The sequence below is a fragment of the Genypterus blacodes genome, unplaced genomic scaffold (assembly GCF_046128005.1).
Source record: "Genypterus blacodes isolate CSIRO-AG114 ecotype Tasmania unplaced genomic scaffold, CSIRO-AGI_Gbla_v1 ptg000008l_1, whole genome shotgun sequence".
In the NCBI taxonomy this organism is placed as follows: Eukaryota; Metazoa; Chordata; class Actinopteri; order Ophidiiformes; family Ophidiidae; genus Genypterus; species Genypterus blacodes.
This window is the reverse complement of record NW_027466822.1, coordinates 3,149,918-3,222,006: the sequence shown is the minus strand read 5'-3', so window position 1 is coordinate 3,222,006 and position 72,089 is coordinate 3,149,918. Positions and strand designations below refer to the sequence as shown.

At 42.0% G+C, this 72,089-nt stretch overlaps 1 protein-coding gene across 1 annotated transcript; it reads right to left on the bottom strand.

The window, feature by feature from the left end:
* Positions 1-37,410: 37,410 nt before the first annotated feature.
* Positions 37,411-68,496, bottom strand: raph1a (Ras association (RalGDS/AF-6) and pleckstrin homology domains 1a). The gene is made up of 19 exons (XM_076154697.1): positions 68,338-68,496; positions 63,722-63,853; positions 63,509-63,617; positions 63,241-63,371; positions 62,209-62,403; positions 60,046-60,207; positions 55,754-55,933; positions 53,447-53,521; positions 51,119-51,196; positions 50,855-50,929; positions 50,635-50,719; positions 49,359-49,480; positions 49,205-49,270; positions 47,930-48,073; positions 47,700-47,810; positions 46,612-46,710; positions 43,867-43,981; positions 43,642-43,775; positions 37,411-41,916 (listed from the first exon to the last, which is right to left on the bottom strand). Exons 2-19 carry the CDS (start codon positions 63,851-63,853, stop codon positions 39,565-39,567), a joined length of 4,365 nt encoding a protein of 1,454 aa, XP_076010812.1. The 5' UTR covers positions 68,338-68,496; the 3' UTR covers positions 37,411-39,564.
* Positions 68,497-72,089: the final 3,593 nt, after the last annotated feature.

Below are 72,089 nucleotides of genomic sequence, written 5' to 3'. Positions count from 1 at the left end.
GCCAGCAAAGCCTCTACATGCCACTTCAATCGTCTCACTCCTCCGGCACTGGTTTATCTGGACCTTTGGCTGCTTCTGCTCATACAATATATTGGGGAACTCAACGCCATTAAAATTGGGTGCATAGACATTTACCAATAACACCTTGGTTTGCATCAGTGTGCCTCCCACTATAGTAAAATGTACCATTTTCATAAGCAATAACAGTGTGTGAAAATTGAGTTCTCTTATCAATTAAAATGGTAACCCCACTAGAAGACTAAGATGGAACGGAGCAAGCAAAATGGTTTCATAAAAGGTTGACAACAATTTTGTAATACTCGCACCCTTCTAAATATTATCCATTCCTCTCACTCTGTAATTTCACCAGAGATTGTAATCTCCCTGGACGCTGAAAAAGCCTTCAACAGGGTAGAATGGGAATACTTATTTGCAGTACTGAAGCAATTTGGCTTCGGACACAAATTCAGCAGCTGGATTAGATTATTATACTCATCACTACAGGCCAGTGTCCACACAAACAATATTTGTTCAGAATACTTCATATTACCACGGGGGCCCCGCCAGGGTTGACCCTTATCCATTACATTACATTACCATCATTTGGCAGACGCTTTTATCCAAAGCGACTTACATTACATTACCACCCTTCGCAGAGGGGGGAGCGATTGAGGGTTAGGTGCCTTGCTCAGGGGCGCCTCGGCAGGAGCTCGAACCGGCCACCCTCCGGTTCCCAAGCGGAAGCTCTACCCACTGCCTGCCTGCCTGCCTGCCTGCCTGCCTTATTCCCACTCCTCTTTGCCTGACCATCGAACGATTGGCCATCTCATTACAGTCTTCCACTCTCTTTAAAGTTGTTATCCGTAAGTGTGTCGAACACCGACTATCGCTTTATGCGGATGATGTTGCTCTACTTGTTGCAATACTTTACCCATATCTAGTCTACCAGCTGTCCATCCTTGATACATTAAGCAGTTTCTGGCTACAAAATCAATAGAGCGAATGTTACCCCATTAATACTTTAAGTTTGCCTCTGCACCAAACAGACTTCCATCCAAACCTCCAATCGTATTACTGGGCATTCCATATTGACAACATTACATTACGGTCATTTAGCAGACGCTTCTATCCAAAGCAACTTACATTACATTACCGACCATTACAGAGGGGGGAGCAATTGGGGGTTCGGTGCCTTGCTTCACCAAGAACCCTGTTGTTCTTAATACGCTAATGATTTGGTACCAATTTAGGAAACACCTTAAATTCGTAAACGCATCGCCCCTGGGTCCAGTCCGCAACAACCACATGTTCCCCCCTCATTCTTGGACTCTTCCTTCTCAGCATTGCACCACAAAGGCATACAATGTTTTGTTTTCGTTTTGTTTGACCTGTACTCAGATGGCAGTTGTAGTAGTGGCAGCAACTTGGAGAGACCAGGCCAGAGACCATAACAAAGATAGGCTTAACAGACTACAAATATAAAGAGACTCCTATTGGGTAAGTAAAATAAAATAAAATATAACCCTGTTACAAGAAGGACCTTAATGTGTCCTAGCATAGATATGATTGAACAGATACAAATGATAAGAGACCATTATATTGCAGTGGCTTATTGTGTAATAACAGGTGGTGTCAGCAAAGACAAAATCCTTTTTTCACACCATTGTAGCTGATCTGGAGATGCCAGGTAGAAGAGACCATACAGCTTTTTTTGCCACGTAGCTGGTAGAGATGGGATTTTTGGCTCTTTGGAGGGAGCCGTTCATTTGGGATCCGTTCACTTCAAAGAGCCGTTCAAAAAACTGGCTCATTTGGCTCTTTTCTATATATTCACTTTTTAAGAAGCCAGTCTGGGGTTAATTCCTATTATCCTGTAAATAAGAAAAAAGGGAGGAATGATGGGCTGAGATTTGGATCAGAATAATTTCTAACTTAGATTTCCCACAAATATTTGAATTTGAATTATTCTATAGTATAGATTATAGCTTCATTTGACATGTGTGGACAAGATTTTTTAAGTCTGATTGACAGTGAGATGACAATTTACTCATTGTATAAAGTGTGTGTACGCGCGTAAACCTACTTTGACTTATTTTACTTATCCAACACCTTAATACTTACAAATACATAGGCCTTAGTGATGTTTGCTGCATTATCTGTTAAACAGCACACCACCTTCTTATCTACCTCCCACTCTGCTGCAACACTGAGGAGCTTGGTTGCCAGGTTGTCTGCTGTGTGCCGCTCATTAAATTCAAAGCAGTCCAGGAGGCAGGAAGACAAGTGATAGTCTTCAATGAAGTGGCACGTTATTGACATAAACGACGTTGAACGAAAAAAAGAACGGCTCCCAACCAATCGCGACCTGGCTCTCATTGTTCATGTTAATGAGCCGTTCAAAAGAACTGGATCGTTCGCGAACGTCACATCTCTAGTAGCTGGTTCCTGATGGTATTGAAAGCAGACTGAGCACAGGCAACTTTGGTGTATGGTTGAGAATCTCATGCCACTGGTGTCAATCTGACAAAGCTCTTTGGCCTGTTGTAGGACACTGACAGAATTTTTGTAGTAAATGAACCGGGCAAAAATGGGGCAAGGTCTCCGGGTCTTAGCCTTAGCCGGGTCGTGTGATGTGCGGATGTGAGAAACTTGTTCCGAGCTGTAAGGCATCCTTAAGCAGTTTCCTTGGGTATGCCAATGGTTCTTATATGTCAGACAGTTATGATAACATAATATAACCCTGGACCCCTGACTCACTTCTGATCTGGCTCTGTCGCTGCTGTACAGCAATTCTGGTCTGTAGCAGAATTTGTTGGAGCTAAGTTGGGCTGAAATATAAAGCGCTGCCTCTTGACCGATCAACTCATTTGGAAAATAGCATCACCGTTCTTGCAGGATCCCCTGGACGTATCTTTAGGGGGTTTCCAAGTCAATTCAAGTCAATTTTATTTGTATAGCCCAATATCACATACAATGTCACAAAGGGCTTTATTTTTTTAAAGCAGAGTGTAAAGGATCAATGTTATAGAGTTACACTGTTTCCGATAGGAGATTGATTTGATTGAATTGTCTTAATTGAATACAATTGGGTTTGATTAATTTTGTCCCAAATGAATCTATTCATTTACAGATTGGAAGGTGGTGCCCCAACAACGAGTGTAAATACAGAAGTATTGCTGTAGTATTGTGTTATTTCTCTTACATGGGTAATGTGGAAGAGATACCTCACTGATTCTTGAGAGTCGGGACAAAATATGTCCCACATAGACAAGTCTTATTTATATCAAAAATAAATAAATTAATAATGATTGACATACTCACAAAGTTAGATCTAAAGGAATTGTGAATACTGATGTTCTGTTTTAGCATAGATAATTACTTTTTTGAGGGATATTTGTTTAAATGTATGACCAGTGGTTAGACGGCCGGGTCATTCCAGAATTGGAGGACATTTGGGCTTCAAAATTCTTGAAAAATAAACCTTCACTTTTCTGATTTTCTGCTACATATTCATCAATAATAGGTAATAAACTATCAAAGGCTTGATTAGCTCAGCTTACAGATCAATGGTACAATTTTTATTACATGATTTATTTGGTGTTTACAATACTTGGTGCAAGTCCAACACTGAGCAACCTGAAAAAAGTACATTATTGATTTCTGAAATATAATTCCTTTTCCATTAAGTAAAAAAAGTAACATTCTCTCTGAATAACGATTTGATTTCACATATGACTTGATTTAAATTAATTTTAACAACTTTCTAAATCTGTCTCACCCAACTTTTCAATAATGGCATGTTTCACTTTACCAATTTCAGTATTTATTGTACAATATTTACTCTAACACATTTTGCATATGCCGATATGGTGCAGAAGGAGATAGGAGCCGATTCTCCCCCCACGTGATAAATATCAGTGTGTAAAGTGGCCTGTTGGTGGGATGCACCAAAATGAACAGACTGCACTTCTACACTGTATTTGCAAGAAAAGTTTTCTGAGAAATCAACATGGACTACACATTGGTTGGCAGGGAGGTTCTGCTTCAGGGCCCGTAAGAAAGCATACTGCTGCATGATGTTGTAGAGATGACGCCTAAACTTCTGGAGCAAAGTGGCAAATGTTTTCCACGAGCTCTTCTTGTGAGGATTCATATTCTTTTTTCAAAGTGACCTTTGAGGTTGCTCCAGAGTCATCTTTGTGCTTTTTGTCAACAGTTGCCCACTGAAGGTAGGAGACACTATCAGTAGCTTTGTAATGGCCTGTGAGTGGATATCTCCTATTGCTGCACTTGTCACATTCTCCATACATACATTGCTTTCTTGTGATGTCACACGTGATGGCTTCTGTCAGGCTCTCCAAATTGAACGTGTCAATGATGTGCATCTGATGAAGCTTTTTAGCAATAAAGCCAAGATTTTCATGTTGTTTGCACATACATGTTTCACGATCTGCCAGCGTTGGGTGCACAACCCAATAGGGACGAAGTGTGCAAAACAGCGAGTATGACAGCTGGATGTTGGTCTGCTCAGCGAGGAACCTCAAATGGAGGTTCTTCACTGAATCCAGAAGTAGTCTTTTCTGCATTTTCTTTTTTCCTTTTGTGACCGTTTGCTTTTTTCCAGTAGTGATCCTGCTCACATCGTCACGTACAAAGAATGACATTACCTTTTCTTTTAGTCTCACACCAATTCCAGTGTTCTCCTTCCTCTTGTAGTTGAAGACATTTTCATTTCCCAGGTTCTTCCATCTTCTCCTTGAAAATCCAAGTACCTCCTGTGCCAATTTCTGCAGCCTGTACTTCTTCAGGATTTTGCTTGTGATTACTGCTGCAATGAGTTGTCTGTGACTCTCTCTCTTTGATTTTTTGTACTTTGTACGCACTTCCTCAGCTACTGCTGTATGGAACAACAGGGTTCTTCTTAGGGATGTGTGCGAAGCTTCCCTGAGTATTTTGTTGACTTTGGATCTTGGAGATGGACGAGCCATTTTCAATCGTTGAAGCCGTTTCCTGTATTTTTCTGATTTCTGTTCTGCTCTTCTCAACTTTTCTTCTAGTTCCTCTTGCTTTCTTTTTGATCTTTTTTGGGCAGCCCATGTTCTTCTTCTCCCAGCATCACTTTTCCTAAAAGAAACATATAAGCATTAATTTTGTTCCATAACAATTTCACCTGCAGCAAAATATGCATTAGCAGCCTTTACCATTTTGTGCTTACACTAACTTACATTACTCAATAACCTTATTGTATGCTTACCTTGAAGTCCCAGGTTGAGAGCTGGAGGTAGATTCTGGATATTCTGCCCTAATCGGGATTTCTGGTGAGACTGGAGGTTCAGGGGTGATTGGAGGGGTTATTAACCCTTCAGGTAACTTCCTCCTGGCTTTACTCCTCTTATGAGCCTCTCTCCACTTTTTTTGTTGGGCTCGCTGTCCTCTCCCACTGCGGTCTTTTTGAAGCAACTTCTTTCCTGTTTCTACATCTTTTTTCCATTTCTCTCTTTCTTTGAGTAAGTACTGTTGTCTCCTTTGTACATCAGCATCACGCTTGGCACGGTAGCGTCTCTGCTTTTCAGCAGCACTCAATGGTGGGCCACACTGTATGAAATACAATTTATCTAACTTAATTTAGTGTCCCCTATTATGAATTGTAACTCATTGTTTGAATACAGTTTTATTTATGTAAAGTTAATCATTCCATCGAGGTAGTTTGCTACGGTTTGCCAGAATAGAGGACCCAAGATGCAGATTCACCGGCAATTATTTATTCAGACGAGGCACAAATATCCCAGGAAACTCGGAATCACGAGAGACAATGCCAGGGGGGACAACAGGAAAAAAACAAAAACACGCCTAGCCTAGCAGACGGACGCTGACGCAACATCAGCTAACTGAACAAACGACATAACATTAACAACGACCCGACAAGGAACACAAATCACACAGGGGTTCATATAGACACCAGACAGGGGAGGAGACAAAGAGACACAGGTGAAACACATTAGGGAAGATAAGTAATCACGAAGATGGGAAACACATAAGATAAGAGATAAGATAAGATAAGATAAAAGTTTATTATCCCAAGGGAAATTACTGTGCAACAGTTACAGTACAGCATGAAACAAAAACCAGAAATCAGAAATCACCCAACTAGTGCAATAATGAAATGTGCATAAAATGGGCCGGAAGTAAAGACAACAGGGACATGGACACGACAGGGTTTCAAAATAAAACAGGAAGCACCTGCAACAAGACAGATCCTAACATAGTTGCTGCAACAATAATCCATTTGGACTACCATTAGGAAATAAAAGGAAAACAATTTAGTATGTAAAATTCAGAAATGTGTTAACAACATGTAGAGTAACTAAATTATATCTCAGATAATGTAAATTGTTGAATTGAATTACAAATAATAGTTTCTAAAGTCTGAGTAAACTGGAGGAGGTGCAACCCTGTTAATGTAGTGCAACCCTGTTACTCTAATCACAGCAACAGGGTTGCAGGTAACAGGCTTGCAAATCCGTACTAATGTTGGCTTTATCTCAGGAGTAGAAGCTAGCTGTTTAGCTAGCTGTTACTGCTGACCAAGAGGACAAACTTACTTATTGACTTATGTAATAAGTAAAGAAAAAAAAAAATGATTGTCTTATTCTGATCATATGCTTAACAGGGTTGCATGAGGTAGAGTGAGACATTCAATAAAGGCTAACTATGTTATAAAAATATGAAAAATAGAAGAGAGGACATACCTTTGCTCTACCAATTCTTTTGGATAACTGTTTGATGATGTCAAGTCCAGCGTATCATGTGATTCAGTGCTTTTTTCTTCTTCTACCATGCTAAAAAAGTTATGGTAACAGGGTTGCGTGCATGTTGTGGGACACACGTTCCATCAATAATTATTATTATTTGAAATATTATGTTTATCAAAACAAATATTCCCACAGTTACAAGAGACAGCAATGAAACAAATAATACCAAAAAAATGAAATTTAAATTTCATTTTAACTGTTTTATTTGAGATTCAATTTGGTCATTAGGGGGGTGGGACAAGAGAAAATTTGCATTTTAGGGGGTACTCCAGACTTATTTGGTATTTTTAAAACCATTTCCAAGCATTCTTTTCTCTCAGTTCTTTTAGATTTGGTCTCAGGACAGGTAAATTTACTCAGAAACTGCATGTTTTAGTATTTTGTATATGGATTATTTAAAATTTGATGGGTGGGACGTAAAATGTCCTCCAATTCTGGAATGACCCGGCCCATGTTATTACTCTTGTCCTCAGCAAGAGGTCACAATATTCACCAGCCCCCAAAATCTTTAAAAACCTCTACAATTGTGAAAACATTTATATCAAATCAAACATAAGGGTTATGAATGTATAAAACAATGCATGCCATGAACATCTAAAAATATTTTCCATAGAAATCTGCCTATCAAAGTTGTGTCCTCTGTTTCCGTCAACTCCGTCAGATTTTGTCATAACCTCATTAAATCAGGTAATAGCATGGTCAGGTATATCCCTGAGGGTCCCTTTTCATTCCCCTGGCTGTGGTGAATACATCAATACCACACATTGTCTGGTATGTTTGACATTTTTTTATATTTTAGATGAACAATGTCAATTTTCCTATGGTCACAGCTGGAGCATGTCAACACCATCTCTCTGTTATGATACCTTTTAATAAACCATATTGGATTCAATGAAAGTATTTTATTGAGATTATGGAGACAGCTAGCAATAGCCAACAACCTAGCTAGCTAGCTGCAGTGTTTTTTTCTGCAGCGGGAAAAAACATGCCATTTCGTCAACTCCGTCAGGTTTAATGCCATTTTGGACAAAATCTGCCACAGATAACACTCCATACTGGAATGTATTACACAAACGGGGAAAAGGCAGCATTTTGCACACTGTCTGAATCGAAGAGACAAGATGCTGCGGCAATCTGGACACACATGGAACCTGTCCTAAAAGATATCAAGACTAAATATCCACAGGTCACCACTGTGCACTTCTGGTCTGATGGACCAAGTAAACAGTATAAGAACAAGAAGAACTTTTTACTTTTGTCTGCTATTCCACCTACACTAGGGTTTGAAAAAGCAACATGGAACTTCTTCCCCACATCCCAAGGTAAAGGCGCACTAGACGGCATTGGAGGAACAGTAAAAAGAACAGCTGACAACCTGGTACTGAGAGGAAATGAGGTGACAGATGGACACACATTCTTTGAGAAGGTCTCAAACAGTCTGAAGGGTGTTCAGCTGCACTACATTGTAGAAGAAGACATGGAAAGATATGATACACTTCTCATAGATCCTCTCAGACCGGTTCCCTCAACAAGACAAATATAATGCCGGTAATCGCCCATGAGAACAGGATCCACTACAGACAACTATCCTGCTTTTGCAGCAAGATGTTGGATTGCCAGTGCTTCTGCCCAGCTACCTTCTATTTTCAGGGCCCAGATGAACAGCAGAGTGATACCCGTAGGGCAAGAAAGAAAAGACCTTTAAACATGTTGTGGGAGGAGATGGAAAATGAGATGGGAGGGGAGATGGAAGAGGATGTGGAAATGATGGAAGAGTTGGATGAGGAGCCATTGAAAGGTCCTGAGGGTACTGTGACAGTAACGACTGTTAGCAGCCTTAATAATGGAGACTGGTTAGCAGTAGTATATGATGACCACTGGTGGCTAGCCAAGACCATTGCTGTGGATACTGAGCATCAAGATGTGAAAGTGGAATTTCTGCATCCCCATGGTCCAACAGCAAAGGTTAAGCCCAAGTGTGGCAAGAAGGATGTCTGTTTCTGCCCAGTTCAAGACATCATAGTGAAACTAATGGGAAATGCATCATCAGTCCAATCAAGAACAAGAGAGATCTACAGTATTGCCCCTGATGTGATGGACTTCATAGAGCGTGAGCATGTCCGACGCCTTCTGCTCAAGGCATAAGTCCCTTGTGTGACTGTTAACAGTTTAAAGCATTTCTCAATCGCTTTGATTAAAAAAGGATCTTCTTCATCTACTTCAACACTAAGCTCCCTTTTATTTTGATTATTAATGGGGGCCAAATCAATCATCCGCTTTCTTTTCCCCATTTTAAGAAGGGGTGGTTCCCAAGAAACTTTAATTTGATTAAGTTAATTCATATACATTTTGATGTCCCTGGATCCCCTGGACTGGTTAGGCAGGACAGGAAGTCAATAAGGGCCCCAAAAACCTTTCAGTTTAAATCCAACACTGTCTAGTAGGGGATGAAACGAGGAAACAGGGTCATACTTTGACTTGAGTGTGTCACTACACTGGAGTTCAATCAGCTCCATTTGGAGGTTGGTTGGTGCACGTTCCACGTCAACTGCAAACGGATTAATAAGCAGTCCAAAGTCGGCAAATCGCCGAGTAAACTCGGCGCTGACTACGCAGAGTTTTTCAGCAAACTGTGCACTTGGCAACACGGAGGTAGAGATCTGCTCTTTCATGGTTTGGCACAGGAAATGGCCCAAGTTTCCTTGCAGCATCTGTGTCTCCCACAGGAACAACTTGGTTTGAAAAGCCCTTAACGCAGAGTACATGTCTGTGATGACATGGCCCCACCCCTGAAGCTGCAGGTTGAGCGCATCTATGGCTTGTGATGTCACAGAGAACGCACTAGCAGAGCACTCTGGGATGTGTAATATTAGCGGTAATATTCGAGGCATGCGAACAGTCATGCATTATTAGGAAATAGCTTCAAGACAGAGACGAGGGAGAGGTGGACAGGCCTAACCCTAACAGGGAAAATGAGAGACATAGAAGAAGAAGAAGAAGAAGAAGACCCCTTCATTAATCTCACAAATGAGAAATTCCCTGTTTCAGAATGATGCATTAATTATTACTATTACATGCACCCACACAATGCAATCCTCACACATCCGAAAATAAGCCCCCGTCGTACACGCACATGCACTGGAGAGGATACTGCAGGCAGCCAGCAGCCAGCGCCCATGGAGCAGGTTGGGGTTCCGTGCAGGTAAGCTGATGTTGCAAATTATGTCGTTTGACAACTTGATTGTGGCATTGCTCGATCTACCATGTCATACACTTTAGCAGCAAAGGCAACTTTCCACTCTGGCTCTTTGGCTAGTTGCTTTTCAGTTCTGAGAACCGTAGCCTCAACTGTACTTTTACTGTTTGTCAAGGAAGCAAGGTTCTCTACCCATGGGAATCCGGCGTGCCAATGTGGATCATTGCTGTGGCTGTCTTCTGTGACATAAGTGAGGCCTTCTCTTATTACCTCAACTCCCTGTTCTTTGCTGCCTGGCTGGCAATTTCTACAGCGGCAAGCTCCGCACTTGGGCTCACATGCTGTCCCACTTCCAAAGCTCTAGAAAGTCCCAATTGGTGGCTGAGGTACTTTATATCTGGACCTGAATGGTGACTTGATTGTTTGGTGAAGATTGCTCTGGGACGGTGCTAGTGAGTTGCTCATACTTGAAAGCAGCTGCTCTCAGATACCTTGCAAAATGCATTTTGGACATGTGAGCTGACACAGTGAGCTCCTCGAAGAGTTCAAGATGCGTGCCTCTGACTGTCTTTGCCAGTGGTCCGTCCCACAGCACAAGGTCCCCAATAGCTCTGACTCTCTGGGGTCCTAGCTGACCTTCTCTGTGGCTTATGAGCAAGCGAATTATGAATAGAATACATTGTTTTATGCACAGAGGCACAAAACAGACAGACAGATGCACTTTATCCTTTTTGTAACTTTACAACTACCAAATTAAGCTGAATTCTGAACCACTGCATTGTTTGATGCAGTGGTTCACCGCATTAAACAATGCAGTTAACACAACACACACACCTTTAGCTTCCAAACTCCACTGGAATTGATTTAAAACATAATAAACAATGCAGTGACAAATCATCCTTTACAGTGGAATTATTAAATGTCTTACTGTGTAACACTGTGTAATTTTTACTGTGTAACAGCATTTCTGCTTTCAACATCAAACTTAACCAACTCCCTGACAGAATAAACCAGGCCTATTCAATTACTTTTTCTTCTGGGCCAGATTTGAACATTTTGAGATGCCACTGGGCCGAAGACCCCTACTTATATTACTTCTCGAGATTTACCTCTAAATATGCCACCACCTGAAATAAATCATAAAAAAAAATAAAGGAATTCACAATAAAGGCTTTATACTGCATCATTTATTGATGAGCAAAATAATTCAAGTGCAAATTTTAACATTTGGTCAAAGCCTTGACCAGAATATTTTTAACAAGGTCCTTAATGTAAATTGAATACATTTTTGTTTTTTTTGGAACAGTAAAGTCTTCTATAACATTTTAGATGTATTTGCAAAAGTGCATTTGTTGAACTAAAGGCCAACTGGTTTTCTCTCTGCCCTGTAGTCCGAGGTTTAAGTCATTTAAGTGTTTGAACAAATCAGAGAGGAAACACACGTCTGCCATAAAGCCTGTGTCCATTATGCGGTTTAGTTACGCCTCTGCTTTTTTTTTCTTGCTGTCATGAAGGAAAACTTTAATCTCCTCCTTGAGCGCACAGAAGCGCTCCAGCGAATTCCCTTTGGATAGCCATCTAATGTCGTTGTGGAGAAGTAAGTCGTCATGTTCTGCGGACATGTCAGACAGCAGCTGGCGAAACAAGCGATGGAGGCTTGAGGTTGCGCGTATGAAGTTTACAGTCGCCATAACATTGTCCATTACACTTTTGAAGTGTCCGTTTAGTTTCGCACACAGCAGGGTCTGGTGCACAACACAGTGCAATGCTGTCATCCTCGGAGCAACAGCTGTCCACCGCGCTTTCAGTCCACTCACTTTCCCAGTCATAGATGGAGCACCATCAGTCACAAGCATACAGACCCGAGTCATATCTAACCCATTGTCTTGAAAGAAAGCCGAGATTTCATCAAAGAACACCTCACCTGTAGTGTGACCTTTGAGGGGCAGAAGGCAGAGCAGCTCCTCGCGAAAACACTGGTGTCCCGCATCATAGAAGCGCACATACACACATAACTGTGCCGTGTCACACCAATCTGTTGACTCGTCCACTGCGATTGACATGATTTCAACTTTTTTCAGGTCGCTCAGCAGAGCCTCAAACACATCTGTGGCTAATATTTCCACCCTGCGCATGTTTGAGGTGTCTGATAGGGGCACGCTTTTGACTGCAGATGTCACACTGGCTTTGATTTTATCGTCATGTATTACCTCGTCTAATATTGCAGTCATAATCATGCAGTCTCTGACAGTTTCAGAATCAGTGAAGGGTCGTTTTTTCTTTGCTAAATTCCACGACACTCGCAGTGAGGCGACCGTGGCCCTCTCTTGTGCTGTAAATGTCTTTACTAATATGGAACAACTCCTGTTATAAGATGCTAGCAGGCTCTGCACCTTAGTCGCCCTCTCCTCTGTCCCTTCATGTAATGCTGTCCCAAAAGCTCGGTGTTTCTCAACATGGTGCCTCCGAATGTTATATTCTTTTAATACGGACAGGCTTTCATTGCAAATCAAGCACAGTGGCTTAGAGTTCAGTGTTTGGGGTAAAATAAACACGTATTTATCAGTCCAGGCAGGGTTAAAACGGCGATTTTCATTGTCAATTTTACGTTTCTGACCTGTCAGTGACATCTTTTCGCGGTTGTCGTACTTGGAGAGAGTATTCTGGGCTGGCGTTGCTACGATACCGGGAGTGGTGCGTTCAAGTACAAGAGGAAGGGTGGGAATTTTAAAAACTCTCACAGCAAATATGATTTAAATGCGTTTTTGCGGCTTACGTTGGGTCAGTGGGGGGTGGGCCAGTCAAAGGGGGTCTGCGGGCCGGATGTGGCCCCCGGGCCGCTAATTGAATAGCCCCGGAATAAACTAAAGCCTGAACAAACCACCCCCACTTTGGGAACCAATGCGTTAAGGTTTCCTCATTTTTCCGCGTCTTCCTAGGGATCTTTGGCCAGATGTCCTCAACCAGCCGCCACCAACCACAAAACCGCTAACCAACCTCTTTGCAAAAATTTCACCTTAATCACCACATCTTTATATATACGAAGACACAAAGAAGTATCGCCTCATCCATTTGTGTTGTCGTGCCGCCCCCCACTTTGGATACCACTGCTATAATGTGATAATTAATTGTTTAATATCCTATGGCCAACTTATACATTTCAGTGTCAGAAATGTGTCTTGTGTGTAAGGTTTAAAATAAAGTTTTATTAAATCAGTGTAGTCCCCAGCGGGATGATTATGGCAAGAAGACTGTTTAACTATACAACATGATTGTAGGGCAGTACAATGTGTATAACATGATTGTGGAGGAGTACATTACTAATATTATTATGAATTATTTCACATTTGAGGGTTTTGTTATTTTATCTAATCCATTTGTGTTAACATTATTCCGTACCATTTATTATTCATTGTAAATCCCTCATAAGGGAGATTCTGTAGGATAAAAATTAATGATAAAAAGATAATCAAAAGAGCTAAAACAGTGTATTTTTCATTGTGGAACCCTTACTTCTGCCATAGTGGGCTGCTCTGAGAAGCAACAGTCCCAGCCCTAGCTTTAGATGAGTCTGCCTGTGTCACTGACTTTGCATATCCACAGTGAGGGCTTGATAAGCAACCCTTCCTTTGGCTCAGCACACAACTAATTATCTGATTATTTCTGCAGAGTGCTGCCAGGGGCACCGTTGCATTTCTACAGTTTACTGAGGCAAGTCAGGCTCAGCATGCAAGCTTAGCAGATTGAGGTCCAGCTCTTGCCAACAATAACTACAGAGAGAAGGTTCACACGTATCTCCACTGCAGGCAGTGAGCTTCCACAGTGAAGAGGAAACATAAGGTAAGACACAGCGCAGGCTATAATGCATGTGATTTCTAAGAGTGCCCCGGGTTAGGTACCTATTTCAGGGCTTGCATTCATCAGAGAGCAACTTTGGTGTGATATATATTATATGATAAATATAATGTTAAAATATAGTTTGTGTTTTATTATATTTAATTATTTTGCAAAGACTTTCATTTTGTGTTTTTGCAAACAGAGAGGAGATGCTGATTCAGTTGGTTCTGGGGTGGGCTGCCTTGCTCAGCGGCTTCCAGTTAGTCTCTCCATCCATCATAGACAGTAAGCAATTTATTAATTTTAGCCATATTGTTATCACAGATCTTATCCTTCAATGTAAGGCACATAATGCCATTTGCTATTTTTGTTAGAGAAAGAGACTTATGCATGGAGTTATACTGTTAATACTCGTTTTAAAGTGGCAGGCAGGGGATATGGGCTCAATGTTGGATTGGAAGGTTCCTGGTTTAAATATGGGCTCCTCTAAAAGAGCGTGTCGAAGTGCTGTTGAGCAAGATACTAAAACCCCAGCTGTTCGTGGCTTCTGACATGGCATGCCTCTGCGGAGTCCTGGTGCTGGAGGGTGAAGTGGAGGGCCATGTTGACGGTGGCGTCTACAGACCTGTTGGCTCAGGTAGGACAGCACCAGGCGCTCAAAGGACTTCATAACTACAGAGGTCAGAGCAACAGGTCTGTAGTCGTGAAGTCCTGTGGTGCTTGGCTTCTGGAGATGGGGATGATAAGATAAAATAAGATAAAAGTTTATTATCCTGAGGGAAATTACTGTGCAACAGTTACAGTACAGTGCGGAACGAAACGAGAACGAGAAATCACCTATGCTAGTGCAATAAAAAAAAACGTGCAAAAATGCATGCAGATAATAAAGTAGACACAATAAGGGGTACAAAGTACATATGTCACGGAGCGGCACTGTGCCAGCGCAGCCCCGGCAATGACTCTGGTCAGCGCACACATGCACACACGCACTTTTGCCCTCTCTCCTATCCGTTCTCCCTCAGTTTGAATAACCCTGTTACAATTTCACAGCAACCAAAGCAGCACACTGGTGATCGCAACTTACATTTAGGCACCATGCGGCTTGAGATGTGCTGCGAGCTCGCTCCGCGATGTCCCAGCCGGAGTGGGTTGGCCAACCAGAGGTGTCACATTTGCTTTGTTTAAATGGAATGGTTTCGCGCCCTTGCACGGTGACGTGAAAGGGAATAATTTGTTTTTGTTTGCAGAATCCATTCTTTGAGTTACAAATAACCTGCTTTTCATTTCTGTAGAATGAGATATAGTAGGGATAATTTGTGTAATTTATATTTGAGGTTAAGGTAACTGTGACTGCTGTTTTTGTGAGTAGATATTTAGTTAATTGATTTAAGAAATTGTTTAAAGCCTAGTGGGAGGGGCTATGGAAATAAAAGGAGACTGCCTCGGCCTGGGAGCGGGCAGTCGTGGTTGGGTTACACCGAAGGTAACAGTGACGTGCTTTATAATGAGTCAAGTTTAGTTTTGGGAAACATTGGAAACCTGTTACAGTTATTGAGGAACTCCTTTTTTCTTTTCCTTAGAGTGTGAAACCTGTTTTGTAAGGTAATTTTTGTTTGGCAGTCCTGTGCATTTTTCTTTTGTATCTTTGGCACCTTGGAGGCCGGAAATAAAAGAACAACAACGCTATCTTTCGACTACGCCTGGTGTTTTGTGGAGTTTAGAGGTAGAACCCCGCGACAACATACAATAGGGGAACAAAGTACATAGTACACAGTACAAGTACATAATGTGCTGCCACCGCGGAGTGTGCCGAGGCCCAGGCCGAGGCCGAGTGTAGCCGTCGCCGGGGCTCTTGCCGGTGTCGGCTAACTTAACGATAGGCTTACTTTTTTTTTTTTTTAATGCCATGCGATCTACCCACATTACCTTTGCAATCGACGTATTGGGCAAACCTGCTATAAAGTGACACTGAAACAGTTTGAGGGGGAGGGGGGTCACCGTTGGGGCAATTTGTGTGGAGGGGGAGGGGGGAGGTAGGGGGAGCTGGTGATGGCTTTAGGTGTCGTGGGGGACGGTGTCAGGGCTGGCAGCTTGACCATCGAAGCGACAGTAAAACTCGCTCAGTCTGTTTGCAAGCACAGATCATTTAAAGACTGAGGGGCTTTGGCTTGTAGTTCGTGATTTCTCTGAGACCCTTCTACACAGATGCAGTGTCATTAGCTGCAAACTGTTGCTTCAATTTGTCAGAGTACAGTTTTTTAGCATCTCTTACCGCCTTGCTAAATTTGTATGTAGCCTCTTTGACCCGCCTCTCTCCTGGCCCCTAAATGCCTGCTCCTTCCGCCGCCTTAGAAAATAGAATTTTATTGATCATCATGTTGCATGCAATCCACAGCAAATCCCATGCAATTGAAATCTAACTTGCCCCCCCTCATATCACACAAACAGAAACACATGTATTACAGAGGGGGTGCTGCCTGAGTCTCACTGTGAACCAGGGTTTGTCGTTGTTGCAGCTCACTCTGGTGCTTGTCGGTACACAGCTATCCTCACAGAAGATGATGTATGACTGACTGTTGATGTCAGACCTGAAAACGTCCCAATCAGTACAGTCCAAGCATGCCTGAAGTTTTTCCAGAGCCTCACTGGTCCACTTCTTAGATGTCCTCACAACAGGTTTACACAGTTTGAGTCTCTGCCTGTATGTGGGAATCCGGCACTAAGTCATAGCTCGTCGTTATTGTTTGTATGTGTGTGACTGTGTGATCACAATTGGTGGGTGTGATTAGTTTGCTTTTTTTTTTCTTAGTGCCGGTTCCCGAGTAGGAAAGCAGTGCTGTAGGATAACACATCGTTGCACCAGCCACTGTTGGTATAAAAACAGATACCTCCACCTTTCACTTTGCTGGAGAGCTCAGTGTCTCGGTCCGCTCGGAGCAGTCCAACCCTGTCAACTGTAGCACGGAGTCAGGTGTTAATCCACCTAGCCAGGTCTCCGTAAAGCACAGAACTGAAGATGTAGAGAAGTCTCCTCGAAAGAGATCCCTGGAAGCAGTGTGCGCGATCCGCACCGACAGAGACGTACAAGTGCGCCAGCTCGCTTACCTCTCCTTCGCCGTTTCCCTGCGTGGACAAGGGCTAGCGAACCCTTGACCAGATTGTCCAGGAGTTCCACAGATGTAAGGAGAAAAGTGGGAAACAACCGCTGGAGTTGTTTTGCTGATGTTTAAGAGCACCTCTCTGCTGAGAAAGGCCCCAAGAGCAGAATTTGACAAAAAAGTGACAAAAAAGACATATCGCTCCTCTTCCAATCCCGCACAGCGCCCCCTCCTGCAATAGCTCTGCCCCCCACTTTGGGAACCATTGGATTACAGGTATAATGCCGCGTGAGTTCTAACATGTTGTCCTGTTGTCTGTTTACATTCCTCATTCGGCGAGCGCGGCGATCGCGAGTGACGTCATCCACTCATCGGTCACAAGATTCCGAAATCAACACCCGGACGCCTTCATCGCGGTATCTGGGGACTTCAACCACGTCTCTCTGGCAGCGACACTTCCCACGTTCAAGCAGTTTGTTGACTGTCCAACCAGAGACAACAAAACACTGGACCTGCTGTATGCCAATGTTAAGGAGGCATACAGCTCCGTGGCCCTTCCACCACTGGGAAGGTCCGACCATAACCTGGTCCATCTGCAGCCCATGTACAGGACAGTGAGGAGATGGTCACAGGAGGCTGAAGAGGCGCTGCAGGGCTGTTTTGAGGTTACCGACTGGAACGTGCTTTGTGACTCGCATGGAGAGGACATTGATGATCTCGCGGACTGTGTAACAGGGTACATCAACTTTTGTGTAGACAGTATTGTTCCCACAGAGACTGTACGCTGCTTCCCCAACAACAAACCTTGGGTGACCAGAGACATCATGGCCCTCTTGAATGAGAAGAAGAGAGCCTTCCGGGTCGGGGATAGGGAGGAGATGAAGCGCGTCCAGAGGCTGCTGAAGGAGAAGATCCAACAGGGCAAGGACACCTTCAGGAGGGGGCTGGAGAGAAAGCTTCAGCAAAACAACCTGAGGGAGGTGTGGAGTGGCATGAGAACCATCACTGGCTACAAGCGGACCGGTAGCCACTCAACAGAGGGGGACCAGGCCTGGGCCAACGAGTTGAACCTATTCTTCAACAGATTTGATGAGAGGCCCATTAACCACTCCGCCAGCTCGTCAGCCATCGACACCCGTCAACCCTCCAGTCACGCTGACTCCCCTACCCCACCATTCCTCCACAACAGCGGTCGGGAACCTATTGCTCGCGAGCCATATATGGCTCTTCTGGCGACGGCATATGGCTCCCAGACAATTTTGAGTTGAAAAAAAAATCAGTTTAGAACTGATTTTAAAATACTTGTGATATTTCTTAATAATACTGTGTCATTTTAAAGTAAACAGAAATTAGTTTTGAAGATCAATTTCACGGGTCACCAGTCACCCGTGGGTCGGGTCGGGAACCAATGGCTCGCGAGCATGTCCGGTTCATTGTAAAGGTGAAGAAATCAATTTTATCAGATAGCCAACTAGTTTATCCGCTTCAACCCTTGTAACGGAAAAGATGGCAAAAAGAAAAAAAGACGATGATTACCGTGCATTCCAGGCTGCGTGGACAGAGGAATTTGCATTTGTGGAGAGAGCAGGATCTGCGGTATGTCTAATATGCAATGATTAAATTGCATCGATGAAACGGTCAAATATAAAGCGGCACTTCGATACACACCATGCTTCATTTGCATCGAAATACCCAGCGGGGGACAGCAGGAAAAGGGCATGCGAGGAGCTACAGCGGAGAGTGCAGACGGGTCAGCAGCAACAACGTGTGTGGACCAAGCAAGGTGACGGGAATTCCGCTAGCTTTGCGGGTGCTTTGGCAATAGTAAGGAATGGAAAGCCATTCACAGATGGCGAGTATGCCAAAACATTCATGCTTGATGTGGCCAATGAACTGTTTGATGACTTCCCAAGTAAAGACAAGATAATCAAACGAATAAAAGACATGCCCCTGTCAGCATGAACCTGAAGACCAGCTGATTCTTAAAACTTGGAACGAGCTTCCTGTGACATACCACACAATGCAGCGTGTGAGTATTGCCGTATTGACCATGTTTGGCTCTACATATGCATGTGAGCAGTCATTCTCGCATATGAGGAACATTAAGACCAACCTACGCTCACGTTTAACTGATGGAAGCCTCAACGCCTGCATGAAGCTCAACCTCACCACGTATGAACCAGACTACAAGGCCATCAGCAAAACCATGCAGCACCAGAAGTCGCATTAAAAGTAAGACATATTTAATTTATTATACGTTAAAAATACTATATGGCTCTCAATGAAATATATTTAGAAATATTTGGCTTTCATGGCTCTCCCAGTCAAAAAGGTTCCTGACCCCTGCTCCACAACAACACAATATCAGCCATCCTCCCCCTGGAACCACCTCCCCCCACCAATACTGAGACCACTCAGCCCCCCATCAGCCAAAAAGTCCCGGTGCTGTGGAAGACATCCTGCCTGGTTCCAGTCCCAAAGAAGTCACGTCCCAGCACCCTCAACGACTACAGACCGGTGGCGCTGACGTCCCACCTGATGAAGTCACTGGAGAGACTGGTTCTGTCATTTCTTCGGCCCCTGGTCAAACCCCTGGTCCCCTGGTCATCACTTGACCCTCTCCAGTTTACCTACCAGCCGAAACTGGGAGTAGAGGACGCCATCATCTTCCTGCTTCACCGTGCCTACGCCCATCTGGACAGACCCGGCAGCACTGTGAGAGTCATGTTCTTTGACTTTTCCAGTGCATTCAACACCGTTCGGCCTGCCCTGCTCGGGAGTAAGCTGTCGGCGATGCAGGTAGACTCTCCCCTGGTTTCCTGGATAGTGGACTATCTAACTGGTCGGCCGCAGTTTGTCAGACTGCAGGGATGTGTGTCTGACACTGTGGTGTGCAACACTGGGGCCTCTCAGGGTACGGTCCTATCACCATTCCTGTTCACCCTGTACACATCCGACTTCCAATTCTGCTCGGAGTCCTGCCACCTGCAGAAGTTCTCAGATGACTCTGCGATAGTGGGCTGCATCACCGAGGGGAAGGATGAGGAGTACAGGGGTGTCGTGGAGTCCTTCGTCGAGTGGTGTGAGCTGAATCACCTGCAGCTCAACACTGACAAAACCAAGGAGCTGGTGGTGGACCTCCGCAAGAAGAAGTCACCCCCCACACCTGTGACCATCAATGGGGTGACTGTGGACTCTGTGCAGGTATACAAATACCTGGGAGTCCATTTGGACAAAGAACTGGACTGGTCTAAGAACGCTGAGGCTGTTTACAAGAAGGGACAGAGTTGACTCTACTTCCTGAGGAGGCTTCGAACCTTCAATGTCTGTAACACCATGCTGAGGATGTTCTACCAGTCTGTGGTTGCCAGTGCCATCTTCTTCGCGGTCGTGTGCTGGGGCAGTAGGGCGAGGTCAGCTGACGCCAACAGGATCAACAAGATTGTCAGGAAGGCTGGCTCCGTCCTGGGGACTGAACTTGAACTGTGGAGCGTGTGTCAGAGAGGAGAATGCTGCGCAAGCTAAGGAGAATATTGAACAATGACTCTCACCCTCTCCACCAGGTGCTGGCCTCATACAAGAGCACCTTCAGTAACAGACTCATTCCCCCCAGGTGTACTACTGAGCGCCATAGGAAATCCTTTCTTCCTGTGGCCATTGGACTGTTTAATAAAGCTACCTCGGGTCGAGGTGGGATGGTTGGGACATAGGGATTCTGAGTAGTGCTTATCCTGCTTTCTTGTTATGTATTCAAGTCTTTATATAAGTCATCTATATATTGCCTTGACAGTATACTAGCAACAATATTCTCTCTGTATTAAATCCTCCTTCAGATCCTCAGCCAACTTTACCACGACTTACATTTTTTAACATTTCAATTTTAAACTTTAAACTTTTAAATAGCACCAAATCACAACAAATGTTATCTTAAGGCACTTAATGTTCAACAAGACCAACGATACCCCATGAGCAAGCACTTGGCAACAGCGGCAAGGAAAAAACTCCCCTTTAATGAGAAGAAAATATATCTAAAATCTGCATTTATCAATTCAGGAATCCATTACTTGGTTAATACAAGAAGTGCTTAGAATTTTAGCATGGATACATAGTCTGCTAGAAACAGCCCATTGTTTTCCTGATTTTTTCATCTGTTGGCCTCCACAAACGAAGTGTTCTTTATATGCTGAAGCTTTCGTTAGCCTGACTGTGGGGCAAGCCCGACTCAATGCTGAAAACTGCCCTGCTCGACTCTTTTATTTGTTTGTGCCTTAGTGGCTGCTAGTCCAATCTGTCTAGTTTTTATCCACTTCTCCATTGTTCTGTGCTTTGGAATGAAACCTATGGTAGGCTTATGGTTTGCCAGAATAGAGGACCCAAGATGAAGATTCACCGGGAAGTCTTTATTTAGACGAGGCAAAAATATCCAAGGAAACTAGGAATCACGAGAGGTAATGCCACAGAGGACAACAAGAAAAACATAAGCACACCTAATATAGCAAACTGAAGCAGACGTAACATCAGGTAACTGAAACAACAATCCGACGAGGAACACAAATCACACAGGGGTTCATATACACACCAAACAGGGGAGGAGACAAAGAGACACAGGTGAAACACATTAGGGAAGACAGGTAATCACGATGATGGGAAACACATGGGCAGGAAGTAAAGATAACAGGGACATGGACACGACAGAGTTTCACAATAAAACAGGAAGCACACAAGACAGATCCTAACAGGTAGACAAGTCCAGTCCTTGTCACCATAACTTCTCTTTCCCACAGTAGATACATTTGAAACTAGATTACTATTGTCGATCAAAGTTGAGTTTATCGCCTCTGTTCAGTCACCTACCTCCCCTGTTCTCAGTTGCCGTCATCACCTTACCAGCATGAATCTCAACCAGTATCACCCAGTGCCATCACCCAGTGCCTGCAAGATGGTAGTCCAGTCATTTACCTGTCCAACTGCAGTCAGGTCACAGGCAGGTAAATGGCTAAATGGCTGGACCACTATACCTGAGCTTCAAAGACATTCTGTCTGCTATATGGGTTGTGATTATCAGCCTCTACACTTATTGGACTGTTTCTTCTTGCATATCTGCTGGTTCCTAAATGTAAGCCTGGTTCGACATACCTGTATCATTTTACTTGTCCAGTCTGCCTGTATATCTCAATTAAACTTTCCTCTTAAATCTATATTTCAGTCATTTTCCTGCAGCTCCAATGTGATTACATTTATATTTTATCACATTCCTTCCAAATCTCTCAGAAGAAACATTTCTTCTTTTGTCTGCCTTCAGGATTTCCATCCAGCAAGAAGAACCTACGGTCATCTCTGAAATGTCAACATTTCATCCCTCCTCCTCTTCCTCCCCCTCTGTTTCCTCCAATGAAATGGAAAGAAGAGCTGATGGTTCATTTACACAAACCACCAAATGTTCACATTTTTATAATATAGAGCACTTTCCACTTATACTAGACGGTACTAGACCAAAGCAAATTAAGCCATTTTTGATACTTGTCATACACCAACAAATTGCAGTTGTTAAGATCATACACGTTCAGCACAGTAACATATGAAAACAGGCCATTTGCTTGCCATTTTTCAGGTTGATATAACAGAACACATCACCGGATCTAAAGGGGAAAAGGTAGGATGACATCTCATTAAGTCTGATGGTTCCTTTTGGGTCAAGAAGCAAGAATATACTGTATGAAAACACACATTTTATGAGAGGAACATGTTTTTGCCTCACGACTGGTCTGGCCCATGAAAGGCATTTGTCATTATACACATTTTTTGAACACATAAAGTGCAGGCCGTCCCCGTTTTTAGGTCTCCAAGTCGAATTAGTTTTTAGTTTTTTTTGCCATATTTTTATTTAAGGTAGCATCTGAAGACAATAAAACATAGTTAAACATTTTGGAGTTTTTATACATAGAGAGGGAAAAACAGTAATGAAAATATGCAGGTAATATGCAGTATTATTCAGTAGCGGGCCGTTTGGGCCAGCAAGGCCTTCTCTGCTGGCCTAAACATCATCAGAATATACATTTATTTTGACATATCTTTTAAACAAATATGTATTAAATTATTCCCCATAGTCTATTCTCTTCATTTCATAGCTTTCTTCTTGGTTGCGCTGCTTCCAGCCTCAGAACAAGATTTGGAGGGGGCTGGGCTTTATGTTAGAGCTTTTATCCAATCATATTTCAGCGTTAATGTGTTGCCACGGTCCATGAAATCTGCACTTAGGCCTTCAGAATCAACAGTGCGGTCACTGTTGTTTAAAGTGAACGTAACAAAACTGTGGCGTTAACCAATCAGATTTCGAGTTGGCTACTACGGGCCAGCTAGCAGGCGTACGATAACGTCAGCACATGCGAGAGGCAGAGCTAGCAAACTGAACTTGAAAGAGCTAATTTGTGTAGATTTCTACAAGCTGTTTTTTTCAACCCACAATGGCTGAAGAAAGGAGAAAAGAATGATTTGGTTGCAGATATAATTACAACGCCATTTTCAAGACGAACTTTTCAAGAAAAGCTAGACATCGTGAGAAGAGTCAGCATCCAAGCAATCTTAAAGTTGGTAGTTTAACACTTGATTGTAAATGGAGATTTATTGATTATAAATGCTTTGGAAATATTAATATAACTCTGTTGTACTTGACTATGTTAAGGTGATGCAACGCCAGGTTATACTGCGTTTCTGTCAAATTGTATAGTTTCTATAGCCATGGCGTCATAATGATAGTATTAAGAGGTGGAATAATTCAGGTAGGACTGTGTAGGAAATCACTGAAGGCCTAGGTGCGAAATGCACGGCCCGCCACTGGTAATATTTGTACTGTGGCAATAGTAGTAGTTGTAGTAACAGCCTCAGTAGTACCAGTATCACACAATATTAGCAGCACTTGTAGCATTAGTATTGTAGTACTGTCAAAACTACTTGTATCAGTATTTGCACTAGTATTATCAGTAATTTTAGCATTAGTATTAGTACTATACATACGAAAATAATTAGTAAAAGAACTTCTTGTGGTAGTAATCTAGTAGTACAGGAAACAGTGACCACTGCTATGCTTGATCACGCCTGAGGAAGTCAGCAGGCAGGCAGTGAAACGTGGCTTGGGACTGGTCACAGTCATTGGACACTACATTTTATTAGGAATAGTTAGGAAATGTAAATCATCACTAAATTAATTAATTAATTAACATTTCAACAATGCCACGTTAGAGATGAATAATTCTCTCTCTCTTAATTGCATGCTATATATATCTAAAAATACGACATTTAAGATATAGTATGCACATAAAGTGGTATTTATGTTTACAGGGCTGCAGAGGACCCAGGGGAACCAAGGTGCAGCACACACACCCACAAAAATTCCCTTCTAGTTGTGTTATACCTTTATGTATGGAGTTCAATGAAACACTTAAAGCACACATCACAAGGGATAACAGTTATATACAACCCATACTGTTATCAAAACTGCTTTGTGTATTTCAGGGCCAACATGGTGTAATGGGTACAGATGGGGAACCAGGTAGGCCAGGACCCATGCAGGAACCTGGTCAGAAGGTCAGAGAACACTTATCAACACCTATGTATAAATCCAAGCAGCCCATGCACAAAAAGTATGACCTTTGACATGTAGCAGAGAATGAGACTAGAAGGGTGCACATCATCATCAAGGAAGAGATTCAATAGAACCCTGCTGGGTGGGGCAAAGTGAGGTTCTGAAGAGAATGTAGAAGCATTCCTGAAGGAGACCTTCTATACCAGGGGTCTTCAACAGTCTTCAACAACTTAACGACAATAAACACAAAAGGATTATAAGCCAATCAGCTGTCAGTCCAACAAATGACACTGCTGTCATGTTTGGCTACGTGACACCATAACATTCAGCTAGCAAGCGCACGCCAGATTTGAGGATGATGGTGGAAAATAGCCCCGATAAAAGGCAACAAACATACTGTTTTCATAAGGAATTTACAACAAGAATGACAAGTGTGTGCGTGTCTCGTTTGCGGTGCAAACACGTCTGTGGAGCGCCACTTCACCAAAGTCCACAGCAACTTTTCATGGGACTTTTCGACTGCCAGCAGGGTGTTATGTGTCGTTAGCGAACGCACCGGCTCAACGAACCATTTTTATTTTTTCTGCAACTTAAAACAAGACAGAATGATCGTTGGTCTTCTCCATGCCATGAACACGGGGAAGACTGAACGTTTGAACTGATGCTGTGCCGTTCGAGCAATTCACATGAAAACAGACAACTATCATAACATCAAGCAGGGAGGGGCGGGACGTGCTGACGGTCTACTACAGGTACAGAGCAGGACAGAGTGAAGCAGAGATGAGTGACAGCTGGAAAAACGCAGCATTTGGATGCATTTTAACAATTGTGACAACATAAAGGCAGAATGCAGAATTCGCAGAAATAAGCCGTCATGTCCACTCAATCCAGTGCATTCCAAAACTGTACTACAGAGAACGTGCTCATGTTGCTGAATTGAAGTGCATTTTGATACAAGATGTGAGTGTTGGATATCGAAAATTTTGTAAATGTTCACACAGAAGACGCTTATTCAGCTGGTTTGGGTGGAGAATCAGCCATGTCGACTACTGTTACTAATGATGAAAAACATGAGGAGCTCTCGGCACTTTTATTTTGTCAAAGTAGCTCTCAGAGGCAAAAAGGTTGGAAACCACTGCTTTAAATACACAATACCATGAATCCAACATACTGTAGTGAACGGATGAATGGAGGCAGAAGATGTTATCTTTCATCTATTTCCACGGCCACTTAAAAGACAAACCTGTTGGAAACTTCAAAACTAGTCTCAAATCCCTCCAAGGTCAACAGACATTGACGGGAAAATCTATGTTTATACAAGGCACTAGGCCCAGTTTGATTTAAAACAAAATTGTATACAATATATATAGTAGGGGGTCCCCGCTCCATCTCTCCATCAGTTTGGGGGTCCTTGGCCTGAAAAACATTGAAGACCCCTGTTCTATACACATTACTTAGATTTTAATGCCAAATGTTTGTGTGGGAGGTTTTGGGTGGGATTTCATGAACTGAATGGCCTTCAGGAGCAGCTGCAAATGCGTCAGTCTCCTCTGTGTGTTTCTCTGCTACTTCACATACATTCCAAAATGTGATTTTTACCATTTCATGAAACAAGTTTTCTGTTTTTGCTAATCAGCTTTTCAAATGTTTCCACAGGGAGACAAGGGAGACAGAGGCTGGAGGGGCCTGTATGGAGAAATCGGAACTCCTGGGATGATTAAGGTGAATAATGTGTAATTAAATCTAAAAATTACAAAGTGAAAGTCTAAGGAAAGTTGATTCTCAGGCAACTGGACTTGGACTTGAAGAAGCCTCCCATCTGAGGGGCTTCTCCAGATCTGACTGACTGCTTACTCTGTGAAGTAACGGACCTGATTATGAACATAATCTTTCTGTAGTCTCTGCTAGACTCCAAAGAAAAAGTCAGTTCCTACTGTGAGGTGCTTTGGAAATATATAAGAATGCAGCACCACACAGAAATAACTAAACAGCAGAAAAGAATTTAACTTCACTTCTGTGTGTTTACAGGGCAGTAAGGGCCATAAGGGATCGAGAGTGAGTGTCACACTGCATCTGCCAAATGTATACTGAAGAGCAACCTGAGATACATGTTCAATTTGAAGATGGTTGTCATAATTACAGCATCTCACAGAAGACTTGTATCTCTCTGTCTGCTCATCTGTCATCCATCCATGTATCTATCAGGGTGATAAAGGTATAAACGGAGACAGAGGGCCCAGCGGGGTGAAGGTGAGGAAAACAGGACAAACCCTCTTCCATTTTGCTTGCTGCTGCTCATATAATCATACAACAATCATACAAATGATCAAAACTGGAGTGTGCTTTGTTATAGGGTGACCATGGCATTCCTGGAAAGTCAGGGGAGAAGGTACATCAGTATTTACACATCAAGTAAAAAAATTGTGTGATGCTGAAAAATCATATTGTTCCATGTTGCGTGGCTCCAGGGTGACCCAGGCCAGTGGGGTGATGTTGGATCAAAGGGTGAGCAAGGAGCCAGAGGAAAGACTGGACAAAGAGGAACTATGGTAGGCTTTCAAACACACGCACGCACGCACACACAGCCTTACATATAACAGTTATTATTATTATGTGACAAATATATTATATAATTATTATATATGTTATAATATAAAATCTACTGTTCGATTTTGCCTGTTAAATTTTACAATGCTTGTTAAATTTAAGACTGTGTGTGTGTGTGCTCGTGTGCACATGCATACGCATGTGAACTTGACAAGGAGGACTGAAAAAACATGATGTTTCTGTTAATTTACCCAATTCATTTGTGTCCGTCTACTTAACATATAGCTGATGACAGGTCAAAACCGATGAAGATCCAAACTAACAAGACTGATTTCTTTACCTGTATGTAAAGAAAATAATCTGCATATACCAATGTGTTTCACACATGGACCCAACTAGCAGAACCATGACAATGTGGCTTCACTAGTATCACTCGGGTACAGAACACAATTATTCACCAGCAATAACATTATTCACACCATCTATACAACCGACTGTATACGTCACTAGCTCAAGTCAATGAGTCTTCATTTCCTTTTTCTTTTTCCCCCTCTCTGTGTACAAAAAAACAATCTCCAAAATGTTTCTTTGTCATGCTTTCTTTGAGATTTCTGCTAAACACAAGACAGTGGAGATGGCACACATTATCCATCCATCCATCCATTATCTCTTGCTTATCCGGAGTAGGGTCACGGTGGCATCAGGCTCAGCAGAGTATTCCTGACATCCCTCAACTGGCTCATTTGAACACAGAGGAGTAGCGGCTCTACTCTGAAGTCTCTCTGGAGGTCTGAGTTCCTCACCCTATCTCTAAGGCTGAGCCCAGCCACCCTGGAAATTCATTTCAGCTGCTTGTATCCACAATCTTGTCCTTTTGGCTACTACCCAAAGCTCATGACCATAGGTGAGGGTTGGATCATAGATCGATTAGTAAATCATGAAGTTTGACTTCCAGCTCAGCTCGGTCTTCACCGCAGAGATCCGGTACGTCCACATGATGTGGACACATATGTCAATCCCCCACTCCATTTTTCCCTCACTCTTAAACAAGACCCCGAGAGACTTGAACTCCTTCGCTTGAGGCGGCAACTCACTCCCAAACCAGCAAAGGTATTCCACCGTTTTCTGGCAGAGAGCTATGGCCTCAGACTTGGAGGTGCTGACTCTCATCCCGGCTCCTTCATATTCTGCTGCGAACCAGCCCTGAAGGACATTGTCTGAAGCCAAAAGAACCATTTGCAAAAAGTAGAGATGCAGTTCTGAGGTCCCCCAACCGGACAGCCTTCTCCAAGTCCACAAAACACATGAAGACTGGATGAGTCGCCCATGACCCCTCCAACAACCCTGCAAGGGTAAACAGTCTAGTCTGCTGTTCAGTCTTGCTGCTCTCTGCTTTGCAATTCACTTACTGTCCTGTCATTTAAGACTCCTGCTCTGCATTACCTGCTGATTCCACTTACGTGTTTATCCTCTCCACTCGGGTATCCTGCTCCCTAGGATATACACTGGTTCACTTCGATTGTTCTCTGCCAGATTATTGAATGTGTTTTGCCTTTCCAGCGGTCTTCCCTGTAATTCTGTTCAGCCGGTTTAGTGTCCCTTTTTGGACTTTTGGATTACCCCTTGCCTGCCACTAATTGCCTTAGCTGGCTGTCTACCTGTTTTTGACCATTGCTGGTTTGTTCATTTACCCAGACTTTACTATGAATTACTCTCTGTGTAGTGCCCTGGGTTCTTGTCTTGCATTTTGTATATCTTGATGGTGCAATCATTCTCATCAGCCAAGAATGAACCCAGCTGACTCTGAGAATATGTGGCGAGAGATGGCAGCTCAAGCAAATGCTCCACACCAACATGAGCAATAGCTCTCCACCTGGTCCAGGGGGGTTAGCGGGTTATTGATTACTCTAGTGAGTTCCAAACACTCACTACAGTGAGCGATTGGTATCCCTCCTCTGTGGCTGATGCCCTCCAATTGCTATGGCCATCTGTTTTGACGGACATCTGCAGGAATGAAGACAGGCAGGGCCAGGCTGTCTTCAGCTGAACAACAGTGCTGCCAGAGGGAGAACAGCTGCATGTCTTGTAAAATGACGTGCGGGCCTTGAGTTGTGTGTGATGTGCTCTAGACCCTCCACCACTAACCCCCTACTGCTGATCCCCTGTCGGCTCAGTCTCTCCTTCCTTCTTCTTAAAATAAGAAGAGATGTCTGTGGACTGTATCTTCATTTTCTGCTAATTGACATAACGCAGCACAACTATGACTAATCATAGCTAGTGAGCTAGCTCAGTATTCCGTACAACTATCTCTGCTCCAAAATTAAGTATAACATTGAGCACAACTTAACAACTCTGAGTTACGCTAATAGTGTTATGTTACTTTGCAGGAACATATACCTTAATCAGTTGTATCTAAGCTGAGAAACAAGTTGAAGTGCTGCTGTCTGTGATTTTCAAAGAAAGTGTCCCCCTGAAGTCAGTCAGGGGGGGCCAGCTAGTATGTCTTGGTGGCCGGTCTATACTTGTGCTTATTTACTTATCCCTGAATAGGAAACCTTTTTCAGTGATGATTATTGTCTCCATCTTACATGGCTTTTGTTTATATATTCTGTTGTGATGGATTTTGTTTTTACCAATTTGGATCAAGGCAAAACAAGTTACAGGTCTAAAAAAACCCTCAGACTGATTTAGAGATTATTGACATATACGCAGTGATCCATGAGTGAGACACAGCTGGTTGTGGGATGTGACTATGTTTCTCTGCCTGTCTATTACCAAACCAGTTTCTTAGTCAGCCTTATGCAATATATCATTCTGTCTAATCAATTACTGTCTATAGGGGCTGAAAGGGTTGTCTGGGTATCCAGGGATGCTGGGCCATCAAGGGCCAGCAGGACTGCTAGGTATGACTGGAGAGCCTGGACTTCCTGGACAAGGTGTGTGGCAGCAAACTCAACTTCCTCTACTGCCACCCACTGTGATTGGCACCTCAACTGGGTGTCAGAAGCCATACTGGAAGTGTGCGCAATGGCGGTTTTCCTACTGAATAACACAATAATAATAATTGATTTCTTTCTTAGCGATATGAGATGCCAATAGACGCATGAAATTGATGAATGATTTTATTTTGCATTGCAAGCAGGATAGGTATCCTGATCCTTTCTGGGCTCAACACAACATAACAAAAGAGCAATAGAGAAGAGGTGACGGGGAATAAATTAAAATACAGGAAAGCAAGGTGGCGGTAAAATAACCTCTAAAGTGCTTAAGATGAACTAATAAAGAATGTTCTTACTATAAACACAAAGCGCAGTGTGCCAGCAAGGCACAGCGAGGAGCTGGCCAGTGACTGACAGAGAGAGCGGACGGGAGGAGAGTGAGTGAGAGACCGGCCCAACCCTTAATCAGCGTTCACAACACCAGCATGACGCAGCCTACAGCGGAGACAGAGAGAGATAATAGCGCATCTAAAACGTCCGGTGGTCATCTTCATATATTGATTTAGCTATAGCTTTCCTGCATCCATGGGGATTCCGTCAGTAGCTAATGCTAGTCTGACTAGTAACACTCTGAGACTGCGTGTGCACATAAAAATGTTTCACGTCTGGAACATTAAAGTTACTGTTAATTTCCAGCAGCAGAATAACGCACGGGAAACTCGGTGGTCCTTGGAAAGCTGTCAGCTTTATTTTCACCAGTCGCTAGCATACTGCACATTCATATCTTCACACTGTAACCCGTAACCTCTTATAACGTTACTAAGACATCTCTCAAGATCGCGTGATGACAAAATATACGTGAATAAATATTAAAATCAGACAACTTTTTGTCTGTATTGCCAAATATAGCATATGCATTTTATGTGTGTATTATACAATATTAAAATGCTGTACACCAAGAGAAAAATCCGGGAGCACTTGAGCCGGAGCCGAGCCGCACGTCAGCTGGCAAAGAGCCGCATGCGGCAGGTTCGGCTTATAATATATCCAGTTATTTACTTGTTCACCAGAAATTACCATCCACACACTTCAAAAAGTTCAGTCAGTTGAATAATAACCAGTCAAGGTTTTCACAAGTAATCCAATGAATGGATCTTGAAATTAATTGTGATTTTTATGAAAGTGAACACTTTTTGTGTATGACTTGTTCTTGTTCTTTGTGGTGGTGGTGGTGAAGTGTATTTCCTACCAGGCTTGCAGGGGGACGCAGGGAGTCAAGGTCCTCCATTCACATGCAACTGTTCACAGGTTCAAACCCATGAGCAACAGCTGGACAGCATCCACACGGTACATTAACTTTCTGTTTCCAGTCTACACTCAACTCCCTCATTTACAAGTAACCCACCTGCTTCTTCTGTTATTTTTGTATTTCTTGTCTATTTTTATCATACTTTTCCTGAAGTCCTGTTAATAACTTATTAAACGAAGTTACAATATACAGTTTATCAACAACAAGTTAGGTACTTTGTATACAGTATATGAACTGATTTGTTTCAGCTTGTTGTCATGCGTCCATCCATTTTCCACAAGAGATTTAAAATACTGTATTTATTTCTTCTTACTGCTTTTCCTTCCCCTTTACTTTCACAGTAGAGATTGATGAAGTGCTGCTATTCTGCACAAATGACTTTGCACAAGTCACATAGCAAGTATCAGTCATATTGACATTAGTATAAAGAATGCTAAGTGGTTGTCTTATACATTACATGTACACAGATAGAGTAATGAAACATGCAAACAGCTATATATAAAAACACTCTCATGCAAACATGCAAACATAGTCCTTACACGTACACAAGTACACAAGTAATGGTGGAGAGATGCAAAGTGAGGGGGGCTACCCCTTGCAGGAGCCCGGGAGCAATTTGGGGGTTAGGTGCCTTGCTCAAGGGCATCTCCATCTTCCCTCTTTTTGGTCCCCCTGTGACATGAACTGGTGACCCTTCGGTTCCCAGCCAAGTCCCCTGCAGACTGAGCCACTACCGCCCCAAACACATCAAAATATCATCATATCATCATCATTGACAAATTGATTTTGTTACTGTTTCCAATGTTACATCTTCTGTCTCTTTGGCTATAGATCTTTATAGCTGATGGAGAAAGACAGATGAGGAGGCTGCAGGGAGAGAACAGGATGGTGCTTCGGACAGATAGACGTGCTTTGTTCATCTACTCTGGATCTGAGTGGGTCAATGTCCTGGTAAGAACTGCTAGAGACACAAAGAGCCCATTAAATGCACACGTGGTGTATTACATAACTGTGAAAATACAAATATTAGTTATTGCAGGTTTAATTATTCAGATTGCTTGAGTGAGGTGTTCAGAACTTCATCGGATGTTGAAGTTGCAAACATTTCCAGTTTCTCAGCAGGACAATTTGCAAAGTAGTTACCAAAAACAAGAAGGTAAAGTCAAGATATAAAGAAGTACATAGCGAATAAACTGAACTGCAGTTTTGCAGTGGGGCCTTCTGATAACTCACAACTGCACTCACTAGTCATAATTTGAAATATCAGCCTGTTTTGATTTTTTTTGTTTTACATCAACAGTCCTATGACAACATACATGGTGACACGTCGTTAAGAACAACTTACAACATGTGGCAAGGACAAACAAGTAATGGCCCAGAATGACAGTAACACTTGGCCACATAATAATTATTATTGCCAAGTTGAAAAAACCACATCATAAATAGCTTCATCAGCGTCCATGATGTCCTGAAGGTCTCTTTCCTTCATATTATAGGAAGGGGAGATGAGGGGGCAGTAGGTGGCAAGTAAAATCCAAAACTCACAAGAAATTCTGAAGAGTAGAGGTGATATCCTTTGCTCATAAAAACAATCATAGTAAATAAATCATAGCTGAGATCATTATCTCTTGACAACACAATGGTTGTGTGGTATGTTTCCATACCTTCATACGTTGTGGCCACAAGGCAGTTATGTAGATCCGGATGCTGAACTGAGACCTCTGAAACCTGTTCATCAAACTTCAATTACAATGATATCTTTATCACCATCACAATATTCTTTCTCTTCTCTTTGTGGGATCACACTGCTTCCTGTTTGGATCAGAATGACAACAGACACTGAATCCTCCTTCAGTCGACAGTGATTTGCTTGCTTGCCAGCTTGTTCCATGGAAGATCTTCATCAGAGAAATCACCAACACTTTTTGCACATTTTTATTTAGAAATGTATTATAATGATTACGTAAATGACTATCCTAGTGTTTCTTCATAAATGTGTTTGGGTCATACAAAATTTGATTGTGCATTCAATTTCATTAGAATATCTCTCCATTTCTTGATAAATGTTTCTATTTTACACCAGTGTACCTTATAATACCATCAATAGTTATTTGATTTAGTTATATATTCATCGTGCCTTTTCAAGGAGTCTTTACTGAACCTCCAAAAGCTGTTCCAAAGACTTTTCATATACAGTAAAACGTATAACCGCAAAAAAATGCTGATATTCCTAGACAGGCAAAAGTAAGTACTATAAATAAGAAGCAGCAGCAGATCGAGCAATGTTTAAATCACACACTCTCTCTTCTCAAGAATGACCACAGCTTTGTTTGTATTAGGGGTGGCAAAATTTAACACCTGCTTGAGAGACGGCTGCAATAGTGGCCAGTCATGATAAATGGGCCGTAGCAAGCCATATGTTTGCTCTACCGCCCACTGAGAGGCGCTAGAGGAGCCCAAGTAACAGAACAAACCAACTCAAAAACAGTTTCTTTCCCTGGGCTATAAGAACCATAAATGAAAATACTCATCCTACAATTGTATGCGCAATGTCATGTAAAATGTTTGCTTCAATAAAAAAATTGCAAAAAAAGAAAATACTTGAAAGTAACTTTTCTCTGCACTTTTGTTATATACAGCATCTCAGGTGCTAAAATACTAATTTATTATTTATTATTTATCTGTATTTATTTCATTTGTATTTATTTGCATTGGCTCCGAGGTTGTGTGACTGTTTTCTTTAAAGATTTGCACCATTTCACTGCATCAGATGAAGCACTTTTTAATTTTGTTGTACTGCTCGTGCAATGACAATAAAAACATTCTATTCTATTCTATTCATATGAATACATTTCCACTCTGGCCTCCTATTTGTTCCAGCTTCATATCAGCACGCCCTAAAATACATATGAACTAACACAACCCATTTTACAGATGCAGCTTTCTCTAATTTTAAGGTCGCAAACCCCCAGAGCGCCAAGGTGGTAAGCAGTGTTCACAATAGAAGCACTAGTTTTATAATGCAAACTTGTGGTCAGTCATTTTTTAATTTGATCCTTTCAGATTATGCATTCCTACATGCAACAAAGCTTGCATAGTAGCAAAAGTAAAGTGAAAAAAAAGAGATCTAATACCACATAAGAATAAAAATCTATCTATTTAGTTTTAAAAGTACTTTGTGTCATCCAACGAATTTCATGTTTGCAATCTTGCAAATGACTTTCCAGACCAGGGAGGCATTTTATTTTATGTGCCCTAAATATGTCAGTTTGCTTAAAAGCTTTTATATTGTCAAATCACATCATTATTTTCAATTCTTATATATTTTAATACTAAAATATGATTAGAAAAAGCTTACACTGTAGATAAAAACATATTGCATTGGCAAGGCAAAATAGCTGTGTAAATCCCATAGGGCCTGATTCACAGTTGGTGACCATATTGGGGCGTATAAGGGGGACCAGTTAAGTTAAAAGATCTGCAGATCTAGGACTTGTTTTCCAGAGATTTTGCAATGTCTTCAAGTCTCTCTCAATAAAACAAGCACCTGCCTGTAATGTTCCCAAGACCTGTACAACAGAAAATCACACTGGTTAAACAGAATTAAAAGATTTGTTTTGTAAAATAATACACAGAACATATTCATTGGTACTCAGAGCAATTTCCCCTGTCAAAGTGTGTGGATTAACTCTATTTAAGACATACTGGCTATGCTGGCCACGCCTACATACCCATAAAAGTGCATGCATACTTGAGTCTCTTGATGGAGTTAATTGAAATCCATCTCCGAGTGGCCTAAGATGGAGAGATACTGTAGCTATGCTCTACACACAGAATTAGATGTCTGCATCTAGATCAGGGGTCTCCAACCTTTTTGCCTCCGGAACTACTTTGAAAAAATTATAGTGTCCGAGAGCTACTCCTGTTTTACATTATTCGTAACATTTATCCACATGGCTGATTCTCCATCCAAAACAGCTGAATAAGCGTCTTTTGTGTGAACATTTACAAAATGTTGATATCCTGTCATGTCTCGCCATGTTATAGTTTAGTTCAGTGTTTGTCATGTCCTTAAATCATAGTCGTGCCATGTTATAGTTTAACTTTAGTTCATGTTCAGTGTTCAAGTCATGTCCTTAAATCATAGTCACGCCGTGTTATACTTTAGTTCATGTTCAGTGTTTAATGTCTCGTCCTTGTTTCACGTTATGTTAAGTACCGTCACTCATGTCTTGTGATCGTCTGCCCCGCCCTTGATTGTTGTCACCTGTGTCTCATTACCTCATGTATATGTAGTCCATGTCTCCCCTTGTCCTGTGCCAGTTTGTCTTGCAAAGTCATGTATATTCTTGTAAAGTCATGTCGAGTTGAGTGTTCAAGTCCAAGTATCACGTCAAGTCAACTTTTTGGCCTCATGTATATATTTGTAAAGCCTTGTTTATCAAGAGTAAAGGATATTTTGTTATATGAAGCCCTTCGTGAGTCGTGCATTTGGATCCTGCGCTTTTTGTGCCGAGGTTCCATAACATATCCAACACTCACATTTTGTATCAAAATACACTTCAATTCAGCAACGTGAGCTCGTTTTTTTCTGTATACATTTTTGGTGTTAAGCTCACACTAATAAATTCACATCATATTAATCTCATAAAAAAACAAAACAATGTTATTAATTATTTTACCAATACTACACCTTTCACATTTGTCTGTCCACATATCACTGTCACAATTTCCCTTCACATTTCATGTAATTCAGGAAATTGTCTGTAGTTCCCATATCATCTGTGCTTCACATGCATCCAGTCTGTTCTGATGTTAGTGAGATGACAGAGTGCAATACTATTCATTCATGAGGAATTAAAATAGTTTTGGAATGTTCTTGCAGTGAAGCACGTTCTCTGTCGTACAGTTTGGTGTGTTTTCCTGTTTGGAAGAACATACACTGGATCGAGAGCCTGGGTGGAGCTTCTAAATGAGTTGACTTGACTGCAGAACAAGACCTTTTTAACACCAAAATTGCAGTAAATGGATGAATTTCCATTGATCCTCTCCATATTTCATCTGGCACAGGAAGGGACAATAGAAAGCTTGGTCTGCTTCTCCAAAATGTCAACAACCCTATAGAAGCTCTGTTGGTTTGATCTTTATGAACACAGTGTGCATCTTTACATATTAAGGACTTCAACCAAGTTCATTCAATGCCTCCCAGCAGTGGATAGAATTCAGGCCAAAACTGAATGTGACATTTTCAATTTTTCAAAAATGCACTGAGCTGACAGCAGCAGCCAGAAGGAAATACAAATAATAAACACAAGATCTCTACTTTATTTAGACTAAGGACTCTGCTTTACTAAAAATTACAAATATAACAGTTATTGGTGGTAAGTATTATACAAACAGTGTTGGAATGTTTCAATACTCCAACTCTAATTTTCCTTTGTATTATCATGTACGGAATATCAACTATGGAAGTAACAACAAGCCTCTGAGTGCCATTTTCTGAGGTTTAACCAGACTTTTGTCAAGCAAGAGGGCTCTGTGTTTTCCAGTGCCCTTTTTACTGAGTAACTGACCATTTATCCCTCATAACATCTTTGAGTTTCTATCTTCTACAGTTACCCAGGTGAGACACAAGGGTTTTGGCTCAATTTGCTGAATTACACAATGGGAAGTCTGATGTACAGATTTGTACAGATTTGACAAGATGTGTAATGACAGTTCTGAAACATCTGGATGCTGATTAAGACTGAACATTTTCCTTAAACTTTGCAATCCACAGCCTCCTTACACCTGGAAAGTCATCCTCCACACTAGAAGTGTAGCTATAATTTACTTTGTTGTATTTATTCACGACAACCATTTTGTCTGTTGTCCTTGAGCAAGACAATGATTGTTTGCGATATGAACACACTTTATTTTCCTGCATGGCAAATACATCTAAGATTTAATGTTAAAACCAATTAAAATGTATGTGTACAATTACTTCACAGTCACAAAAACAAATCTATGATAGTCCATTGTTGCTACTGGTTGCACTGGTGGTGACCTCTGACCCACAAAGGTATTCAGACTACTGATCAGCTGATATCATTGTTTAATGTATGTCTTCAATAATACAGTGTTTATTTAAAACACGTCTTCCAGTTAAATGAATTCACCCTCTTCAGCACCACAGACAGCTCCCTTGGGAAGCTATTAACACTGTTCTCAATCGAAAAAAAAGAAAAGAAAACACTCCTTAATGGAGAACAACCATTAATGGGAAAAGGGGCCAGAGACAGATTTTCTTTTCTGTTTATCTCACCATAGAACCTGTGTTAAGCAAAACAGAGCTAAACTAATTTACTGACTAATTTATACATGAATTCATTCAGTTAGCAGGTAACTAACCAAACCTGACACAAATAACAGTTTTGGTGCACTTCTCTTCTTTAAGCATATGTATTTAAGGGTGGATCACACAGATAGAGGGCAGGTAAATCATAGAAGCAGATAATCACATATTCCGTTGAATTTACTAAAGTGTCGGGGGTCAATAAGCGGGGGTCAATTCTGCATGGCATTTCTCCACCTCATAAGAGTAGGAGCAAAGTTGTGTTAAAGATTGCCTGTGCTTTGTTGCACATTGTCCCTGGTGCACAATCCCATCAATTTCCCCATATCCAAAGCAGATATCTTAAAATAGGAGTTTTGTGAAATTTCCAAAATACACATTCTATGAATGTGCAAGTTGTAGTAGTGATGCAACCCACAGAATCACAAATGTGATAAAGTTAGCTTAGTCTTTGACAGTTTTTACCTTCAGGAACAGCAACATCTATGGGATTAGAAGCAGATGCCTTTTAAAAAAAAGTTCTGGATTCCTGTTGCATGGCTATTATAAGTGACAGATTTGTTATTAGCAGCCGGAGCTGAATTGTGTTCCTGTAAAATGTTTTGAATTACTTTATTGATTAGTATTGGGATTTTAACATCACTAGATGTTATGGATTTAGATTCCAATTTATTTTCCAAGCTTGTTGGGGCTCCATGTAGGATAGATTCCACGGTTTAACTGCGCCTTCAAAACTATGTGCATAGTAGGCGGGCACATCTGCTGATTGCATAATTAGCTGCAAACTTATTAAATTAAAATTTAGATTTCTTGCTAGTTGCAATGACACTCTCAATCTCACATTCAACCCTGGATGTTTCATGTAGGTACATCTGGTCCAGACAGGACCAGATATACCTGCAGAGGTTTAGGTTCAGAGGTCAAAACTGCTTTTTGTAAGTTAAGCAAGATAACATTTTTATTTAACAGGTTGAATGTGTTTGTGATAAATGATAATGAAAAAGAAGAAAATGTGTTTTTCTCATGTGCGATGGAATTGACTTAAATTTCAAAATGTGCAAACTGTTGTAATCTGATGATAACATAGTAACTGGCTGATTCTCTAGCTAACAAAGTGACTATTTACAAAAAACATCTGTTAGATTTGAGAGAAACTGGCTAGTGGCAAGTATGAAACTAACTTCACCAACTGATCAGCCTTGAAGCACTTAATTTCAATGAGTAGGATAAGGAGAAATAAGGTAATAAGGTAAAAAAGTGTCATCAGTGCAGTTGTCTAATGTACGGTAGCTTGATAACACAGGTCAACACTTTGACAGACTTGGAGAATCCAGAGAAACACTTCCCTTTTCTTTTTCTCTTCAACACTTGTTTGAAATTAAAATAATTGTAACAAGAACATCTTTCTGGTATTAAATCATCTTATAAATATAAAATCACAAAGTTTGAAATATATGGATATACTTTATATACATATAAGCTCCCTCCAATCACACCCACTCCACCCAATTAACAAAACACACATTTCCTTTACACATTATGTCTTTTTTTTTTTGTCTTAAATTCCTTCCTTTTACGGGCCATAGCCTTCATCCTTCATGCCTTAACAGAGTAATAGTACTTTCGTTGCTCCATGCGTACTGCATTCTGCAGGATCACTTATATTGCAGGAAAGGTCTATATTGCCATTGTCATTTAAGTGTTGTCTTTTACATTTTGCCCTTGGCAAAGCTGTACAGACATTATGAAAAACCAGGATGATAATTGCAGTAATAATGGTAATAATAGGAGTGATGATAATTAGATATTTAGAGATGGAAAAGGATTTGCTACTTGCACCAGTGTTGGCTTGGTTAGCATGAGAGGAGAGACAAACAAGTTTGACAAATTGGAGGTTATGTCTGTACTCTTCACCAATCACTGGTCAGTTTGGTACTTTGGTCCCGCTTTGGAGGGGCAGGAGGTGGGCCTCGCCGCAGAGTTGCATAGGCTGAGATGTTGGTATGTTTGGTTGAGTGGGAGTGTTTGTGGTGGCGAGAGAGGGTGTGGGAGTGTGCTCGGACCCCCTGCTCCTGCTGGAGCTCAGGGGGGGGAAGTGGGAGGAGCGCCATGTCATCCATAGTGGCCATGGGTTCCATTTTGGTGGGGCAGATAAGATGGGAAGAAGTCAGCGAGGTATGGCGAGACACTGACTTCCTCTTCAGGGTGCGGTTAAGGTCCTCCAGAAAATGGGGCTGCAGCGCCAGGGGGGCAAGCACTGGTGATTTTGGGGCAGTGGGAGGAACATGAGAAGAGGAGCAAGAGGACAGGGAAGGAAGAGTGGTCTGAGAGAGAGGAGGAGGGGAGAGGGGGACTGAAGTTGTACCATCATATTGTGTTGTGTTGCTGCTCCCCCAGTTCAACATTGGTTGAGAGACTGTCCCCTTCTTCAACAAGCCTTGTTTCCTTGATAATGATGAGGAAAAGGAGGTTGCGGTTACTTTAGGTGGTGGCATCTGAGGCTGAGGGTTCACCACAGCAACCTTAGCAGGGTGATGAAACTCCGATAGGTGAGGTGGAAGTGGGAAAAGTTCTGAGTCACTTGGGGGAGGTGGGAAGAAGTCAGGGGAACAGTGAACATGTGGCATTTGAGAGGGAGGAGGTGGAGGAGGAGGTGAAGGGAAGTCAGAGGGCTGTTGATGCAAACCTGTCTGCAGCCCTTGGAGTGCCAAAGGAAGGTTTGCTAAGTTCAGCCTCCCTGGCTTGGGAAGTGCAGAAGAAGGTGCAGAGAAATCTTTTAAGGAACAGCCAGTTGTTGATGAGGAGCTGGATGACATGTCAGTTTGAGATGCTTGACCAAACTTGCTGACCAAGCTCTCAACCTTCTTTGGCCTATCATCCTGGATCTCACCTGATAAGTTGGACCAGATAGAAGAGGCTCTCTGTGGGGCTGGTGGTGGCCCACGCTTAGTGGAGCTGGAAGGTGTTTTGTTCATGGGGGAGGTTGTTGTATTAGATGATGACAATGTAGGTGGAGGGGGGAAGTCAGACAAGGAACTCTCAGGAGGAGGTGGGGGGAACTGTGGGGACTGGGGAGAGACAACACCCCCTGCCTGCCACTTTGCTTTAGTCTTGACTGCTGGAGGAGACGTAGGGGTAGTGAACTTGGACCCTTCCATGCAGTTGGATGCAGGGACAGGGGAAAGTGCAGAATTTCCTGGGAAGTGACTGACTATCTGTTTGACCAAAGAGGTAGTCTCTGGGATAGAGATGCAAGCAGAGGAAGAAGGAGGAGAGAGGGCAAGGGTCTTGGAGCAGAGGCTGTGCTGCTTCGGCAGGGTTGGAGGTGGCTGACTGGGAGAGTGTCCTGTTGAGAAGCTTTGCTGTTTTTTAAATGATCCATGGGCACTATGGGCAGGAGTTGGGGACACAGGAGAGAGGGCAGTTGGTAGGGAGGAGGGACCTGAGGGTTTGGGAGCAGTTGGAGGGGGTAAACCACCAGTGAAGGTTTTAGGGGGTGCAGGAGGGGGCACAGTTGGTGATAGAGGCTGGACAATCTGTAGGGAAGAAGGTGGAGAAAGTTCAGCAGGGGGTGGAGGAGGAGGGGAATCATCTTCAGTCATGGGCAGGGTAAAGTCATACACCATGTGAGGAAACTTCTGTGCCAGGAACTGTTGGAGGTCAATGTTGGAGAGAGAAGTGCAAGAGCTTGGAATAAGCTCTGGAGGAGGAGGAAGAGGTAGGTCATTGACATCCAAGCTCTCCGGCAGACGAGATAGAAGATATGAGGAGTCCTGTGTCTCCTTGTCGAATGGAGGTGGTAGTGGGAGACAGGAGGGGCTTGGCAGACCAAGCTTAACCAAAGACATGTCTGAACCAGTAGCCAACACAGAGGGTGGAGGGGGAGAAGGAGCAGATGGTGCCAGAGGAGAGGAGGTGCTGTAGGTAGCAGGGAGGCTGTTGTAGTTAAGTTTGGTAACCTGGGCAGATGGGACAGCTGGCTGTGTCCTGGACTGACTCTGGCTCTGCAGGCAGGCCAGAGTGCTGTATTTGACATTGCTGGAGGGAGCAATCGGCTGATGACCTGGGGTGTCAACTGGGAGAGGAGGGGAAGGTGGAGAAGGCAAGGACAGAGAAGAGGAGGGATCCTCAGTCAGGATGAGGCTGTCACTACAGCTGCTCAGTGATGTAGGAGTCTGATGCTGGGAGAGAGGAAGAGGTTGGGAAGATATTGTCGGGATCTCGACTAGAATAGGCCTACTGATAGGATCGATCTTCATCATCTAGAGTTTGAAACAGAAAGAAGATGAAGAAGAGGATGAGGTAGCGGTGATAAGTAGATTGATAGTATATAGGGAGAGATAGAATAAAAAAGAAGCAGAGGACAGCAAAACAGAGAGAGGGAAGTTGGGAGAGAAAATTGTAAATAAGAGGGTTAAGAAAGAAAAGGAGAGGAGAGGAGGGGGTGAGGAGAGAAAGAGGGAGGGGAGGGAGAAAGAAATTGTTATCAAAAGGAACAAACCCAGGCTAAAATATACATCTTATCGGAAACCAAAAGATCCAAAACAAGATGCAGAAGTCAAACACGAAACAGAAAAGACAGAAAAAACACAGTGATGTCATCTCCATGCACACACAAGGGCTGGATTAAACCCCTAAGCCGATGCATTCACAGACAGCTGCGGACAGCCCAACGTGCAGTAGTTCTGATTACACTGATTGGAGTCCATTTGGAGTACTCGATCCACACATGCACAGTGGATCGGTGCCCAGCGTATTTACAGATAGGAGTGTGGTTTGATTCAATGTAAAAACTCTGACAAACAAAGTACAAAACATGCAAAACACCACAACGCAAAGAAGATATAATAACTGTCCATTTACTTTTCAAGTACTTATTTTTGCTGCTTCTTACTTGCGTTTATAAATCAGTATCTCCAATATTTCAATTTCTGCAGATACACACTCTTCTCTTTTCCCAAACTCTGGGCAATTTCTCTCTGCAAGTTATTGCACATATGGACGTCTTTGTACTATTTAATGAGGTATTATAAATATGCAAGCAGCGACGGACCGCTTCGCACAACCTCTCTTCAAAAATATCTTTGATGTGTGTTTTCCAATACACGTGCATTTGGTGCCCTTGTAGCGGACTCACACAAAAAAATGTAAGTATTTTAAACGTATCGATTCTTAACTGTGTTAAAAGAGTTCTAATAGTGTCCAACAAGCTGGAGAAACATTTATCATCGATTTATCTGGCATCAGCAAGACTTGTTGAGACTGAACCAGTTTGGTATTGTAGTACTTGTTTACGTACAACCTAATGGAGAGTGTGGAACTGTGTTACTATAATTTGAAACCGTTATACATCATATATATATATATACAGAATTAAAGAGTTGGTTCCAAGACTTGATGACAGATTCTGGTATTGTGAAAAGGGATCTTATCAAATATTTAAATGAAACAAAAAGATGGAAATACTACAGTATTATCATTAATTTGCTGTCTCCTCCACATGTTTCAAAAAAAGTATCTAATAACTGTTTTGTGAGGCTGTAAGTTGTTGGTCAGGAAACAAGGCAAGTCAGAATTGTCTGACTCTGATGTTTCTATGCTAACAATTTGTTAGATAAATAGTTTAGGCTGGTAAATGTTTGGTCATATCATAGAACAACACATCCCACATGTGAATGGTTCAGGCAAGAAAGTGTGTTCTAGCCATTTCATCTTTCACTGTTTAATCATGAATGTTTTCTGTTAAGTCTGTGAAGTTAGTGATAGATATTAGACACATAGCAGTCTGACTTATTATGATAGTGAGTGAGTGACATCCAGGATTCAATTAGTAGAATTTTATTAAAAGTAAAGTAGAATAACATTAAAAGTAGTTCAGTTCAAACAAATGCAGTTTTATAGAAATTAAAATAACTACAACCTTTGCACAAATGGTAGTTTAATATGAATTGTAGAAGAATTTATGGATAGTGTTTGTGCGCGTTTACCTCCCCCTGTGATCCTCTCCTCCAGGCATCCAAGAAGATCTTAGAGCTTACAACACTCTGGGATCGCGTATGGCCTGATGATATATTCTCTGACCCACCACTGTCTGATTGGCTGGAGTGGATGGACTGGGGCTCTAGAGCATTGGGGGTGAAGGAAAAGTTCATTTGTGTTTAAAATAAGAGTAAGTAATAATAATAATAATCAGACCGACACATACAACAGACCTGCAAGGCTTGAGGAGCTGGATCCTGACTTATTGGAAGACAGGGAGGAGCGGTCCCAGCCCATCTCAGTCTTCCTCATTGCCTCCTGGAAGTTGCTATACAGCTGTTTCCCATACTAACAGGCAGACAGACAGTCAGACAGACAGAGAGAGATGGAGGGATTTTATCGTCCACTACTGTCAGGTGAAATTACAAAGTTTGCTCATTGCTCTTCCTGCTTTAACTTCTATTGTTTGGCTGTTACACTGGTTGAGAATAAGACATGTGTTTGTCACAGGTCCTTGGCAGTCACAGCACTGCTTATGTTAGTACCTGCATACATACTTTTTTGACCACATGAAAAACAGTTTGGAAGTAGGAACCTAGAAGCTCTGCCATAGCTCAGTCTCAAGCCTTCTGTTCAGCCCTACTTTCATGTGACTGACAGAGGAGACAGATCCTGTTCACACCGAGTCCAGCAAGAAAAAAAGGCAAGAAAAAAATGAATAACTTCAAAAAGGACCTTCATGGGGCTGGCACAGGCAACAACCTACATGTAGCCCTATGGGGATTTGGTGTATTTTTATTCTGTTTGTCTTATTCTGAAAAGTGAAATTAATACCGTTAAAAGTTAAATAATGTCTACATGCCTTAAAGACTGTATAGGTTAAAATACAGCTATCGGAGGTGAGCCGGTAGGTTTATAGGTTTTACTTGAACATTTGTTGTGTATATGTAAATTTCTACTGTTTTGCTCTTATTCGCTCAAATAAATTGTTAAACGTATTTCATTGTTCACCTTTGCATATATCAAAATATAGCTTATTGGTTCACAATAATATAAGTAGTATATACGTCTGTTGCACAACACAATAGCATTAATCACCTTAATTAGTTTAGAATTCGGGCAGCGCATTCTTACAAAATAGCCAGGGCGGCTAAAGGGCGCTACATACAGATCAGGGGTTTAGTGTCTTGCTCAACACCCAGGAATTTAACTTCTTCTTGGAACACGAACAGACTAATGAGAAAGCAAATGCTACATGTGAAATGATTGGATACATGGTACCCCTGAAAGACTTTCAGAAGGGACAGGAAACGACAATTTACAACCTGACATTTTCCCCCCAGAATTTTTATCTTATTCAGAGCTTTTGTATGTCCAAAATGTCATCGGGGCGAGCAGTGAGCTTTACTTAAGACAAAGAAAGAATTTCTGTAATTATAGCAGATAAATCTGGGGAACAAAAAGTCAGAATCCAATGTGATTGCTGGTGTGAATCAATTAAAAATCATTCAATTTGTGAGGGACATCCTCAACACAAGATTGCAAGCTGTTGCAAATGCCTCTTGTGGGAGAGTAAGAAAAGATGTGTGAAAGGTATATAATCTATTTAAATGTATTTGGTAATATTGTTGTCTTAACTGTCAATGATGTCGATCTCCCTCTGTGTGTGTGTGTATGTAGCTTTGCCTGATCAAACTGTCCGCTATTGCTGACTCAGCCCAACTTACGGCACCAGTTAAAGCTTCAGTTCAAAAACATATGTTACAAAACAAGCAAACTGGCTTCATGCCTCAGGCACACGCCGCTGTCTCCCCAAATGCCCACACATTTACAAAAAAGTTTGTTGCACTTTTTTTTAGATGTGTCTTTGCATTCACGCAGACATCACCGTGCCAGAAAGTTGGTAATTCGCAGGTCAAACAATGTTACTAAAGGCTCTGGAAGAAAGACTTTCTCGAAGAAAGAGTCTTTATAGCCCCAGCTAACATTCCCAAACACAACGCTGTCTGCAGGCACAATACAAAAACTTACACTGACGTGGAAGTTCTGGAAACTCTGTGAACCTTGTGGTGGAAAACTCTTTGCATGCACAGTCGTCTCATAACATACATCATGGTTGATCAAACTTTGCAGTGAAGCTGGGCTGGGGCGGCAGTAGCTCAGTGGGTAGCGCTTCCACTTGGGAACCGGACGGTAGCCGGTTCGAGTCCCTGCCAAGGTGCCCCTGAGCAAGGCACCAAACCCTCAATTGCTCCCCCCTCTGTAATGGGTGGTAATGTAATGTAAGTCGCTTTGGATAAAAGCGTCTGCTAAATGATGGTAATGTAATGTAGCTCAGTCCATAGGGATTCAGCTTGGGAACCGGAGGGTCGCCGGTTCAAGTCCCATAAGTTGACTGGTAGCTGTTGAGTTGCCAGTTTGCCTCCAGGGCACTGCCAAGGTGCCCCTGAGCAAGGCACCGAACCCCCAACTGCTCTATGGGCGCTGTTTAATGGCTGCACCCCCTCTGTAATGCATGTGTTTGTGTGTGTGTGATATGAGGGGGTGCAAGATAAATTTCAATTTTGCATGCAAAATGATGATTAATAAAGAGTATCCTTGTATCTTAAGTGTAGCCAGCTGAGCTCACCTCAACATCAATCTGTTTGTATCATGTTATGGAAAGTCTGTATCTGATTCTATGTTTTCCGGATGTTTTCTTGTTTCTTGGATGATTTTTCTTGTCACTCTGACAAAAGAGAAATAAAAATCTAGGGTGCTCAAAATTGTTTGATTTGTTTGTTTCAATTAATGTTTGTTTCGAAATCCTCTAGTCCAATATTTTCTTGAGAAAAAATCTGACTTGACGTGAACAGGTCTAAAGTGCTGATGATAAGCTGCTGCTATGGTTACTACAGTTACAGCGGTCTGATATTTCAAGGACTTAAGCACAAACATTGTTATTGTTGAATAGCAGCAGTTGCAGCACACAATGTTACCTTGGCGATGCGGATGCTGTTGATCCACTGGTGGAGTGTTCTGACATCATCACAGCAAAGGTACTTGAGGTACTGAGACTTCTTCTGAATCTGAGGGTGCTGGAAACATAGCATGCACACACACACATACACAAGTACTTCCATCTTATTTCCATTTAGATTCAAAAGATGCATAAATGAATGAATATATATATAGAACTATTTTAAGGATTGAAAAATATGCGAAAAGCATGTTCAAAATATAATTAATGCACAGTATAATATGGGCATATTATGGTAAAATGGCTATTTGTTATCTGTTGGGTTCAGGTTTAAAAGTCAAGTGAGTCTCTGGCCTCTGATATATTAGCTTCTTGAGTAAACATACACAGCAATAAACAGTAGAAAGTTAAGTCTCTAACTTTTCTTGCCGACCCTCCCAAAACATCCAGCTCCTTCACCCTTCAGCACTAAAGCCAGGCTCCCTGTGGCCTTACTCTCATTCACAACTGTGACATCATCTCCCACTACTGTCATTTGCTAATGCAAATAAAACTAAATTCAAAAAGTAAACGAAATTAAGCACCCTATGCACATGCAGGACCTCAAACAGTGTTTCTGCCAAATTTGGAGTCAATCAGAGGAATGATGCTCGTTGCAACTCCGGACAAACAGATAAATGTCCAAACAAACATACATGTGCGATCCAATTATAGTAGTATATAAGATATGACATTATGACATGAGATTTGACATTGCACCAAAAAAAGGAGTAATTACTGTATACTACTGTAGGTGGAATTGTGATATTGTATTGTTACAAACTACTGTCTAGTAGTAATCTGTCCCTAATGGGAGGCAGTGGCTCAGTGGGTAGTGCTTCCGCTTTGGAACCGGAGGGTCGCTGGTTCGAGCCCCTGCCGAGGTGCCCCTGAGCAAGGCACCGAACCAGCAATTGCTCCCCCTCTGCGAAGGGTGGTAATGTAATGTAAGTCGCTTTGGATAAAAGCGTCTGCCAAATGATCGTAATGTAATGTAATGTAATGTAATCTCAACACATCACTCCTGTGTGTGTGTGTGTGTGTGTGTGTGTGTGTGTGTCTATGTACCTTCAGCACAATGCAGTAGTCAGTAGGAGCTTTGTACTTGCTCTTGTAGTCCTGGCCATGGTAGATGTTTATGTGGTCCAGCTGAAGGAAACACACCAGGTCTCTGGATACCTGATCAAAAATAAAAGATCTTCTGTTTTACATCATATCATGTATCATTTATTTTCTATATTGTTTCCCAGCTTTATTTCCTAACTCACACATGCACTCATACAGACATACATACATACCTTAGGCTTGCCCTTAGGGACATAGTAGATGCCAGATGCCCTGAGGAGGAAGTAACGTTTCTTCCATGACTTCTTCCCATCCTCCTTCAGCCATAACACTCCCTCCATCTCTGGAACGGACACAGAACTGCCACCAAAACACTCCTAATACACATGCAGAAGCAGAAAGTTATTGTTAAGTTAGCAATTATTGAAGAGTTACTAAAGTATTTCCTTGTGTACATGTCGAGTAAGCACACATACGTATAGCACTGTTTCAGATGTAAAATTTTACTATATTCCAAGTTTTGCCCTTACTGAGGAAGCACAGAATGACATTGTCAGAGTCTGTAAGCCAGCAAACACCTCTTCTTCTTCTTCCAGTGTTCTGTGTCATTTGGATTGCTTCTCCAAACTTGATTTCTGAAATAAGTCTCTGCACTGTTGCTCTGTTCGTGATATTACATCCAGTCGAGGCTGGTAAATGGTTTCCCATCTGCAATGTAATCACACAGGGCCACCTGTATATCTATTCTGTATGTATTTATATAAGGGGAATGTGGTAAAATGGAAATATTGTTACTGTAATGAATGCCACATTAAGAATTCTCCTGATTTTTGTATGATTTTATTATTGTAATCCTTTCTGATTTTAATTATTATTGTGTGTAAACTTCAATTGTGTGGTCAACCTTTCAGTTCGGGTTCCTAAATGTTGGCTAGCTTGCCCCATGGCCGATAGAATAGAGTAGATGAGAATAGAATAGAAAGTTTATAGGGTCAAATCACACATGCGAACATGTCACAATGTTGTTACTGTGAGCTTCAACTCCATTGTTTAAAAGCATGATGACAGTATTCTCTGATTTCAGTGTTTGGCTCCTTGTCTGTGGCTGGTATTGTGTCCCAACTTCACCAGCCAGGGAGTATTTGCCTCATTCTCATCTCCACAGTCCAACTTGTCATAACACGGCAATTCACCAGGCATACAGTCCAGTCCAGAAAAAGAACAGATTATAGACATTTAACAATATTATCTCATTAAATGTGACACGCATTTAATGCTTATTCAATACTAAATAATACTTGTGACTGTTATTGCACTTTGAAGGAAAGAGTCAGAGTCAGAACATTCACATTATGATGAAATGTGTTAACAGTCAGACTGCTTGACCCGACTCTCAACTATCAACTTTTGTTCTACTGTTTACTACGGAATCACTGACAGAAACCTTCTGTCACCTTCCAGGACTGGGTGAAGAAATAGCTGGGGGTAAGAGGAGAAAACAAACAAACCTCTAAGAGCGCCTCTTTGTTTCTTTCAGTCATCTCACTAGTCTCCTTCCGTCCCAACAAATGATTCTGCAGGTGACAGAGAGAGGGATAAGAAAGCTTGTCTGGATGATTGTGTGTGTGTTTGTGTGTGCGCGTGCCTGTGTGTCTTTGTTACCTGTGGGTTTTTAAACACAGCATACTTTTCCATGCGTTCGATGAACATTAGGCGATTCTGGCTGTCTCTAGTCCAGTTCAGCAGATTCTCTACCAGGTTTTCATGATCCTCAAAGATCCGCTCTGCACAAATCCAGCAAAGGGGGAGAAGGAAGAGAGAGATAGACTGAAAAAGGATATGATACCAAAACAAGTTGATGTTTTCTACCTGTTCTGATCTACTAGTCTTAACTAAAAAGCAGATGCAGCCTCCAGTAAATTCTCCTTTAAAAATTGACTTTTGAGGGAACCAACATTTTCATTTAAAAAGAAGTCTCCAGGATAGTTTAACAAACTATGCATTTATGGTGTCACTATAACATACTATTGTTTCAATTTCACTCGTGATAAATTTTTGTCTGCCTCTACTACATTAAGCCCATCAGCCATGCACATCAGTCAGCACTGTATGGATTCACACCTGCATACTTGTTAACATTTGCATTTGATCAAACAGATCAGATTGCATCCCAATAATACTGCATTCTTATATGAACATGTGTTTTGGATAAAATGTCTGCCCCCCCCCCCCCTTGCTATGGTTCTTCTTCTCTTCATCACTCAGAGAGACACACATTTCAAATCGTAAATTTCCAATTTCAATGCTTCATTAAAAGCATTAAAACTTCAGTCTTGAAGAGTCCAACATTGCACCAAAAAGAGGGGTAAATAGTGTGATATACCAGAGGTAATACAGCAGCAATCTATCCCTAATCTCAACACATCACTCCTTTATATTATACTGCTGAGCAGAGGCCCTGAAGATTGAGGGTACAATCACATGCATCATTGCTCTGGACCTAGATAAAGACTGAGTTTGAGTGTGTGTGTGTGTGTGTGTGTGTGAGAGTGTGTGTGTTTGTTAGAATGTGCTCACACACACATCCCTCCCCCAAGAGAAAGCTGTATCTCTGTGTGTGTGTCAAATGATTGCAGTTGCAATTGCTTGAAATTACTCACGTTGTCCGGACAACAACTATGTGGTGAATCACCTCAAATCAGGGCACAGATAACTGATCCCCTCCATATGAACAGTTTTTCGGGTTAGAGTTAGTATTAGTTAGTATTATAATGTTTATAGCAGCTATGGTCCAGATAGTATACAGAAGTCAACACAATGTCCTCTTAAGCATATAGGGCCGCAATATGTGACCCTACCTACGAGTCCACTCAAAACTGTATTTCCTCTGATGCGTGCGCGTGTGTGTGTGTGTGTGCGCGTTTGTGTGTGTACCTACCCATCTGTAGCTCGCTGATAGTTTCCACCAGGGACCAATCTGGACTGTAGCCACAGTGAGATTTCTCAAGCAAGCTGTCCAAAACCTGAAGAGCAGAAGACACTTTGAGATCTATTATTAATAATACTCATAACAGATACTATGACAGCAGTGCTTCAGCTACTATGACTTCTAACTATGGCATCTAAACTGCTGGTGGAAAATGAATTGAGAGTCATACCTGTCTGACTGTCTGTCTTTCGTCAACCATCATCGTCTTTGAGCTCTCATCTGACAAATGAACACGGATCACCAGCTATGGAGTGAAAAAGAGTGTATATGTGAGCTTGGCGGTATACAGTATTGAGTTTTAGCGATATGGCATACCAGACCACGCCGGCCTACATTCACCCCTACATTCACACACATACAGTAAAGTAAGTGTAAGTGTAACTGAGTAAAAGTAAGTGTTTGTCTCTTTGTCTAGATCTGTAGCCATACTCACCTTCTTAACCTGGGCTTCCTTGATTTTCTCCAGAGCAACTCGGATATTCTCTGCCTTCAGCTTGGCAGCTTGCTCCTCCTGCGTGCGCACCCACACACACGTGCAGACACCGCCACACACACACACACACACACACACACACAGGGACAATGGGAGAAATAAAAACTACTGTATAAGATAACCAGGTATTCCTACAAAACTCATTCCTCCCATTCATCCATTCACCTGATTTTTCCAACAGGAATTAATTTTTCAAGGGATTTCTCTACCAGTTAAACAGGCAATGCTTCAGTGTCTGTTTTGTGTAGAGTCAAACTACAAAATTGTGTTTTTAAAATAATGAGAATAACCTCTGTGTTTTCAGTCTGGTCAGATGGCTGTGCCCCATTTGCTCTAAAGTACAGTACTTCTTGATTTTGGTTCTTCACTTCACTGACACTTAAACTGTTTCCTGGAAGTTGGGACACAGGGGAAGCAACATGTGAAGGTGAGCTTTTCTGTCTTGCGCAAAGCTGCAGTATGTCCTAGAGTTAGTCCCAAAGTACTGTAATACAACACTATCTGACTATGGCAAAAGGTTTGCAATGCTTTACCCACTTCTCTGTACCATCATCATTACCTCTGTATACTGTGATTCTACAGCAGAAACAGACTCACTAAACACGTGGTTACTAATCTACAATCAGAGTTGTTAATATCTATGGTTGTGCGCTCTCAAACACGCACACACATTCAATTAGCACTCCATGAAAGTAGAGCTGGATGGTGGTGAGATAGAACAGGAGTCACACAGGCATACATCTGAATTTGTGCCCAAACTTGAGTCAAAGACGCAAGAGATACAATTCCTGTTTAAACCAACCTGCAGTTTGATAGCATCAATGCATCTATAATTATAACCATAAACAATTATGCTAAAGCTACCATATACTAGCTATCATCTTCTTGCAGTGATTACCTTACAGCCAGCTTTTATAATTTCTATTGCTAGAAAGGTTCTATCAACGCAATAGTATCCCTTCCTAAAATTGTCATATGTTAGTGATTTTCACAGCCTTGTCCAAATGTATGCCGTATGCTAACACTCAAAATGATTGAAAAATGAAAAAGCCCAAAATATGAGGCACAAGGGTGAAATCTTCTCAAACTGTTTGTGAAACTGTGACTAATTTCAATAGCAGACTAACAAAGTTCTTGTGTCACAGATTGGGACCAGTGTCTAGGGGCATCTGGATAGCATCATGAAAAGCCTTCAACCTAATCTGCTTGATGTGGGGACCCAGAAGAGTGTGAGTCACTACTACTTGTTGTGATCGACAAACGTAATATACCTTTTAGTTACCAGACTATCGTGCCTCTTTCGATGAGCTTTCCAAAGCTCATTTTGTCTTCAGTATCTCATATAACCAGCATCTGGCAAATGTGTACAACTTCTTACAAATCACCATTTATGAATTTCATGTTAGTAACATTAAGGTGAATCCTAGGGTTGTAGAGTTAAAGGCCTGGATGCTGTATTGAGTTAATACTAGACAGTTGATGTCATATGTCATACAGCTGAGATGTTTCAAATTTGTTTATTGTCCCATACTGTTTCCTATGATCTAAAAAAATGTGCGCAGTTAGTTCAAACCTAACTGGATTACAATATTGGCTTTATAATGTATTTTTATTTACAGGTAATATTAAAGGGAGAACAGAAGCCAGAAACAAATTTGGAATTAAGTCTGCTTATTGACCTCTGATGTATTGACCTTGTTTATTCTATTTTGAATGATATACAACTCTGTTTAGAATTTATGTCAGTTAGCATAGAGTTGCATTTCCCTTAATTGTAGAGTGAAACACAATTTTACGTAGTGAAACACAATTCTATGTAGAGTGAAATATATTTCTATACAGAGTGAAATACAACTTTATTTAGTAAAAGGCAGTGGAGTTGTTTTCAGACTGGGACCGTATGTTACCTTTGTAGAGTCATTTCTTTTTTAAATTTGACTAACAATAAATATACTGTGTAGTAACTCTACTAATTATAGCAGTGAATTTGTCACAAATACAAAACAAATGAAAACATCTCACATACAGACTCACAAAGCCAAACTCAAAGCAGACGTGAAACAGAAGCCAAAAGTGGCTGAAGCAAAGTTTGGGATGTCCAACAGAATCACATTTTTCACAAACAGGTACTGGATGAAATGGGGAAAGCAATGTGCAACAGCACAGCTCTTCACACACACAGCAAGCACTTTCTTCATCAAAACATTTACACATTATGTAGCTTGTACAACAGACATGCAGAGAAGGTAGAAGGGAAACGATTGTCACCTTGGTCAGCAGGTGAGAAGGTTTCCCCGCTATGTTTTTCAGAATCAGAGATGTTTCTCTGTCCAGATAGGAGTGCTTTAGTGAGAGAGAGAGAGAGAGAGAGAGAGAGAGAGAGAGAGAGAGAGAGAGAGGGGAGAAGAGAGGAAAGGGGGAGAGAGATTTAGAACAGTAGAAAAAGTATTACATTCAAAATAAAAGGTATCAATACAATACCATCTTATTTCAGATTGTACATGTAAATGTGGCAACTGACTGTATATATATATATTATATATATTATTTACAGTCATATTAAGTTGCTCAGAGTCGGTAAACAGATCATATTAATAAGATAAGACATTTTAAGATATTTGATCCTGTGACACTAGACGACATCATCAGTATGTTCTGTTCAACATAATCCATCATTGCTTTATGATTTTGAAACAAAAAATTCCCTGGATAGCTTTGTCCCTTGAGGCAACAGAGACAGTAACAAACAAGTAGGTAGGCTCTATCATCAACCATTGATTTATTGAGGGATGTTTGTGAAGCTGGAATTCAGTCTTTTTTAGTCACTGTAATTGATAAGAGTAAGAGATGCAGAGTGATGTGGATACTGCTACTATATCTGAATACCTGATTTTTCAGACCTGCTGTTTGCTTTGATCTGAATCAGGAAACACACTGTACAATTCTACATTATGTTGTTGCTTGGTTCAGCATAGTTTCCAACAGGAAAACAGAATACAAGCAACCCCAAATATACAAACAATAGCCATGTGCGTGCACTCACTCTGGTCATTGGTCTGAAATTTCGAGGGCAGGAGTGACAACATCAAAATGGGAAAAAGATACCTTTGCTCAAGATGACTGATTAACATTCAGCATGGAACATGGAATGGTCATATGTTCTCTGTGATAGTCATTATGTGGTCCATGTATGTACCAAACAAAAATGATTGCAGCAGAAGCTGACTTGAGCATACGTGGGAAACCACGTGCTTCACAAGATGTGCTGCCTTTAAATGGCTCAGCAGGAGAATAGAAGTCATTTTTACTACATACAACCAACCACATGGTAACAACATCTTCAGCAAGATCATCTGAACTTTTCACAGCATCCCTTTGATTTGTTAAGGTGGAGATAACAGTACACAAATTACACAAACCCAATAAATTAAGTATTTTGGAAGTACCATAGCCCAAACAAAGTGAAGCAATGAACAAACCTGAGTCTGATGTGTGAAAACACAGTTTGAGGTGGCACATGCTCTAATTTATGCTATGAAATTTCTAAATGTAGTATCTCTGAAATTAATTATGAAGAGACAGAGAGATACTGACAGACATTGATATATTGTATTTTAAAACCACTCAGCTCTCTCCTGAGCTCTTCATCTTGCGTGTGTGTGTCTGTGTGTGGATTAACTCTGCTAAGGAGTATGCTAAGGTATAAAAATGCCTATGAAAATAGAGTACCAGCTTTTGTTTGCAGTGCTACTCCAGGCGGGGCGCGGCACGGGACGGGAAGAGGAGCGATATGAATAAGTACCGCCTCAGGTAAATGATTGAGGCGATACTTCTTCATCTTGCTGCAGGAAAATTAGCGTCCAGACCCCCCCCCCCCTCAGACTGATCAGCCGTCCCGTATTGTTATATATCGTCATCCCCCCTCATCGGGGAGGCAGTGGCTTAGTGGCTAGAGCTTCCGCCTAAGAACCGGAGGGTTGCTGGTTCGAGTCCCTGCCGAGGTGCCCCTGAGCAAGGCACCGAACCCCCAGTTGCTCCCCCCTCTGCGTAGGGTGGTAATGTAATGTAAGTCGCTTTGGATAAAAGCGTCTGCTACATGATCGTAATGTAATGTAATCCCCCCCTTACACCGATCAGCCGTCCCGCAGAAAACTTCTGATCTATGAAAGGGGGGCGCGAAAGAAAAAGTTTTAGGCACCACTGCTTTACTGGATAAATGTGACTAAGTGTGGTTACTCACACTGAACAAAATTGATTCCATTTAAAACAATAAAGCTTCATGCAAAAAACTGTAAGAAACAGGTCTTCTTCTGCAAATGGCTAAGAAGATGGTTAGAGGTATACTGCATGTCTTATTGACTATTGAGAAGAAAACTGAAAAACAAACAATGATCAACAATACTGAGTTACATATTGAATATATAATATACTGTATAAATACAGTATTGTATAAATATAAAAACAATAATATCAAAATACGCTAACTGCTGTTATGATGGTCCTCTTGATAGTCTCACTGAAACATGACAATGAGTTAATACATCCATCAATTCATATGTTCATTTGGAAATGTACCTCTGTGCTGTTGTGTCCTTTATTGGCTCCTTCAGGTGAGGGTGTGGCCAAATATTGCAGATTGTCCGATTCAGTGGTGCGTAGAACACTATCTAATGAATCCATTGAGGATGCAGAGTTCATAGTGACACCAGATGCCGAGGTGACTGACGAGCATGAGGAGTGGACAACTGACTGTACCTAAAAGGAAATACACAAACAAAGAACCGATAACATAAATCTACAGCTGACTAAAGTAGTGATACCAGATATAGAACACCTTTTATATTTAACAAGGCTATTGTCATCAAATATCCAACTTAACATTTTACACTTTATCATTAAAAAACTGAAAACAAATTCAACCACATTTTAAAGAAGAAGACTGTGCCCCCTACCAGCTCCACCTCCCTCCCTGACGAGCTCAACCACTTCTACGCTCGCTTTGACCGGGAAAACAGTGAGGTGATGTCCAAGGCAGATCTACCTCTCAACGATCTGCCTCTCACACTCTCCACCTCAGAGGTCTGTTCCATCCTGAGCAAGGTGAACGCCCGGAAGGCAGCTGGCCCCGATGGAACACCTGGGTACGTGCTCAAAGTGTGTGCAGAGCAGCTGGCCTGCAGTCTTTGCGGACATTTTCAACCTGTCCCTGGCCTGAGCAGTTGTTCCCACTACCTTCAAGACTGCCACCATCGTGCCAGTGCCGAAGCACTCCACCTCTACGGCCCTGAACGAATTCCGTCCTGTTGCCCTCACCCCTATCATCGCCAAGTGCTTTGAGAGGCTGGTCCTCTCACACTCAAAAACCTGCCTGCCTGCTACTTTGGACCCTCACCAGTTTGCCTACCGCCACAATAGGTCAACTGAGGACGCCATTTCCATGGCACTTCACTCCACACTGACACACTTGGACACCCCAAACTGTGATGCCAGAAAACTGTTCATTGACTTCAGCTCAGCATTCAACACTGTGATCCCCTCCAAGTTGATATCCAAGCTCAGCCAGCTTGGTATCAACTCATCCCTCTGCAATTGGACTCTGGACTTTCTATCCAACAGACCCCAGTCTGTTAAGATAGACAACCTCTCCTCCTCTACTATAACCCTGAACACCGGCGTGCCACAAGGTTGCGTGCTGAGCCCTCTCCTTTACTCCCTATTCACCCATGACTGCGCTCCAATCTATGGTTCCAATTCCATAATTAAGATCGCAGATGACACCACGGTGATAGGCCTGATCAGAGGCGACGATGAGATGGCCTACAGGGAAGAAGTACGGCACCTGGCCACGTGGTGTGCTGACAACAACCTGGCACTCAACACCAAGAAAACCAAGGAGATCATCGTGGACTTCAGGCGGGCTGGGAGCCATGCACACACCCCCATCTCCATCAACGGAGCTGCAGTGGAGCGTGTGCCCAGCTTCTAGTTCCTTGGCATCCAAGGTGATGATCTCACCTGGTCCATAAACTCCTCCACCCTGGTTAAAAAGGCGCAACAGCGCCTCTACTTTCTTCGGAGCCTTAAGAAAGCTCACCTTTGTCCCAGGATCCTGGTGAACTCCTACCGCTGTACCATAGAGAGCATTCTCACAAACTGTATCACAGTATGGTATGGCAACTGCTCCGCATCAGACTGGAAAGCTCTCCAGCGGGTGGTGAAAACCGCCCAAAGGATCACCGGTACACAGCTGGACAGCATCGAACAGATCTACCGTCGACGCTGTCTGGGCAAAACCAGGAACATTATAAAAGACGCATCCCACCCCAACAATAAACTTTTCACCCTCCTCCCATCCGGCAGGCGTTACAGAAGCCTCCGCTCTCGCACCACCAGGCTCAGGAAGAGTTTCTTCTACAAGGCGGTTCCCTGCTGAACTCTACTCCATTCCCCCACTCAACTCCATCCTCCCTCTAGCATCATCTTGCACTCCACTGCAATTTGCACAACTTTCTGTTTGCACTGATCATTTCCTTTTCACTTCCGTTTTGCACTAAGACTCCTTGCACTATTTATTTACATATTTATTAATTTTTTAATAGTTAGTACATATAGTATATATAATGTATATAGTTTATTCTGTATATATTCTGTATTCTGTATATATAAAAGTACACTTTTGCACTTCTGGTTAGATGCTAACTGCATTTCATTGGCTTGTACCTGTACTTGCTCATTGACAATAAAGTTGAATCTAATCTATCTAATCTAATCTAATCAAAAAGGATGCGATTAGTTTTATTAGGGGTCCAAGCAGGAAGTGCTGAAACCTTATTGCTTTTGCTCGGGTTTTATTATTTTCTTCTGCCAGACACTGACTCTGCAGCCCAAGAGGTGTGTGCAACAAGGTCATCTGAAATTTAGAGGGTAGGTAAATGAGGATAGGATCTGGTCACAAAATAAAAAGAAACTACGAGGAGGCGATACAATAAACCAAAACGAGAATGGTTGCTAATGCCGCAAATTCCAAAAACTTACACCAGTGCGTTCGGTCAATGGAACTGCATTTATTGGCATAGCCCACAGCAATTTCACTGATGTTTTTTCTTCACAAATGTGGAAAAACTGGAACATATAAATTTTCAGCCTGAAAAAAAAAAAATTCTAATTCCTGACTCAGACAAAATCTGTGCAGACGGTGCAAGTGTCAGTGCACAGGACCTGTGAGATGCACGAGGGACCTCCAGGTGGCACAAGCGCCAGCCCCACGCAGAAGGTCAGAAAATCGCCAGGTCAAGTGGCCCAAAGCCTGCAAGAAGGAGGAGTAGCTCCAGTTCGACAACGGTGCGGATTCAATCATGGAAGCAGCAACTACGGCAGAAGCTGACAGACGTCTTCAAGCAATGTCTGCTATTATCGTCTCTCTAGCCCCAGAGCGATTTGGGTTGGAGGAGAAGAAAGCAGCGAAGGCCACATACAACTTGAGCAGGGGTGGCGAACCTGCGGCTCTCAAGCCGGATGCGGCATTTTGCCGGCTGATGTGCGGCTCGGCTCCAGTTCGCGTGCTCACAGATTATTCTCTTGGTGTACATAATTTTCATATTGTAAAATAAACATCTGAAATGCATATGCTATATTTGGCAATACAGACAAAAAGCTGTCAGATTTTAATATTAATTCATATATATTTTGTCATCACGCGATCTTGGGAGATGTCATTAAGTAACGTTTTTAGAGCGCATGGCTCCTTTAAGAAGAGAGACGCAGGTATCGCGTCTCGGTGTGTGTGTTATAATCGTTTTGTGACAAAGGAGGCGGGATTTGAATTTGATTGGATAGAAATTTAAAAAGCTATACCAAGTGACGATGTGTTGTCAAATGTACGTATTCTTTGAACCTTTCGGCGAGCGACTCGGAAAGGCTTTGCAAGCGACTGGTAGCTCCCGAGCTACGTGTTGGCGACCCCTGTTCTAAGGTGATGTTGCACAATCAAACACATGGTAGCATTGTGTTTTTTTTCAGATCACAGGCATTAACTTGAATTTTTTTGGTCTCCACTGCTAGCTGTCCAGTGGCCAAGAATTGAGGAGCAGTGCTGCATATAGCACAGACAAAATAAAATAAATAAAAACAGTATATATATTTACTTTTGAAACCAGTAATTGTTCCTTTAATTTTGTTACCAATATTGTAAAGCTAAAATGTAAAGTTGTCAATTGTCACCAACTTTAGATTGACACGATGCAGAGTCACTCTGCTCCAAATCCTTTAGGTTTGATAATATTTGAAGTTCTGCAATGACTTTTAAAACTGAATTTACTTTCAGCTTTGTTCAGCTTCCTTTTATGTTGTAAATTCCGGGGAAAGTTTAGTTAAGCTTTTTAGTGTATTCATTACCTTTTACTTGAATAATAGAACAGTTGTCGAAAGTACACATTATTCACAAATTTACATGTTAGGTCAACATTGGACACATTACAGTACATTACATTACGATCATTTGGCAGATGCTTTTATCCAAAGCGACTTACATTACATGACCACCCTTCGCAGAGGGGGGAGCAATTGAGGATTCGGTGCCTTGCTCAGGGGCGCCTCGGCAGGGGCTCAAACCGGCAACCCTCCGGTTGCCAAGCAGAAGCTCTAACCACTAAGCCACTGCCTGCCTGGACTCAACATTCATAAATTGAGGCTTCTGCAAATCTAACTGTTGGCCAATTCAGCGTGACCAACTGAGTTTGTTTCACAGTGAGAACAAGATAGAAAATCTTCTGTTCATGTGAAACAAAACTACCTTCAAAATGGCCCCATGTCAACATGCCATGGTGTGCTGATCATGTCAGGGTTCTTGGACCTCTTCATATGCTTACCTCGTGTTCTCTAACGGCACCTACTGATCCTGTACGCCGGTGATGGCGGTGAGACGATCCTGGTCGTTGGATTGCGGCTGACGTACAGGTGGAAGAGGAGGAGGCAGAGCCTAGAGAGAGAGATGAGCTCTGACACGCGGCTTTCTCCACACTGAGAGATGCCTGGGACACAGGAGGATAGGGAAAACTGAAAATTAGGTCTCGGTTCAAACACAACAAAGAACTAGCAAAACGTATTTCAGATACTTTTGGTTAATGTGAATGATATATATAAACATCGATCAAAAAGTTCGGAAATTTGTGTTTGGTAGATTATTTCTCTGTTGTAACAATGTTTCTTGGCCATACATTGTATACCGTTGGAAAGCCTGTTTATTTCCCTTTTAAATGGTTCCCCATTAGTGAGGAACATGCATTTGTGGGATGAGCAGCACAGCTGAGTATGTGGGTAGCGCTCATGAAAAATTTGTCAAATCTTCTCTGCCCAGTGGCGCCACCAGGGAGGGGCCAGGAAAATCGCTGGCCCCCCCACCAGCCACTTGACCTTCCATCACTATCCCGCACTTGCCGTTTGCCGGCAGGTGCGCGGGTAGTGTGCCGGCGCACTCATCGGCGCACTCACCAATGCACTCACCGATGACCTCACGGGTGAACTGCCGGCGCACTCACCGCTGGCGAGGCACACAGTACACCCGGTGCACTTTCACCGGTGAGGACAGCACCCCTGATTGGCACCTGTGAGCATGGGCCCTGCTACAGTGGTCAACTGGTGTCTGCTCCAAGAATCAGCATGCCGCGTTTGTCTGATCTCGATAAGGCCCGTGCGATAGGGTAACTTCAAGCTCATGTTCCACAAAAGCAAGTTGCGGCATCATTTGGAGTGAGCCCTAGTACCATCTCCAAACTGAAGGCCAAGTTCCATGAAACGGGGGATGTCAGAGACAGACCGCAAAGTGGTCCCAAGAAGACTACACCCCAAGAAAACCGGTTCCTCACCCTTTCAGCACTTAGGAACCATAGGCTTTCTTCTCAAGATTTGCAGTTAAGGTTTGCAGGACGATATGGCACACGGCCCAGACAATCCGGAAAAGACTGCACGCCTCCAATCTCCGGAGGCCTGCCATGACTGCCCTTCACCGTCAGGCCCGTTTGCACTGGTGTTGGAAACACCTGCACTGGAACCTGAACTTGTCGAGGAACGTTATGTTCAACGATGAGTCCAGATTCTGCCTACGGAAGTTTGATCGTAGGGTCAAAGTGTGGAGAAGACGGGGAGAACGCTATGCTGATTGCTGCACCTATAGAGTAACACCTTTTGGTGGGGGCAGTGTGATGGTGTGGGGCGGCATCTCCATCACTGGAAAAACAAGGCTTGTCATCATTGGAGGCAATCTCAATGCAGAGAGATATCGAGATAATATTCTGCAACCAGTGGCAATCCCATATCTCCACAGTCTGGGACCGAACTCCATCCTCCAAGATGACAATGCTCGCCCCCCACAGAGCGGGGTTTATCAGAGACTACCTCCAGAATTTGGGAGTAGAGAGAATGTAGTGGCCTGCCAACAGTCCTGACCTCAACCCAATTGAACACTTGTGGGATCAAGCTGTTCGTGCTAGCGTGACCAACACAACCATGTTGGCTGACTTGCGACAAATCCTGGTTGAGGAGTGGAATGCCATCCCACAGCAGTGTTTGACCAGGCTGGTGACCAGCATGAGGAGGAGGTGCCAGGCTGTTATGGCTGTGTATGGTTCTTCCACATGCTACTGAGGCTCCTGACTGTTTGTTAAATGAATAAATTGTAAAATTGCCAATAAATTATGTCTTGTTTCTTCCTTCTTACTGACTTCAATCATCCAATCCACCAAATAACACCAAACAAGAGTCAATAGCTACAGCAGAATAAGCTGTTCGGCATTGGCAGAGAAGATTTGGCAAATTTTACATGAGCGCTACCCACATACTCAGCTGTGCTGCTCATCCCACAAAAGCATGTTCCTTACAAATGGAGAACCATTTAAAAGGGAAATAAACAGGCTTTCCAACGGTATAAAATGTATTGCCAAGAAGCATTGTTACAACAGAGAAACAATCTACCAAACACAAATTCACGAAGTTTTTGTTCGATGTTTATATACAGTATATATGTATGTACACACCTTCCCTAGCTGTGCTGTGATGTCGTCCAGGCTGAACTTAGAACCAAGCGCTGGTCTCACTCGATGTCCAGTTGCCGCTGTGATGGTACCGGCTGACACAAGAGTGCTGCTGCTGCTGCTGCTGCTGCTACTACTTGCAGAACTGCTGCCCTCACCAGCAGACTGCTGCCTGCTCCTGTGCCTTGCCAGAGGCTTCTGGATAGACAGATAAATAGATAATTTACCCGTTTTGGTCTGGGCGAATGAGTAAATCCATTTTATGTAGTTTTTTATACTGTTCCAAAAAATTGCAATAGTTTTTTCTATTATACACCATGTGGCTAAAAGCATGTGGACACATGAATATTATATTTGTATATGAGTTTGTTCCCATAATTGGGCATTAATCCCATATAATTAAATGTTCTAAGCTTCTTGAGCAAGAGAGTCCACCTGCTTGAGGAGAGACAGTGTAGCGACATTAGTCAGCCATAGCTGCAGTAGAATCTCCAGGACCAGCCTGTGCGGCAGACAGGATGTAGCTGCCAGGCTTAGCTCAGTTAGCCCATCCCCATTCACTGGTGGGTTTGTTATGGTCCTGTGGAGTCGCAAGGACTTTTCAACCCGACCTCTCCAAGTCTCTCCGCCCTAAAATCTTTTGCTGTGTTTGTTAGTTGTCTTAGCTAGCAAATGATCATTCTGAGATGTCCAACCTGGTGTCGTGCCTTCACGCCATTAGGGGCTGGATGACAAAGAAATTTCTGCTCCTGAATGTTGATGAATCTGAAATGCTACTCTCAGCTGAAAGGGGCAGAGACCGAAAATATTTTAGTAAACTTTGATGTCTATCCTCTACAACTGATCCACAACAGACCTGACCTGACTTTAATCATATTAACATATTTAATAAGGTTGCTATTTTCATCTCCACAATACAGCCAGGATTAGACCATTCTTTAAGCATGGCAGATGCCAAGACTTACTTTGAGACCAGACTGCGCTTTGATATGAAATAATAATACTTTTACTTGAGTTAAGTGCATGTGTATGTACCTTGGTTTCAGCTAGCCCCAAGCAGGCCATGCTGTTGGGTTTGGTGTTAATTGTGCTGAGTTCCTGCTCAATGGAGCAGAGATCAGCCATGAGAGCATCAAGATCCACATTCTCCCCTTGATTCAAGGCCTCTACAGACAGTGAGACAGACACATACCAGCATGTCACATATACATAGGACAAGAACGCATCAGCAGAGGGGCAAGGAAAGAAAAGTTATGTTAAAACTGTTTTAACTATGTTGGCAAAATTAGTGTGTTTGTTCCACCATTGATGTTGTAGATGGAGAATCTGTAGGAGAAGTTGGCAAGATTGTTATCCTCTCTGAGGGGAGCCCGCTGCTGAGGGGGACTTTCAGAGTGGCCATCATCCAGACTCTTCAGCAGCAGAGAGAAAGAGCATGAACATGTGTATACAGTACATTTGATAGTTCTTTCATAGTTGATGTTTGTGTCTCAGGACATCCTCCACATCAGCTTACCTGTGTGAGTTTGTCCAGCTCTCCCAGCCAGGCTCCAAACATCTTATCCAGGTCATGGTCCTCCTTATCGCTGTCATCCTCCTCCTCTTCTTCCCCCCTAACCTCCATTTCCTCATCTGACAACTGATCCATCTGAGGAAGAAGGGAGGAGAGGAGAGGGAAAAGACAGAGATGGGAGAGAGAGACAGCGAGGAGGTTATTAAAAAAGAGGTGTTTGATGTTCTACAAATATCAGCAAAATGTGATATCTCTGCTCCATCTAATAACAGCAGTCTGCACTACACTTAAGTGTTTGATGTCAAGTTGAACTGTCCCATCTCTGCAGTAACAGTAGATTGGAGTTTTCGCTGGTACTATATTCAAAGATAAGGTGAAAAAGATGAAAGGTCCCTCTGTGATTGAACCAGCCTCCTTCACTTCCAATCTCAAGACACATATTTTCTTGAATCTGTCTCCTGAAATCTATTGTTAGATTACATTCCTGCATCAACACATAGACATGGTTTACTCACAAATAACTTGACTTGATGAATAGTCTTTATGCACAGTACACAATGTGTACTTCTTTTCTCTTTTATTCTGTTTCTTTTCAGTTTTTTTTGTCTTGCTCCTGATATGTATTTCCTCCACTCATACTATTTAACTTGCTTTCAGCTCCCATCTCTATGTATTAGTTTAGCCCTATTGACTTGATTACTTGTCTTCCCTGTCTTCAGTCCTTCCCTCAAGATCTGCATGCAGATAATTCTAGAGGTTTGCCCAGAGCAAAGTATCCTATTCCACAGTAGCTGCCTTGTCGTCACACCCTCTCTTTCTCTGGGTAGATAGTTATCCAACACACACACACACCAGATTAAAGAGCTGAATATATTACACAAATAGACAAGCGCATTCAAAAATACATACTGCACTTTCAAAAATGTAGGTACATGCTGCAATTAGGTCCATGTGGTTAGCAAGTGGTTAGCAAAGGCTATCATTTGGACTGGAGGGTAGGGTGTGTGTGTGTCCATGTGCATGGTTTGGGGACTACCAGTGAAAACTCACAGATGTAGTCACAGACACCAATGGTTTCAATTTTGCCAAAGGCAAAGCTCTACACAAACTTTAATCTCATAAACTGTGTTCACTGGGACCTAATTGAGTAATTTGGCCGCTCACATTTTCTTCAAATATGCTAGTGTCACCAACATAGCCTTGACTCAATATTGATATTTTGCAACAACTGCAGAAATCTGTGCATGGACGCTCATTCTCCTGCAGCGAGACGAAGAAATATCGCCTCATTCATTCCCCCTGGTTTCACATTTGACGTGTTGGTCGAACCTCGGCAGCACACTCTTCAGATCAGCATGGTTGAAGTCCCCATGAAGACGCCCTCCGTATGCACATTCTGTTGTTTGTTTACAGCGGTTAGCAGATAGCAAGAGCTAACTTAGCATTAGCGTCCGGTGGTATGTAGACGGCAATCAGACAAACAAGACAAGGCTGCAGGCTCTGACGGTATTAGCCCCTTCAGTTCTGTGCAAGCCATCTTAACCTGAGTCTGATCCAGGAATTGATACTGTTGCTGTCGAAAACATCCTGCCACCCCATCTGGCCTCAGCAGCTTCAGACCATCCTGCTTAGTTTAGTGCTACATTTATTGTTAGCTTCTCTGGTGAACGTGCTGCTGTAACATAACAATTTCCCTCGAGGGATCAATGAAGTATTTCTTTCTCTCTCCATCACCGAAATTTCTTTACAAGAGATGCACTTTGTCAGCATTCAGTGGGGTCCTTGACATAATGAGTTTGCTAGCTAACAGGTGCGGTTTGGTTTCAAATACAAAGGAGTGTGAAGAAGTGAATAAGTGAAAGAAAACTATGGAAAAAAATATTAGCTGGATGCATTCAGCAGCATGAACTCACATGAACAATGCTACATTTCTGATAAAAATCACAGGTCCTGGTACAGGACCAGTACCTTCACTTTGACTCAGATAATCGTCTGGAGCACAAACTGGAAGTGATTTGCACGCTACACCACTATGCTGGGGAATATCTCCACTTATTCCGGGACCAAATCAAGAAATAGGAACATACATGCTTTTATGGGGGGGGGGGAATGTCAGTTCTTCAACACTACCTGAGAACACTAAAGTGATCAAAGAAAGAAAAAAGAAGCTAATAACATTGGTTGATTGCTCCCTCCCACTGACCTGACCTGACCTATTTATGATTTATGTTAATCAACTTTAAAATACCCACTGTATGATGGGAACCAATAGTCCTTCTAAATCAGGTTGTTTTTGTCCTGTAGTTTTTTAGAAACATGCAGTATCACATTAGAGAACACTCTAATGCAGGGGTCTCCAACAGGTAGCTCGCCAGCTACCGGTAGCTCACAACCCTTTTCTGAGTAGCTCGCTAAAGGTTAAAAGACTAGTTCTGCCACTGCGGTAACACTGCAAAGGATACTTAAAAGGAAAGTGTCCAGTGGCATGTATGGTAGAACTTTGTACGCAAGTCATTTAAGGGTACCTCATGAATCCATAAGAACGCACAAGTTGCCATCAAACATGCCAGATGAAAGAAGGAAAAACTTCCATTTAAGTCCAAGAAACATCAAGATCTTGATCTTTTCAAGGGGTTCAAAAAGTTTCTTTGCAGTTGTGTTCAGAACATTGCACCTACATATGATGTTGTCAGTTATCATGTTGTTAGAGTTGATATCCAGAAGATTAAGACATGCAATGCCATGAATTTACTATTTTTGTTCGAGCAGCAGACTTTTGTAATGCATATCTTTTAAGTACATATAGGTCAAATGATAGTTACTTTAAAAGCTACACTTCACAAAGTTACTGTCATTTTGCAACCTTCAGGATTTGTGCTGTGAACATGTGCTTTGCCATGTTCTCACAACCTCCAGCGGCCATTGCTTCCTGCTATTTCAAGTTCAATCTAGTTGTACCTCATATTGCCTATTTTACCTCAGGGTCTTCGAAAAAAGCAACAATAATAATAATACAACCTTCTTTCCTTCTCTCTATCTCTCTCTCCTTTCCCCCCTCTCTCCGTATAAAAAACGGTCTCTAAAATGTCCTATAACTGTCATGTCAAATGTTTGCTTCAATAAAAAAAAAAAAACCAAATATGTGTTGCACACTCTCCTGCAGCTGCACTCCTTTAAGAAGTCAGCAGGTTAGAAGGGCCGTGTGTGTGCATGTGCACTCTGCTGTGAAAAGACTTACCACATTGACTTAACACAGAGCAGAGAGAAACAGGGGTTTGCTTGCTTTGCTTGAAACTAAGCATGGTAGCAAATTGATGAAAAACAATGCTATTGCAATGAATATTGTTTGCTCCCTGCAACTTGTCGACAGGCAGAGTTATGATATAATAAGAAAGAGATACGAATAATTAAGAAATGAGAACCCATACACCTGAAAACACTATTACATATTTGTGTATTATGAATTAGGTTTTGCAATACCTGGGGTACAATTTACCTGAGATCTGTAACAACATTATTAAATGCCTCAATTCTGCCTCAACGGAATTGAACTTTAAGAGGAGGTCTCCCACCCTGCACCTCATCTTCATCAAAGGTATGGAGGTACTGTTGACAGCTTGAAGGCCTATGGAATACTCAGTGAAAGCATCAAAATGCTTCTTTTTTTGTGTGTGGAATAAGTTCAAATGTAGTTAGCATCCACCATTCTGTATCTCCATATTTAATGAAACTGAGACTTATCTTTTGATTTTAAATTGACATTATTTTAAATAATAAAACAAATTAAAATTGTAAGGACAAAAACATTGCTAAGCCTTCTAAGTGACACTAAATAATTAGATAGTTGCAATATTTCAAACAGAACTATCACGTTAAGTTTGATCACGTGTAATGCATCATTTGAATCTAAGATCCATAATGATGACATGTCCGATATTGTTGCTTGTTAAGGCTTGACACCATGTGGGATGCATCAGGGTAGTAGTTGTAGTATATCGATATCAAGTCATATATACCAAGTTTATTGAAAATGTGTTCAGACCTTTTCCAATAATCTTGTTGGTTTTTTTTGAAGAATCAAACACAAAAGAGAAAGAAAAGCATCTTTGGCGGAGGTGATGAAACGTCAAAGCCAGTGACTCAGTGGCAGAGGAACATACCCATAACGGCGTAACGCTTATATGAATGCCACGCCTTTGCTCAGCACGCCCGACCTTCCAGCTGCAGAACTGATATTACCACTGGAGAGGCCACAGCCGGCTGCTCCTCCCCGGCGAGCCCGCAGATCCAGGCTGGGAGTCTGTGTCAGGCCCTGCGGCTCAGCTTCTACTGCCGAAACGAGCACACGCACGAAGAATAACGGCGTTTAACGAGAGACACGCACAGACAACCATCTCTTGGCATGGATGCAAGCTTTTATATCTGTGAAAAGAGGTCGTTTTCTCTGTCACACCCTTCCGATCTCCTTTCTCTGCAGACTCATGCATCATTAGTCAGTATTTATGCCCGCTGATGCTCGTAAAAAAGCAGCAGTCTGCCACAAAATAGTGCCGCAGTATTTATTCCAAAGAAAAGCGGATCGTGGTGGATAGATACGTGTTATGGTGGGGGTTACTTACGGTGAGTATCCAGAGCTTTGTGTGCCTAAATAAAGGCAGCAGTAAGGAAGGATATGTGACAGGCTGAGGTCTCCGGTGTCAGAGTCAGGGCGTCGGTGCGATTTATGCTGGTTTTGTCCTGTGTATCCTCTGCTGCCCTCACCCAGCCATCCCTGATGTCCTGCTTCCACCGCGAGTGCTCAATTCAACACGGATACCTCACACTACTTCCGCAAGTGACTTTCACAATAAAACATATTCAAGCATGAACAGGGTGGTTAACAGTTAACAGACCATGGGCCAGACTGACTAAGTATGATGCAATTTAACATTCTGGCCGCAAATATTCACCACATGTTTCACATTTAACAACAGCAGTTCATGCATTCATTCACTCTCTCTCTCTTGATATTCTAATCAGACACTCTTTCTCCTTTCACGAATGTACTACGCTCTGACCATATCTCCTCCTAAGAATGACAACAGGAGCTATGCCTACAGTCTATGGCCACAGAGAAGGTCATTTCATTCATTTATTCTCCATAGCTGCTGATCCTTTCAGGGTTGCAGCAGCAGAACTGGAGCCTGTCTCAGTGTTTCCTGCAGGGAACACCCTGGATAGGTGGCCAGTGTGTCATAGGGCAAACATACACACAGACAGACAACTCAGTCACACCTACAGACAATTAAGAGTTTCTGATTCACTTAAGCTGCATGTGTTGGGAGAAAACCAGAGCACCCAGAGGATACTGAAGGAAATTGAAGAGTCAATTTACAGCAATATTCACCAGCCATGATAAATCAGCACGGCTGTTTTAAAATATATATGAGTATTTTATAGAAGACAATGACAACACACAGCTCAAGCAGTTTGGAGATCATGTCATCCTGACAAGAGACAAGAGAGTAACCTGTACGTAATTAAAACTTGGCATAGCAATTATCTAGTATAAACATATAAACATATTATATTGTTCAAATGATAATGTTATAAGTATTTTGTTGGCATTAGACTTTATATTAATATCATGGCTTTACAGATGGGACATTTTGTCTTCTGCTCGTGCTACTGCTGAGGCAGCAGAACCACCTCCACACTCAAATCTTATAACTAAGGCTTTACACTATTACACTACAATGCATTGCTTTGTACATACAAGAGCTGTTATTTTACAAATATTTGCATCAGCCAGAGTGAGCCATATGTATTAATTCTCATTCTCTCCTCCAAATCTTTACAGCTAAAAAGAATGCACTAAAATGCATATGTTAATATAATAGTAGTTTGCAGCCCGCTGCGCCTGGCCTGCCGCATATCAGAACAGAGAGAAGAGAATGTAACCGTAGGGCCCCCTGCTGGAGAGAAGGGAGAACTACAGAGAACAGGCAGGCGAGAGTGAAGAGAGAAAGTAATTAAGAGAAATTAAATTTTCCTTGGAGAATTATTACTCCATCGTTGGCTTATGTTTTGTTGAGAGTTGAAGTTTGTTGAGTCACAAACTCGAAATGAGATTCACGTGTCAAGTAACACGTGAACAACTGAAAGCTAAGACAACTTGAATTAGTATTTTGTGTGTTTGCTACCAAAGTGAATTGCTGCCACGGCAGAAAAAACGGATCAGAATCACGTTATAGCACTAAGTTATAGAGTCATAGGTTGGTAGGGCAGAGGTGGTGCCACTCCAGCTCATTCTTCCCTCTGTACAGCCTCATGCGTATGAGTCTCGCCATGTCTCAACCAAACCAACTGTATCAAATAATATAAAGGCTGAGGTCTGATGAGCTTCCCCCATTTTTCAGAATATTGACATCTGGTATTGGTCTTGTTAGGTCTGTAAATACACTTAAACCCTGAGTAAAACCGCCTTAAAATTATTATAAATGGCTAGTTTTCCAAATGAAAGTTTTTGTAGCCTGCTAAATATATTAGATAAACCCATAATCTCGTCTCTTCGATGAATCACAACAATTGGAATTAAAATGTGGACAAACATTTGATGTCATTCAGAATAGATATTTGACTGAAGGTTCTATGATAAATCGCTTATCACTTATTAGAATTGTCATTTATAGTAATACAGAGATCCAAGAGACCAAAGCTGCTGTTCTCTGGCACTGAGGAAATTACAACCTGAGTGGGTGAGTGTAACCAAACCTTCATTGATTACATCATATTTTTTGAAGTGGACTCCATTAGTGACATTGGGATTGAGTTCACTCAAGATTTTCTCATTTCTTACTATAACCTAAGTGTAAGGCTTATGGTTATGGGTTTGGTTGAGGGTTTAGTGCTCATCATGGGTCAACAGAAATCAGGAACAAGCAGGACATAAAGTTAATTAGTTAGTAAACTTTTCACCCTCCTCCCATCCGGCAGGCGTTACAGAAGCCTCCGCTCTCGCACCAGCAGGCTCAGGAAGAGTTTCTTCCACGAGGCGGTGACACTGTTGAACTCTACTCCATTCCCCCACCAACTCCATCCTCCCACTAGCATCGTCTTGCACTCCACTGCCATTTGCACAACTTGTGGTTTTGCACTGATCTTTTCATTTCACTTTCACTGCCATTTGCATAACTTTCTGTTTTGCACTGATCAGACTCCTTGCACTATTTATTTACAAATGTATTAATTTATAATGAAAGTAAGTATTTATAGTATATATAGTGTATATAGTATATTCTGTATATATTCTGTATTCTGTATATATAATCGTACACTTTTGCACTTCTGGTTGGATGCTAACTGCATTTCATTGGCTTGTACGTGTACTTGCTCATTGACAATAAAGTTGAATCTAATCTAATCTAAAAGACGTGAGAAAAACCTACAAATACTGAAAGTTTGTGCCTTTTTAGTGTCAGGGTTATGTGGTCTGAACTTCAAAGTATTTGTGCAAACCTGCATAGACTAGAGCGTTTCCCAGAATGAGCAGGGGCAAGAACAACATAGATAAAGACCACGCAGACAAGACCACATCAGTTCAAGACAGACAAATCACATACTGCTTAGACTAAATGAATAGTACATGCTTGGGATAGACATGATGAATATTCAGTCAGGTGACAATGACACAATACTATGACCCTTAAAAATTGTATAAGAAAAAGAAAAAGAAGAACAAAACCTATAAGAACCTGATAAGTGGTCAATATTATATGGTTATGGACTGAGCTATCTAATGGTCACAAAACAGAGACAACAAAGTTAGAGGCCTTCTATCACAGATTAAACTGGAACACTACTACAAACCAAAATGTAATTGAAATGTATCTTGTGAAGGTGAAGTGTAAATGATGTTAGTCTATCGATTTGAAACACACTTCTGGTATTCTACCTAGTTTCCTGTCCCGCTCAATGCAGAAATCCACTATTTTACAAGGGCTTTCCATAACAAAGTCTGACCTTTAGTGGTTAGATTTATGGTACAGTACCATGTGTGGAAACACAATGGTATACATACTGCCGTGAGTGTTAGGATGTTGAAAGAATGTCCTGGGGAACTGACTTTAATTACAGGTTTACCATATAGGATGATACATGCTGCCCCCTTGTGATGTAATAAGGAAAAATGTTATTGTTTGTTATTATTTTATTTATTGACATTTTATTGCACAGCATATTTTGAGTTGTTGTGCTTATGAAACTATAAGGTTGTAAGAAGCTTCATAGTCTCTGTATTATGCCGTTAAGTCAGTCTTATCTATGTGACCACTAAAGAAAAGCATTCTCATTTCCTCTGAAGCATACTGTTTAACTCCTCTGTAGTGATGAA

Excerpts from the sequence above, each read along its gene's own strand:
- raph1a (XM_076154697.1), bottom strand. The coding sequence starts at position 63,853 with ATGGATCAGTTGTCAGATGAGGAAATGGAGGTTAGGGGGGAAGAAGAG. Across the intron at positions 62,404-63,240 it reads TGGGGCTAGCTGAAACCAAG|AAGCCTCTGGCAAGGCACAG; the intron begins GTACATACACAT and ends CTGTCTATCCAG. Across the intron at positions 43,776-43,866 it reads CAGCTCCTCAAGCCTTGCAG|AGCCCCAGTCCATCCACTCC; the intron begins GTCTGTTGTATG and ends CCAATGCTCTAG.